We start from the raw sequence: 70,554 nt of genomic DNA on the forward strand, positions 1-70,554 counted from the left end.
AGGGTGGCGGGTTCAAACCCGGCCCCGGCCGAAATGCAACCAAAAAATAGCCGGGTGTTGTGGCGGGCGCCTGTAGTCCCAGCTACTTGGGAGGCTGAGGCAAGAGAATCGCTTAAGCCCAGGAGTTGGAGGTTGCTATGAGCTGTGTGAGGCCACAGCACTCTACTGAGGGCCATAAAGTGAGACTCTGTCTCTACAAAAAAAAAAAAAAAAAGAAATGCCCCAGCTGTCATCCACTGGACTTTCCTATTCTCAGCCCCCTCCCTGCCCTAGGAGCACACGGGACTCTTGCTTCCAGCCCCCACTGGTTGGGCCCAAGGCAGCCAACCTCTGACATGGCCAGCCTGGCAGAACAGCAAGCTGGGCCCGTCCCTCTGTTGAATGCAATAGTGACTGGGAGCTGACCTTGAGGGAGTGCCGTTAGTTGAATAGAGAAAGACAGAATAAAGCAGGCATGCAGGGAGCAGGCAGGTCACGTTGAAGAAGTCCTAAACTTGAAGAGCCCCACTCCTGCCTCCCCGGGTTTCTAGAGCCTGCCTCACTCCAGGGCCACTCTGCAGTGTTTTCTGGGGCCTGGTTGGTCAGCTTCCTGGGTTCCTTTGCACATCTGCCCTGACCAGAAACCCTCCATTACTTGTAAACAGGGACATGTCTGCTTGTGTGCAAAAGTGCCCAGCCACAGTGCCACCCTGGCTTCAGCTGCCACTGTTCTGTGTTTACACTGACTCCTGCCTAACCGAATATGCTGGTTAGTCTTCAGTGCCAGCTGGCCTGGATTTGGGAGTACTAGAAACCTCTGAAAGCACCGTTTTGGGGTGTGTCTGGGAAGGTGTTTCCAGAAGAAATGAGCGAGTGAGTCTGTGTGGACCAGGAGGGGAAGGTGCACCCTGAGTGGGGGTGGCTCTACGCAGGCTGCGGAGGTCCAGAGTCCAGACAGAAAGGCCATGTGGCTTCAGTGTGGCGTCTGTCTCAGGCAGCTGGGACATGCTCCTCTCCTTGCCTCGGACAGCTCCGGGCTCCCCGGCTTTGGACTTGAGGATTCTCAGGCCTTTTGCCTCAGACTGAAGAGTTCTACCGGTGGCTTCCCTAGTTCGGAGGCCTTTGGTCCTGACAAGAGCCACACTATCGAGATCCCAGGGTCTCCAGCTCACAGACAGCCTGTTAGAACTCACCTCCACCACCGCTGGAGCCAGTTCTAAATTCCCCTCTCTGTCTGTCTGTCCATTCATCCACCCAGCCTACTGGTTTCTGTCTCTGGAGAACTCTGACAAATACACCAAATAACCTTTTGCACAAACACGTCCTGGGCTTCATCTTCCTCCACTAACAGAAAAACTTGTTCCTCCTGCTGCTATTGCCACTGCCAGAATTAGTGACCTCCAAAGATCACTTCAGAGGCCATTTGAACCATAAAGTCTGCTAAACTAAACATAGTACCTTCCTAAAAAAACAAGCAAACAAACTTAGTAATCAACTATTAATAATAGCATTTGAACAAATTTTGAAAATACAAATAGAAGGAAGAAAAATTCTACCATCCAGTGAAATAAATTGTAATATTCTGGGTTATCTTTTCCTGTCTCTGAAGGAATACTTCTCTGGCCCCATAGCTTTTCTGATCACTCTTAAGTATTGTGGAATAATGCTCATTATGTTCAGGTGACAAAACTTACAGTCTAACCTGATGTCAAAACTCCAATATCTTACTTTCTTTAATGCTGTCTCCCCAGCCGCCTGCTCCCAGTCCACCTCCTGCTGGGAAGTCTGGGTGGGAGGACATGTGGTCTGTCCCTCATGGTCACTCCTTCACGACTGGTTGTCTCTTGTCCCTCTAGGGTTAGATGGAGGAGGAGGGGCAACCCGAGGGTGCAGGGAGAGACTTCTAGCCTGGTTGGGGGCCATCTGGAGTTGCAGCCCTCTGAGTGTGGCCAACCCAGCTCTTTCCCTCATGGGTGCTTTTGTGGGCTCCTTACTGATTACTCCCCACCCCCCCACCCCCACCCCCCACACACTCTGGCGATAGGCCCCTGGGCATGGGCTGTGCCTCCTGTGCCCCATGGCTTTCCAGCCAGCCGCCCAGCTGAGCTTGCAGCCTCCGCCTCTGTCAGAGTCCAGGCCGGCGCCTTCACCAGGGCCTCTGCTTCTTCTCTTCACAGCATCTCAGTCCATTCAGGCTGGGTAACTCATTCAACATGAAAATGCATTTACAAAAAAGAAAATGCTACTGGGGAGGCTGATGCAAGAGAATCGCCTAAGCCCAAGAGTTGGAGGTTGCTGTGAGCTGTGATGCCACTTTATCTACCGAAGGCAATAAAGTGACACTCTTTCTCAAAAATAAATAAATAAAATGTATTCCTTCAGGTCTGGAGACAAGGAAGTTCAACATCAAGGTGCCAGCAGATCTGGTGTCTTCAGAAGGCATCTGTGTCCTCCCTTGGCTAAAGAGGCTCCCCCAGTTCTTTTTATGAGGGTGTTAATCTCATCCATGAGGGTGAGGCCTCATGACCTAATCAAGTCCCAGATGCCCCACTTCCCAACACATTGCCCTGGGGATTAATTTTCTACCTATAAATTTGGGGGTTGGGGGGACACAAACCTAAAGACTGTAGCATTCTGCCCCGACCATGCCCCCCAATCCATGTTCCCATATGAAAATACTTTTACTCATCCCAATAGCTCCCAAAGTCTGACCTGATCCTAGCATCAACTTCAAAGTCGAAGTCTCATCCAAATATCGTCCAAATCAGACCTGTACAAAACTCAAGGCGAGGCTCGTTCTGCAGCAATCCCCTCCACCCATGAGTCTGGGAAGCCAAACAGTCATGCACTTCCACGATATGAAGGTGGAACAGGCGTGAGATGAGCATTCCTCTTCCAAAGGGGCGTGTTGGGAAAGAAAGGAGCGGCCCCCCCGAAGGGGAGACAACAGTAAACCTTATAGCTTGAAAATGATCTTGACCTCAGGCTCCACCTTCCAGACACCCTCAAGGGTACAGGTGGCCCTGACCTCACAGCTTCTCTGGAAGAAGGAAGTGCAATCCCCCTTCTTGGTTTGCAGTTACATGCCTGTGGCTCTCCCAGATTGCAGCTACATTCCAGTGGCTTGACAGTCTGGGAATGACCTGCCTTACTGCTCCATAGAAGTTGCTCTAGTGGGCCCTCTCTGCAGTGGCTCCACTCCATGGCAGTTCCCCTCTCTGGGCCACAAGGCTGTCTGGGTCCTTTGGATCCTTTGAAATCTGTGCCCCCCCAGCTTGTGTGCTGTGCACCATGGAGATGGCTCTGTGTGGATGCCTCCATGGCTCCCCACCTGTGCCTTCCAGAGGGCTGGCCTCAGCCCCACCCACTTGAGCCCCAGCTGGGATTACCAAGTAGGGCTGTGCCAGGATGTGGGGAACAGAGTCTTGGAACTGTTTTGCCCCTATGGCCCTGGCACTCTGGATCAGGTGATGGGCAGGGTAACCTCAAAGTTCTCCAAATTGCTCCCAGCGTTCCTCTCCCACTGTCTCCATGAAAAGCATATAGCTTCCATCTTCCCATGCTAGTCTCCTGGGCCTTTTCATTCTTTACAACATGGCCAGGCTGAAAAATGTCCAAATCTGTAAGGTCTGCTTCTCTTTCAATGATAAATTCCATCTTTAAATCACTTTTTTCATTTTACCAAAAACTGTCAAGAGAAGCTATCTTGTCCTTCAACATTTTGCTCTGAGATTTCTTCTGCCACATGTCCTGTGTCATCGCTCCTAAGTTCTCCCTTCCACAAAACACCAGGCATGAACACAGTCCAGCCAAGTTCTTTGCCATGTTATAAAAAGGAGGGCTTTTGGGGGTGGCACCTGTGGCTCACAGGAGTAGGGCGCTGGCCCCATGTGCCGGAGGTGGTGGGTTCGAACCTCAGCCCCGACCAAAAACTGCAAAAAAAAAAAAAAAAAAGGACTTTTCTTTTAAACATTTTATTTTATTGCAGTTTTGGCCAGGGCTGGGCTTGAACCCACCATCCCCGGTATATGGGGCCAGCACCCTACTCCTTGAACTTACAGGTGCCGCCCAAGCAGGGCTTTTCTTCCAGTTCTAGTAAGATGCTCCTTTCTGTCTGAGACCTCATCAGAATGCCTATTACTATCCATATTTCTACCAACTTCCTGATCACAACCACTCGGGTCATCTCTAAGATGACCGAAGCTTTCCCAACAAATCTTCTCTCCTCCTAAGCCCTCACCAGGATCCTCTGTAAGTCTCTGTTCATAGCGGTGCACCTCAGAACTCTCGCAGCCTTTATTCACTGCCCAGTTTAAAGACTGTTCTAGATTTTTAGGCATTTGTTATAGTAACAACCCACTTCTCATATCAATTTCTGTCTCAGTCTGTTGAAATACTACCCTCCTAAGGTGATGTATTAGGAGCTGGGACCATTGGGAGGTGATTAGATCATGAGGGTGGAGTCCCCACGAATGAAATCAGTGCCCTTAAGAAATGGTCCTTCTACCAGGTGAAGACACAGCTAGAAGCCTTCACCTATGAGTCAGAAATTGGGCTCTCACCAGACCCTGAATCTGCCAGCTCCTGACCTTGCACTCCCAGCCTCCAACCTGTGAGATAGAAACTGTTTATAAGCCACCAGTCTGTTGTTACAGCTGCCCAAACGGACCAAGGAAACATGGAAATTTTGTTACTGATTCTGAAGAGCTTCCCACTGTCTTATTATAGGAAGGAGTGCAAGTGCCATGGGGGATTTGGCTACTTCTGCTTAAACGTGGTTTTGATACATTCATAATTACTGTTTATGATTCTGGCTTGGTCTGGGTCCTACGTGCCCTGGGTTCTGCTGATCACTTTCTCTTTGAGTGTCTCCCCATCATGGCCTTGCTCTTGGTCACTGAAAGTCCTTATGTGTCTCACATGAACTCCCTGGAGACAAGGAATCTGGGTGGTCGGCTTGGGGCTGCAGTCAGGCAGGTGTATCTGGTGAGGCAGAGCCAGGGGCCTCCTTGGATCCTGAGTGGCTGGTGACTAGATGGACGGGCATCGCCACAGCCCTGGTCCAGTCAGCTGTGACAGGATCTTACCGCTGCTTGCTTGGTCTTCCACAGAAGAAGCTACAAGTTGGGCAAGGCTTTCTAACATAATTAACTCAGATTTCTTGGGAAAAGTTTTCAATTAGCAATAATCACACCTTGGCTAAACCTCCTTGGCTGCAATCCTGCGCCTGCACAGAGCTGACCTCAGGTTTCTTTCTGGGTGTGTAGAAATGCCTTTCTCTTAAATATAATTTTTTTTTCACTTAGGTTCCCAGTCTCACCTCTGCCCCTTTTCTCTTTTCTTTTGCTGAAGTTTTCTTTTGTCAAGCATGTTGGGTCTTTCATCTCCTTGGCAGGGATTATTGCCACTTTTGTTTAGCTGAGAGGAGCGCGTCACACCTCATCGAATTCTTACCACAACTTGATGAGGTAGGTGTTATTATCTGCATTTTTCAGTAAGTGAAATTTTGAGATTTTGAAAGCAGGGCAGTGACTTCCAACTCCAGCACTGCCCTGTTAACCCTCCCGCAACCCTTCCTCACCGCCGTTTCCATGCCAGTGTCAGGTCCTTCCTTGGGAGGAACCGGTGATAACTCGTGTGGCTGGGGAACTGTTTAGGTGGTACCTCGATTCTTTTATTTGCAGCTCCTGGGCATCTTCTAGAAGGTTCTACATAGCCCCATCATTTACTGGGCTGAAATTTTCACAAGCCTTTAGATGCCTTTATTTTTCATAGTCAGGGTTTGATTCTATAAGTGTGCAAAATTCAGATTCAGAATCTTTATGGAAGCCTTTACCGCCCTCTGACATGCCTGGCAAGCTGCTGGCTGCCAGCTGTCTTTGCTAAGCCTGAGCTATGGTTTGAATGTGTTCCCTCCAAAATTCATGTTGAGACTGAACCTCCTTTGTGATGGTGTTAGGAAGTGGGGCTTCTTAGGAAATGATTAAATGGCAAAGGCTCTGCCCTTGTGAATGGTTGAGTGCCTTATAAAAGGCTAGACAGGGAACTAGCCTGGGAACTAGACAGGGAACTTGGCCCTTCCTTCCCTCTGCCACGTGAGGACACAGCCTCCCCCTGCAGAGGGTGGCGCACTGAGGCTCCATCTGGGAAGCAGAGAACAGCCTTTGCTGGACACCAGTCCTGCTGGCAACTGGATCTTGGGCTTCTCAGCTTCTAGAACTGTGAGAAACAAATTTCTACTGTTTATTAATTACCTAGGCTGTGGTGTTATTATAGCAGAACAGACTGAGCTCCAGAAGTGCTGCATGACGCCGTAGCCTTGAGTAGGCTAATGTGTGTCCAGGCTCCTTTAGCAGGTGATCCTGAACCTGAGGCCATTACTATAAAAACATGGCATTAGAATGGAGCACAACGTGTGCTGGTCACTCAAAGCTCCCGGGTTCTGGGTCACTGGTGTCCCACAGGGTCGCTTAAAGGCCTGCAAGGGCTGTTGGTGCAAGGGCTACAATTCCTTCCTCTCTCTCCTGCCTAGCTGACCGCATGGAATGGTGGCACCTGGCTCAGCTCCAGCCTCACCTGACACATCTCCCCCAAATCCAACAGTCAGCTCTTCCCTAATGGAAATTAGAGAGCAGCATGTCCCAGAGAATTGGAGTCTCTTTTGAAGATTTCAGAACTTTTTTCATTCTAGAAAGAAGATGTTCAGATCATAACTTCAGGAAATAAAATGTGTAAAACCATCATTAATAAGATCAGGACCTCCCTGGGACTTAAAAGGGGGCTAAACATTTTCAGGAACTGAATTGTGGTTGTTTTTCTCGTGTGTTCTTCTCTTTTCCTACATCGTGAAGGTGGTCAAGCCCTCCAGGCATCCTTACCCCCAGAGCTTCTGCCAGCAGGTGACAAAGTAGCAGCTACCCAAAGCAGACAGGTGTCCCTGGGCGGGAGCAGGGGGAGCGAAGGCTTTGGGGGTTTAGGAGAGAACTGAAAAAGTAGCTGGTCTCCTAAATTGGGAAGGGGTTGGAGAGGTCTGCCAGTGAGCCCTGCAGGCAGTGGAGACCTGTGCCCTGATCTGTAGGCCCCAGGGAGGGGAGGTGGCGACACAGCAGAGGACAATCCTGGGGTGCCTGAAAGGACCAGAGTTCCCAACCTTGGCAAAGATTCTAATATCCACCACTGCCGCCACTGTGACCACACACACTCTAGGACTCTGGCGTGCCTCTCAATAATACCTGGCAGGCGAGAATTCTACCACTGAACCACCAATGCTAATACCTGGGACAGAATTTGTCATTAATCACCCAGAAGGGGAATTAGAGTCAGAATAAAGCTATTATATTTAAACACGATAAAGAACTTAGCAGCTTACCCATGACCCAGAAATGTCACTCCTATTGCCCAAGAGAAAAGAAAATATACATTCAGAAAAAAAGGCTTGTAAAAGAATGTGTGGAGGAGATTCGTCCTTAACAGCTTCAGACTGGAAAGAATGAAGCTTTCCCTCTGAGATGGGTGCCAGCAGCCTCATCACCCCCATCAGATGGATCCCACCCACCACTGACTTGCACCAGGGGGCTGTGTAGGATAAAAGATGAAAGGACAAAAAGATGAAAATACCATAACTCTGACAAGCACCATTACTCTTAGATTGGTTGGGATCGGACCAGAATAGGACAAGAACAAATGGGCCAAGTACCGTCATGATGAGAGTTAACGAGCTGAGTGCCGTGACAAACTGTTTTACTGACCCATTCGTTGCTAGATCTGCATCATGTTCCCTGATTGGTATCTAACTGCCCCTTATGTTACCTATTGGCTATCTGCTAAATTGCAAGGTTTGCTTCTGTAAAGGGGTCATAGTGACCCCATGATGGCTTTTTGCTTCTTTTGCCAACTTTCTTTTTGCTTCTAATTGCTAACTTTCAGCCCACCTGTTTGGCCCTTTGCCAACTTTCAGACTAGAAAAACCCCAACTTCAGGCCCCTCAATGCTCTCTCACTTCGTCTGCATCAGACTTTGCTGAGACAGCCCCGCGGTTAATAAAAGACTCCTTTTTGAAATTCTAATTTGAGTCGGTGGTCCTTATCTCGCCCCATAAAACCTCAACAGGAGAACAGATAAACTGTCACAAACTCACACAGGGGAACGTTACAGAGCAGTGTGGAGGACAGGCCACAGACGCAACATGGGAGCATGTCAGAAACGCTCGCGTGCTGAGCGGAAGCCAGGCATCAGGGCACCCGCTGTGCAGTTTCAATGACATGATACCTGAGAAAACACTGTGGTTTAGGAAAGGCCACCCTGGAACCTTTTTGGGTCCTGTAAATGTGGAACATTTTGATTGTGGGTGGTTACCTGAGTGGATAATTTTGTGTAAAATCATTGATAAACCCTTGAAACGGGTACATTTTATTTTATGCAAATCATAACATAATAAAGTTGACTTAAAAATGAAAGAACTCCTAATATATCTAGCAATGTGGATAAATTTGAGAAGTCCCCTCAAATAATATGCTGAGGCAAGAAAAGCCAGGAACAAAGAATACGTATTATGTGATTCCGTTTAGTGAAGCTCAAGAACCAGTGAAACTAATCTAAGGGCTGGAAAGGTGGACATCTTTTGCCCAGCAGGCGGGGTGAGGGCCCGTGTTCTGTGTTTGTGGGGGAGGTTATGCATGTGTTGTGTGTATTGAAACTTTATTGTACAGTTAAGATCTGCACATTTCACCATCTTTAAACTTTATGTGGCTTTATGAAAGATGCATGAAAAATAAGCAAGCTGAGCCACTGTGGCTCACACCTGTAATCCCAGCACTTTGGGAGGCTGAGGTGGGGTGAGGGATGGGGAGATAGCTTGAGCTCAGGAGTTTGAGACCAGCTTAAGCAACCCTCTCTATACTAAAAATAGAAAAATTAGCCAGGCCTGCTGGCAGGTGCCTGTACTCAGTAGGCTGAAGCAGGTGGATCACTTGAGTCCAGGAGTTTGAGGTTGCTGTGAGCTAGGCTGATGTCCCTGCACTCTAGCCTAGGGGACAGAGTAAGGCTCTGTCTCAAAAAAAAAAAAAAGACTTTTGCACACTAGGATTACTGAGTCATTTCTGTGCATTAATTCCCTTTGTAATGGTGGTGTAACAGGCACACCTAGGGCAAAGGGCAGGGTCATGGGTGACATGGACACAGACGCTGAGAAAGCACATCATGCTGGCAGCTGGAGACTGTCTGCAGGCAGCCTTAACCCAGTCTTGGAATGCATATAGTGAACAGAAAATCATCACCTCTGCCACATACAGAAACGGGAAGCCACTGAGAGTCACACACTGCTCTGGAACAGTGATTTCAGCCCTTGTACCTCTGCCATGAGAGGGTCTTAGGTATGCTGTGAAAAATTCTAAAGATCATTAATTAAATAATTTTCAAAAGAACTTCAAAGCACAGTAAGTAGATTCTTTTTTTGACTTTTTTTTTTTTTTGAGACAGTCTCACTTTGTTGCCCTCAGTAGAGTGCCATGGCGACCTTGAACTCTTGGGCTCAAGCAATCCTCTTGCCTCAGTTTTCATTTTTAGTAGAGACAGGGTCTCATTCTTGTTCAGGCTGGTCTTAAAATCCTGAGCTTAAGCAATCCAAGAACAAGCTTGGGAACAAGCACAGCGTCCCAATCTCCAGACTTGTCTGGATGCTCGGCTCAGGTTTCTGCCACCTGATGGTGGGTGGCACCTCACCCATTGCCCACCCAGGTGGCAGTGATGCTGGGCACTCAGCACCCCAACCAGGGTTGGGTGGGAGTAGGAATGCCTAAAGACATGGTGGGAACATCACAGAGAAAACCAGGGGCCAGGCACAGTGGCTCGCACCTGTAACCAGCACTCTGGGAGGCTGAGGTGGGTGGATTGCCTGAGCTCATGAGTTCGAGACCAGCCTGAGCCAGAGTGAGACCCCCGTCTCTAAAAAATAGCCAGGTGCTGGACGGCGCCTCTGGCTCAATGGGTAGGGCGCCGGCCCCAAATACTGAGGGGCCGTCAAACGCAGCCCTAGCCAAATTGCAACAAAAAAATAGCCAGGCATTGCGGTGGGCGCCTGTAGTCCCAGCTACTTGGGAGGCTGAGGCAAATGGATTGCTTAAGCCTAAGAGTTTGAGGTTGCTGTGAGCTGTGACATTATAGTACTCTACAGAGGGTGACAAAGTAAGACTTTGCCTCAAAAACAAAACAAATAAGTTTAAATAGTCACGCATGACAAATGGCTCCTGTATTAGATACAGTTCACTCATGAGCTCTGGTAATTGGTGAAGGAGGCTTTACACAGCCAGGGCTCATATGAAACAATGTTCTATCTGTCACAGAAGGGATGCTGAGAACACCTTGCTGAATGAAGTGGGGGGAATTGGTTTTTACATAACAGCAATAGCTGGGCTTGAGGCTGACAAAATGCTTCTTAGGAAGTCTCCCTACCTCAGCTGAAATATGGGTAGCCCCTTCTAAAGGGTGGGTCCCTGGGAGATGTTCATTCTGTGAGGTAAAGTGCTATTTCCCAAGTAAGGAAAAGAGACGATTCAAGTGAAGCTGGAAAAAAGCCTGTTGCCAAGGCAGAATCTCTCGGTATCTAGTGAAGAAACATCACTTCCTCAAGGTGTAGATGGGCATATTAAGGAGAAGGGGGCTGGATCTCACGGTTTGGCTCAAATTCCCTGCAAACTCTATTTCCCCCAGAGCTCAGGAAACTGTGAGCTTTTTGTCTATGGTGAGTTCTCCTGCACAGACACTGCCCAGTGCTGTGTTTTGCTGTGCTTCTGGTCTCAAAAGACTGAATAATCATCTTTGCCTCCTTTCCCTCCTCTGGGGATGCAATTAATCAAGTGCTGCTGAGCTTGTCTATCAATCACTAGCAACTATGTTCATTCCTTTCCCTCCAGCTTCCACTGCTCTAGTTCAGATTCACAGAAACTTTTGCCTGGGCCATTGCTGTGGGGCTCCTGCTCACAGTCCGACACTCCTCTAATCAGGATCATCCTGCAGAGTTGTGAAGTCTGTGCCCTGGCGAGCCAAGGTTAGCAGGGCTGACATCCTGGTGTGAGCCTCTGCCTATCTGGAGAAAGTACACGTGAGGTCTGTAAAGGTGCCGCATAATCCTGGTGGTAGAGCCCAGTACAGTTCAATACAGTAGCTACTAGCCATGAGTGGCTATTTACATTTTAATGAATTAAAATGATGTAAACTTTAATGTTCAATTCCTCAGTCATACTAGACACTGCAAGCGCTCAGTGGCCACGTGTGCTTTGCTGGCTACTATACTGGGCAGCAGAGGTCAAAATGTCCAGCATTACAGAAAATTCTGCACAGCACTGGATAGACCCTGCGTCTAAAACATTCCACACTATCTACTAGTGTGAGCAACTTTTAACGCCAATCTAAACATGTCCTTCTCTTGCTTAAACGCCTTCAACGACTTCCACTTCTATCAGCGGCAATCAGTTAACCGTAACGGGTGGTCAATTTTGCGGTTTCAACCAGCTCACAAAACAAAGCAGCAGAAAGGAATAAAAGGGCAAATACTCATGGCTCCTCAGTACAGCTGTGTGAAGTTTTTGTTTCAGCTCTATTTGTATCTGTCTCTATATTTAGATGTCTACTCTATAACTTGCTGTCTATATTATGTTCCACGGGGTTACAATGAAAAAGGGTTTCTAATGGTGCGTGAACAAGAAAACTGGAAAAGCTTAGGTTTATGGAATACTCTCCTTAACTAAGTATACAAGGCCTCTATGATCTGACCCCTTGCCAGCCCCTTTCTATCGCTCAACTCTGGTTTCTCCTAAGACAAGCCCTCTTCGTTTTCTTCGTTTCTTTGGACTGCAGGTTCTAACTTCTCACGTCAGGCTCACAGGCCAGCCTGCAGGAGCCCCCACCGCCCGAGGGCCGGCCCCGCCGACCTCCCAGCACCCAGGACGTCTGCAGGGTTGGGCTCCGTAATCGCCGACTTAGGTGTCCGTTCCCGCACCGTCTCTCAGTGCAAGCACTATCTTATTTATCTTTGTATCTGAAGGGAGAAGAGTAATGTTTGGAACACATTAGACACTCTTTCAATAAATACAGTGTTTGTGCAAGGAATAAACGCGGTTAGGAAAGAAAAATAAATCTCTCACTCACGCGGACCACGTAAATATAACGCACAGAGCAGCCATCAGAGGGCGCAGCGGCTGGTGCGCAGGCGCACTGGGAGGGCGGGCGCCGGCGCGGCGGGGCTGGTGCACAGGCGCGCTGGGAGGGCGGGAGCCACGGCGGAGGGGACAGTGCGCAGGCGCTCTGGGAGGGCGGGAGCCGCGGCGGAGGGGACAGTGCGCAGGCGCGCTGCAGGACTATCGCAGCGGCAGCCGCGGCGGAGGCGGCGGTCGCGGCTGTGGCCGGGGGAAGTGAATGGTTTTACCCAGAGGGCCGTGCGCCGCCTTTCTCCGCTGGCACCGGCGCTGCTCCCTGCTCCTCCCCGGCCATGGCGTTCACGTTCGCGGCCTTCTGCTACATGCTGGCGCTGCTGCTCACCGCCGCGCTCATCTTCTTCGCCATCTGGCACGTGAGTAGCCGGGGCCGGGGAGAAGAGGGCGAGGCGGCGGCGCAGCCTGTTCTCGCCCCGGGCCCGTGGTCGGGGCCGTCACGGCCCCCGGAGGTCTGCGCGTCGGGCCCCGGGGCCGCGGACCCGCCCTCGGGGCCCCGGAAGCGGGCGTGCGGCCGCCCGGCAGGCCCCGCGGTCTCGGCCCAGCCCGCGAGCTCCGCTCTTCCCGCCCAGCCGGGCGGGGAGGCCGCGGCCCGGGAGGCTGTCAGGGGCGGCCGAGCCGTTACGCGCGCTCGGCGTGCAGGAAGTTTCCCGAAATGTTATTATTTAACTCCGATTGCTTTTCTTGTAGGGTTTCCGCATGAGTACGGCCAGAATGAGATAATTGTAACCTACTTTGCGTGAATTTCCAACTCCACTTTCCAGCACTCGATGAGTGCTTTTTAAATGAAATCACCTTTTTTTTTTTTTTTTTTTTTGCTTCTTGTGTCCTGGTGAACTTTGATGCATATTGGATTGATTACTTAGTTGACAGCATCTCCGACCTAAATCATATTTTGACCGCAGGAGTTTATCAACTGACAGTCTTCCAAGTCACTCCTATAATCAGGCTAGCTTGCTTAGGAAGGGAGTTTTGATTGTTGAAATTCTCTGAAACCTTATAGGCTTCTCTAGGGCGATATTTCGCTGTTGTAGGATAGAAGCACATACTGGTTCTTTAAGGAACAAGTTGAAAGTTCCCTGTGATAGAGTTCTACAGGAGATTTTTAAGGATTTCTATTTTTCTGGCACAAAATTAGAAGCATCGAGAGCCCTCTGGAAATCAACATTCATTGAAAATTTATGTCGTTATTTTCTTCTTTCTTTCGAGCATCCCCTGCAGTATTGGTCTTAATTTGCATCGACATGTTGGCTCTGTAGTAAATTTTAAGTCCAGTTTCAGCACACCGGTAACAAGGATTTGTTACAATCTATGTGGAGGGAGGCCGAGTGATTAAATAGCAGCAATGTCTTGTGCAAAAAACCTCAAAGGAGGGATATCACAAATCCATTCCCTTTTGCTAAACATGGTGATTATATTTGTAATTATTTTAGAACCTGACTGCTGTGTAGTGGAGAATGCTTACGTAGGCTGTTAACTATGTCAGGAATAACTGCTGCCTCAAGGTGCTTGTCATTTGGAACCGATAACTTGAACAGCATCGCAGCTTCTTTGGTAGAACAGTAATAAGTAAGATTGGGGATGCAAACTAGCCCTGCCTTAGCTTCTTGTGAAGCTAAAATGTTTGGTTCCCTTTCATCTGCAGATGTGGGTTTAAAGTCACTTTCTGCGTGATGGGTATGCTTTTTCTGGGATAACGGGATTCCTTTCTTTCTTTCTTTTTTTTTTTTTTTGAGACACAGTCTCACTTTGTTGCCCTTGGTAGAGGGCTGTGGCATTACACTGCACAGCAACTTTTCTCATATTATTGGGCTCCAGTGATTCACTGCCCCTGGCCTCCCAAGTAGCTGGGACTACAGGCACCCGACCAGTGCCCTGCTTTTTTTTTTGAGACGGATTCTCTTGCTCAGGCTGTTCTCGAACTCTTGAGCTCAGGCAGTCCACCCGCCTTGGCCTCCCAGAGTCCAAGGATTCCAGGCGTGAGCCATGCGCCCGGCCTGATACCGGGGATTCTTAAAGAGGGATGGCCTTTTCCACATTTTTACATTTTGAACCAGGTTCTGCTTGGCTTAATGAAAATCTGACTTTTAAAAAGTGGGTAATTTATCTCAGGTTTGAAATAAGTATGTGTCTGGGTGAAGTAGATAATTTTAAGTCCTGTTAAAATTTTTTTGTACCACAGTAACGGGAGAGTGCTTATGCTCAGGGATTTCCCAGTTCAGAGACTACCGTATCCTTTTGGAAACAATTCTAAATAAATATATAATTTCAATTTTTCTCTTTCTCACATAACCTTAAATTTATTTTCTTAGGTAGTTTAAATATATTTTAGAAGACTTGAAATGTCAAGTATAAATTCCAAAAAGCCTCTTTACATTAATCATTGTATTAGAGGACTTTTTTATGCTGATGGTTACATCTGTCATTTTATCCTAATTTATGTGATTGTTCTATGGAGAATAGAGTTGAGGGCATAGATATGTGAAAGTTAAACCTGCAGAAGTCTTCCTTAATTAAAGGTGTGTATCAAATTTGAAGATATCCTGAATTGTGTACATTGGCATCTTTTGGAATTTATCTGTTTTACTGTTTTGACACGTGTATGGAAAGTTTTGTGAACATCTTTATTCAGCCACACAACTGTAAAAGTTTTGAAAACCGTTAGTTCCAGAGTCTCAGGAGAGTCTTGAGAACTCTATAGCATTCAAACAGAAACCCATTCAGCAGTCTCAACCACAAGATTCCTTGAAGTCACCTGAGGAAAATGTCCAGTTAAAGTTATTTTAAAGATATGTTTTATTCTGGGTTATTAAAAAGGTTCTTATTGGAGACAAGTAATTGATTTGTGGTTATGGTCCTTGTCTTGAGCTTTGGTACTGAAATGCATTGTGAAATGGGACGTGGCAGCTAGTTGAGGTCCCTGCCTAATGACTGACATCTGTTAGTAATCAGAAGTCAGTATCTTCTAGTGCACATTTATATTTTGAACATTTACATGTATTAGGGTCATTAGTGAAGGAAAATCCCTTTTTTTAATCCCCAGTGTTATTTTTTTCACTCTTAATATGTTCAGTATTTATTTTTCCTTAAATATGTTCAGTATTTATTAAACACTTAAGCATACACCAGGCAATATTTTATATTTTAGGCCCTGGAATGTAGCCCTTTTGGAGATTGTGTTTTAATGTTTAATTATTTTCCTTTTAGTCCTCTTTGGTTAGAGATTTTTTATTAGGGCAGGTTGGTGAATTTTATGAAATTCTGTAAGTTAAAATTTTACAAAACTAATAACTTGTAAGAGGGAAATAAAAGGCATATGAAGAGCTAAGAGCGTAAGTGCTGATCAGTGATAGTGTCAAGCAGTACTGTCTCACATAGGAAGATACTTTTGTAATCCACCAGGGGAAGGGTGTGTGTCCCTTGGGTGACCAGTGGCTAACTAAAATGGGCCCCCCATACACCTGGTGCCCTAGGCGTCTTTCTTTCACACCTAAGTTAATGCCACAAAGTGGTGCATTGTCCCTATTTTGACTCTTAGTACATTTTGGTTTTTAAGTTATGTGTTTTAGCAATCTTTGAGGTTAAAGCCAGAGCATAGACGGAAGCAGCCTTAGGAATGTATGTGTTAATGCACGAATGGGGACACAGTGAATGGGGACCTGGAGGTCACCGCTAGTGCCCCCCGAGCACCGTGCCAAGGGAGGGACTTGCACAGATACATAAAAATGCTCCTTCTCCCACAGGTGTGTGGTCACTGACAAACCTGCAGGTAGATGTTGCTCCACTGCGAGAAATGCCAAATTGGGGGCATCATAAAACCTGGTGCTGTGTGTGGATGCAGACAGGGATGTAATTATTTCTGCCTAAAGGAGTCAGAAAAACCTGCAGGAAGGAGTTAACATAGGAAGAAGGCTTTTTTAGGACAAAGAGGGGTTTGGATAAATAGTTGTGTAGGTGGGGAAAGATCATTTCAAGTAGAGAAAAGAACTTTTGAGGAAATTGAAAATTAAAGGTGCTTATCACAGTGTTATCAGATCATTTTAGTGATAATGACATAAATGTATTTTCAGTTCTTTAAATCTGATTCTGTCTCTTGTTTTTAGCATATATGGAATTTACTGTAAATTGGTACTTGTGATGTTGGTACACTTTTGCTTTTGTTTTATTAACTCTTTTCAACGATTATTTGATGATAGGCCAGGTTTATTGCTACTTTTTTATTAGAGTGTTTCTGACTGTTTTACTTTTGTTTTAGATTATAGCATTTGATGAGCTGAAGACTGATTACAAGAATCCCATAGACCAGTGTAATACCCTGAATCCCGTAAGTTGTAATATGGAGTTTAGATTTGAGAAAATGTATTTGTTTTTAAATTAATGTAATTTGAAAACGGCCCCCCATTCTCAGTAGCATGATATATCTGTACTTTGTGAAGTAGGCAGAATTAAAAAAATATTCTTTTTCCTGTCATGCTTGACTGTTCTGACTATTATTAATCTGCTGGTGATCTTGTCAGCTGTCATACTAACATTCTTCCAATCTGCTTTTTACATTGTCGGCCAAAGACAGTTGAAAAGGTCAAAAAGATTAAAAGAGTCAAAATTGCATTGAAGGTGTGTACTGCTTTTTAGTTTCACGTTTTACGCTGTGTCCATCTCACGGGGAGGGTCAGGACATTTGCTGTTTGTGATGTTTTATTCACTGTGCTCGTTCATATGCCTGTTGAGGTTTATGATTTCATGAAATTTCACATTTTATGCTAATGTTTGCTTGCTGGCCCAGTCAAGTAGGGAAAGCTGTTAAATGCTTTTGCGTTTTTTTTCTCATTGTTATAGCCATAGGCACTTCTGTATTAAATTATTTGGTGCGTGTTTGAAAATTGGTTAACATGAAATGACTTCACTACATGGTGTGATTCTTCTCTGGTTGTGGCTCACCGTGAGGTCTATGCTAGTGAACTCTGAACTCAGTGTGGCTTATCTTCTAGGCCAAGTTTTATCTGTGGTTACGTGTATTCTGGAACATACTAATTCATTCTTTCAACTGGTGTATTATTCAGCCCTGTTAAGGTTTTAGCCTTTTAGTTCTGTTCCCGGGGTCTGAGACCTTGCCTCAGTGCTGTCCTTTGGATTTGTGGAGTCAGAGTTTTGTGGGCACCGATCCATTGATAACAGATGTCTACAGTTGTTTCCAGTGTGTGTCCACTTTAAGTTCCTGAAGTTCTGAGCTGTCCTGGCTTTGAGGATAATGTGGCCGCCTGGTACTCAGGGGTTTTACTTCTATTTGTGACTCATTTTGGAAGATCCTCCTTTTGCCTGATTGGGCAGAAACTAACAGATTGTCAGAAAGCAGTGAGTGTGTCTTCAAGAAATAAAATAAATCACTTCATGAAGGTGAGGATTTGTGTAGATTTTAGTTGCCTGCAACTCTAATGCACAAGTGTGCCTGAATATTTTATTTGGAAAAGCATCTATAAAGTCAGTGTGCTGCTTGGCAACTTTCTCAGGTGAGTGTGAGTGACGGGGGACGGATTGTGGGGGGGCGTGTCTTAGAGAACCTTGTGGTCAGACTTGATGCAGGCTCCGTCACAAGCATCGACTCACTCGCTGTTGCTCTGCTTTTTCGGAATAAGATGTGAAAAGATGGATTTGCCTTCTTGTTGGAGCTTAATATAATAAGAGTGCATTGTGAAACATCTTAATTTAAGTAGTTGAAATTGTTACCAAGAAATGAAGAAACTGAGATTTTCTCTTCGACAGCTGCTTATCAATAGCATTCTCTGCTTTGTGGCTTTCTGTACTTTAAATAACCAAGTGAGTGGGCTGAGGACTTACTTGCCTGGGGGCGGGCTCTGTGCTAAGTGCTTTGCTTGTGTTTGTTTGCCGACTTCTCCTGGCAGTTCTAATTCCTATGTTATTCTCATGAATGGGGAGTAGACTGGCGCTTTGCCCAGGGTTATGTAGGTAAAGGAGAGCCAGAATTTGGACTCAGCCTGATTTTTGAAGCTCAAACTCTTATAAAAGTTTCCTAATTTACCATAAGTTTAAGAAGGATTAATTTCATTTTAACATACTGTGGATTCCTGGCTTTTCTTGATGGAAAGAAATTCTCACTGAGGAAAGACGTGCTTGGGACGTCCTGATGCTGCCATGGGCCTGTAGCAGAGGCAGGGTGCCAATCATGGCTGAACAGCAGTGCATCTGACAGTTTTCCCTATTTAAATTTGTTTTGACAGTTCTGCCAAAGTATGGGGGAGGATAGATACCATTATTCTTTAAATTGTGAGCTTTAACAATAGAATATTACATTTTGCATGTTTAAGTACCATCATTTCAGTCATATTTGCATGAGGTATTCTTTCTGGATTCTAGTCTTTGTGTGAACCTTGGTTCCTAAATGGAATAATTTTTGTCACTTAATGGGAAATTTCATCATTAAAGAATGATCAGAGAAGACTGATTTTTATCAGAGATATGTAGTAAATGCTTTGGACTTGTTTGGGGAGATGGAAGAGAGTGTCACACTTGTTTCATAGGAGACCTGGTGGAGTTGCAGGTGTCGTCTTTGATTAATGCTTTTGGTAAAGTGTGTTGTTTCAGAGCAGAGGGGATCATGCTCCTTAGACCTTGTCGCTGTAGGAAGAAACCTGGCATGAGGATTTGTTAGCTGTGAGTTGGCTTTAGGTGGCTAAAGTCAGCTTATTACATTTTAACGAAAAATCCTGTAATTTAAACTAGTATTATGAAAGCAACTCGAGGGGAACTCCTGATGAAATGTACATGTTTCTTGGTTTGTTCTGGTTATACATGTAGTTGTTGCGTTCCAGAGATGTCCTGTGGCCCTTTTCTTTTTTAGGGAACTTTGATCCTAAATAGATGTTGGCTTAAAGGTTTATGTTATTTACAAGTTTATATGCATATGCAGAATTTCTCTTTAGTTATTATTGTTTAACTTTAATAGATACCTGGTTAGTGGTGTAGATGAATTGGCTTTACAAGGTTTCATTTATAGTAGTGTTCACTGGCCAGGTGTGGTGCTCACGCCTGGAATCCCAGCTCTTAGGGGAGGCCAAGGAAGCCCTCAGCTTCGTCACTTGAGCTCAGAAGTTGCGGACCAGCCTGAGCAAGAGCAAGACGCCATCGCTACTAAAAATAGGAAAATTAGGGCATTGTGCAGGGCATCTTCTAATCTCACCTACTTGGGAGGGTGAAGCTAGAGGATTGCTTGAACCGAGGCATTTGAAATTGCTGTGAGCTATGACACCACGGCCCACTACCCAGGGTGACAGAGTGAGACTCTGTGTCAAAAAAAAAGAAAAAGTATTCATTAAAAAGTTGCCTCTACAGCTTTAAATTGGAAAGTGTAATTTGGTAGTATAATTATATTATTTCTACAGCCATGGTTCCCCTCAGGAATGATGTAATGATGTTGAGTATTCAAAGGATTTTAATTTGGTGTGAAGTAAACAGTTAGGAAACTGGCTGCTGGCTGTGACTTAAAGGAGATTCTTTGGTTGGAACTTGGCAATGGAAAGTTTTGATATTCTTATTTAACAAAATATTAGGCTGAAGTCTTTAAGACGAGAAAGGAAATTTGAAATACAACATTAACTCCTAGTCATTTTATAAGAAAGCATTGTGCTCGAATTACTTTTTCACTTAATACTATTGACGTCTGTTGCCAAAGGTTTGTTTCTGGTCTGCTGTGTCTGTGGTGTTTTCTTGGCAAGTAGTTGTAAAGAAGCAGGAGGCCCCCGTTTGAGAGTGAGAAGGAAGACCCTGAGAATTCTAACTCTCACCCCTCCTACGTTGCAGAAAGCAAATCTTTTGTGTTTGTGCATACTAGCGTTCTTCCTCCTTGACTGTGGTGAGGTTACTGGCTGATTGGCTTTTTCCATTGAAAGCTGACTTCTGTGGTATGTGGTGTGATTGGCTGTGTATTGTGTATGTAGCATTCCTAGTTTTCTGTTAAAGGCTTAAAATACTAACGTGTCAACTCTAAAGGGGAGTTTTTGTTTTTGTGGGGTTTTTAAATATGTTGCATGTGATCAGATACCTCATTTTCGTATTTTTATCATTGTTCAGTGGTGGAAAGAAAAGGTATTCCAGTTGACTAGCAAATAACTGAACAATCTGGGTGGTAACTTTGTATAATTTAACTTCTTGCTTTAAAAATTTGAATTTTAAATTTTAAGTCATTTACCTTACTACTTTAGTGCAAGCTGTATCTTTTGGTCAATATGCTTGTAATCCTGCTTTTAGTAAAAATCTAAATATGGCAATAACATCAGTCATGTCTTTCATTTCTGATTCTAAGAAAACAGTGATGTTTTATTATGGAAGCTTGGTTGCCACCTGCTTTCTGGTTAGCTGCTGACTTGATGCCAAGGCCTTCTGCTCACGGGCTTGTCTCCTTGCAGCTGGTGCTCCCCGAGTACCTCATCCACGCCTTCTTCTGCGTCATGTTCCTCTGTGCAGCAGAGTGGCTCACACTGGCTCTCAATGTGCCCCTCTTGGCATATCATATCTGGAGGTAACATTTAGATATACTTTTAATCTTTTTCCTAATCCAATTTTAATGACACCGTGGTTGATAGGATTATTTTATGTGTATGCGCTAGTCATCTAAACGAAAACTGAAAATTAGTTGGGATTTATTTAAAAATCGAGTAGATGAACAAAAACCTGTTTAATACCTTACTTGGTTACTTTTTTAAGGACTTTTTTAAAAAATGAGGTATAACTTACCTACAGTAATGTGCACAAGTCTGAAGTACACAGCTCAGTGAATTTTTACGTGTGTATACACCTGGGAAATCACTGCCCAGATGCAGGTGCACAGCAGCACCAGTCTCCAGAAGGCTCCCTGGTGTCCCATCCTAGTCAGCTGCACCTCCTGAGGCCCCTAACCCCTGCCAGCTTAGGGTGGTTATTCCTGTGTTGGAGCCTCCCAGAAATCAGAGTGTACAGTGTGTGTGAGACTCCGTTCTCTGTGCTGCCTTTATGGCTTAACCTAACTTTGGTTATGTATAAAAGATAATCATATTCTGTAACCTGTTTTGTTTTAAATAGATGTCAAATCTTATTGCCTTCAATGTTAGGAAATGTGTACTGAAGAAGTATTGAGTAAAGTGGTATCACATCTGTAAAGGATTCTGTGAGTGATTCAGGAGGAAGGTAGTCAGGTGATGGGACGGAGGAGCAGAGGGCGGAGCAGGTGGGGTAGTTGAGCACCTTTGGAACACACAGGCAAAACATTCCTGTGTCTTTTCTGTAAATTTAACATTATGTCAGGATAAAAACTTAAAAGGAAAACCCTTAAAAAAAATACTTATTTTCTTTTTACAGTTTTGCCTGTTTTTCTTGGCTTTCTGAAAGTGTGGAGACCAAAATAACTTTGTTTAGCATCCTTCTTGTCCTGTCCAGCTCATTAGATGTCTGGTTTTAAAATTAAGGTGATGAAATGAAAGAATTCTACCTATAAGTAAACGTATACTTCCCTACATGGATCGCCTCTCATTGTAACACATAACTTGAGGAAAAACTGTTCTCTGTCCTGAAGATTTGCTGCCCTTTCCCGGTGGCTGACGGCCTGTGTCTTCTTGCAGGTATATGAGTAGACCAGTGATGAGCGGACCCGGGCTCTATGACCCCACCACCATCATGAATGCGGACATTCTAGCATATTGTCAGAAAGAAGGATGGTGCAAATTAGCTTTTTATCTTCTAGCATTTTTTTACTACCTATACGGGTAAGTTAAACATTTAACTGAAAATATGATTTGATTTTGTTGCCTTAGAAGTTTGCAGGCATTATGGATTATAATCCATTTGAAGAGTAGCTCTTCGCCTCAGGTGACGATAGCTGTAGTGGCAGAGTGGCACACGTCAGCGTGACACACGGCGCTTGTCAAGGCAGCACCCTGGCCTGCAGTCAGGCAGAGAGTCTGGGCAGGGGAGCTGCTTCCTGTTTTCAGACACATCGGGTCTGTAAAGGACAGTGGTTACTCTGCACAGCAAAGTGGCAGCATTGAGAAGATAGGTTTATGTGAGTTTATAAAGCCTCTGCTTGTCTTCACTGACTTTCCAGAGATTGTATGTAATTTTTTCCTTGTCATACACCATGTGCTTTGCTTGTTATTTTCTGGTTTGCTTGATCTGAATGGGGTGAATACAAGAAACAGTTCTACCTATGGGGTGGGGACAGTTACTGACTGATTTTTCTTCTTTTATACTGTGATGGACTCATATCATTATTCCTCTTGGTCGGGGTTTCTCAATGCTGAGGCTGTCGGCAGTTCTGGGCTGGATGGTTCCTTTTGGTGGGAGGCCGTCCTACACGTTGTAGGCTGTTGAGCAGCGTTGTCCCTGGCCTTTAGCCATGAGATGCCAGCAGCACCCTCCTACCTGTGTCCTGACAGCCACAAATGTTTCCAGAGATTGCCAGATGCTCCTGTGGGGCGGAGCTGCCCTGCTGAGAGCCGCTGTCCAAGTGCTGCAGGTGCCATAGACAGCTGCACACGCAGGCTCCCAAAGGCCACTGTCAGGTGTGGGATTATAGCTTTTCTTTAAGCTGCATAAACGTTCTTTTCTCATCTGTTTCTGATAGGTCAACTAGAGAGGGCTTTCCACCTGATTTTCTTTCTTCTTTTCTTTTCTTTTTTTTTTTTTTTTTTTTTTTTTTGAGACAGTCTCACTTTGTCGCCCTTGGTAGAGTGCTGTGGTGTCACAGCTAATAACAACAACAGACTCTTGGGCTCAAGTGATTCTCTTGCCCCAGCCTCCCAAGTAGCTGGGACTACAGGCGCCCGCCACAAAGCCTGGCTGTTTTTAGGGACGAGGTCTCCCTGTGAGCTCAGGCAATCCGCCCACCTCAGTCTCCCAGAGTGCTAGGATTATAGGCATGCGCCACTGCCCAGCCTCCACCTGATTTTCAAAAATAGAAAAATAATAGCTGTATAAGATGATTTTTTTTGAGATAAGAGTCTTACTCTGTCCCCCTGGGTAGAGTGTTGTGGCATCAGAGCTCACAGCAACCTCAAACTCCTGGGCTCAAGTGATCTTTCTGTCTCAGCTTCCCAAATAGTAGAGACTACTTGTGCCCACCATGATGCCCAGCTATTTTTTTTATTTTTCCTATTTATAATAGAGACAGGTCTCGCTCTTGCTCAGGCTGGTTGCTAACTCTTGAGCTCAAGTGATCCTTCTGCCTCGGCCTCCCAGAGTGCTAGGATTATAGGCCAGAGCCATCATGCCAGGCCTAAGGTGAAATTGTTGAAATAATTAAGCTAACATTCCCTGTGCTGTTTGTCACTTGCAAACTTCTCCTTCCATTGTATACGTTGCCATTGTAGGAAAGTGTCAGACTGAGATTTAGGCCGGGGCTCCTCACGCTCTGAGGCTGTGCCTGGCGGTACATGTCCCTCAGTGAATCTGCCCGCGTTGCTCACAGGCGAAGCCGGGGTAGCGAGTCCTGAAGAGTGAACTTCTATGTGCCATTTCAATGGCCTATTGATTTTAATTTTTAAAGTTTTTATAACAAATGTCTGGACTAGTGCTGGCATATAGTAGCACATAAGACATTTGTTGAAAGAAAGAAATGAAATGAATGAGTAAATGATGAAGTTGGAGAAGTGCATTGTGAAAAATTGTTCAGGATATGATGGCACTAGGACACTTGCTGTGTTGTAAATTGTCAGCTGTGCCCGATGCTTTAAATCACGTCCCTGTGCCATCACACTGTAGGTAGAATGGCCCATGGCAGTTCTTAGGCCTGAATCAGATGGTTATTGCCTTTTATTTTGCTGGTCTGTCCCCTTTCCTTTTTAAACCCTGCTGTTATTGCTTAGAGCCTTTCTCTAATGGGAAAGATCCTCAATTGATCAGTTCCTTCTATCAAATGGGAGTAAATACAGCATTTGCCCTCTAGGATGGCTTGTAGGATGAGGCGAGTTAATGTATGTAAGAGCCCTCGCAGGACTTGGCATCAGACGAGCCCTCTGGAGACGCTCATGCCTGTTACAGATGTGGCTCTAGGGCAGGGTTGCTCTCTGAGCTCCACCCTCCATTAAGCTTTCAGTTGTGCTATTCTATTTGCTAAAACTGGAAAGGAAATAGGGGACATCTACAGCACATGCACCAGCCAAGTCCTGTGTTGGGCTAAGGTCTGTAAGTGCAAATTAAAATCATTGTGAACTTGTCTGTATTTTCTGTGATATAAGTTTTGCTCTGTAAAGCAGACTTAACTTTTCCGCATTCTTGGGTTAGCTTTTATAATTAGGAATGTCTGAATTAACATTTTTTTTTCTTTTTTCAGCATGATCTATGTTTTGGTGAGCTCTTAGAACAACACACGGAAGAATCGGTCCAGTTAAGTGCATGCAAAAAGCCACCAGTTGAAGGGTTCTATCCAGCAAGATCCTGTTTCCAAGAGTAGCCTATGGAATCTGATCAGTTACTTTAAAAAAAATGACTCCTTATTTTTTAAATGTTTCCACATTTTTTGCTTGTGGAAAGACTGTTTTCATATGTTATACTCGGATAAAGAATTTAAGTGGAATTACGTATAAATTAATATGAAGTGATTACCTCCAGAATTGGCAGGTTTGAACTTGCACTCCTTAAGGAACAGCCCCAACCCTCTGGATGACTGCGCTGATCACTGACCTAGTCCATTGGAAGCTCTGGTTCATAGGAACTTGCAGGGCTCGTTTTGGTTTTATTGAAACACATCTAGTTACAAATCAGCTGTATGTATCAGGTGCTATGATGAGCTGGAATATGTATCTGAGGTGGGAAACGTCTCGGGTTTCCCCAGCTATCATGGAGATGATCATATATGGGCACGTTTACAAGAATAAGAGTGGGATTTTTTTCCCTTTGACTTGAACATTATCCCTGTATATTGCATGAATGAGAGATTTCCTGTATTTCCACCAGAGTAACAAATATACTTGCTTTAATTCTTAAGCATAAATGAACATGATATAAAAATATGCTGAATTACTTGTGAAGAATGCATTTAAAGCTATTTTGAATGTATTTTTATTTGTAAGACATTGCTTATTAAGAACTTTGTTATTATGCTTACTGTTCTAATCTGGTGGTAAAGGTATTCTTAAGAATTTGCAAGTACTTTAGATTTTAAAAACAGAAAATTGTATAACCATCCCGCTGTTCCTTTAGTGCAATACAATAAAACTCTGAAATTAAGATTCACTTTCAGTCCATTGTTTTAGAGATTACAAGTAGCTATTTCTTAAACTGGCTTAATCCATAATAAAGACATAGTACTGTCATTTTTTAAAAAAGAGTATTAAGTTGTGGTTTTTCTTAAAAAATACCATGCCTGAATCTAAAGAGGACTATTTCTTTTTTTCCATCTTTTTTTTTTTGACTGGGGCTGGGTTTGAACCCGCCATCTCTGGTATATGGGACCAGCACCGTACTCCTTTGAGCTGCAGGCGCTGTCATCAAGAGGACTATTTTTAAATGGCCATGCACATTACCCTCTGTTGTCATTTGACAAGATATATAAACACTGATGGCACAGTGCCATCATTTATCTTCCCAGTTTGAAAAAAAATTGTGGCACTTAAATTGTTTTATTTTTCAAATGGCAATTTTAAGGTAAAACGGCTTGTAAATTTTTCTGAGTTTTCACTGCTTGCGAGGCAGGTAAATTACGGCTTACATGTTTTTGTAAGCATTTGTGTGATTTGGGATGGGGAAGTGAGGACAGTTGAAAATAATGTAAGTGGTTCAGAAGTTTCTTGGATAAGGATCAAAGAAAGAAAATCAGTATATAAAATTTCACATAATCGGGGCGGCACCTGTGGCTCAAAGGAGTAGGACGCCGGCCCCATATGCCTGAAGTGGCAGGTTCAAACTCAGCCCCAGCCAAAAACCGCATAAAATAAGAAAATAAAAACAATAAAAATTTCACCTAATCATCAAGGGAGTTTGTGGATGTGTTTGTGGACGTGTTAAGCTAAGAATGAACATCTTGAATTAGATGCTGTTCTGTTCTCTGCTAGTGAAAAAGTGCTTTATCTCAGTGCTTCCCTGCCTTTGGCAGGGAGAGGGGCTTCCACCTTGTTGGTGCTGGGTAACTGGGTGGGTGTGTTGAAGAAGAGGAGGTTGTAGCAGGAGAGTGACAGAGTCAGATGATTGCACAACCAGGAAGCTTCACACACCTGTGCTTTGCATCTGGGGTTCGCTTGGCGGCAGGGGAAGTTCTGGCTGTGAGCGCTGGCACCGGGGCCTAGTCCGCCTGACTGGTGGTGCCCACTCACTTTCTCTCTGGTCACGGTACTTCTGATCACGAGGCACCCGGCCAGGTCTTCTACAGTCCACATCGGTGTCCTGGCCTGTCACTTTAATATTCCTCTCAACGTATATTGACAAGTCCTTGCTCTTAGCAAACATTACTTTCCTTTGTAAGTTTTAACAAATATCCTTTCAATAATCAAATCCAGAATATTCTCTAGGATTAATGCAAAGTGTACTGGTTGGAATTTGTGGAAGCTGCTTTCTTATGTCTCCAAAATTAGATACGTAGTCCTCAGCTGATCGCTCAGAGATGATGGCCAGTGAGGTTCCCCTCTCTGGCAGGTGGGCAGGTCCTGGCATGCAAGTCATCAGAAGGGCCAGTGCCTGGTTGCTTTCATGGTGTCTTCCCATGCTTATCTCAGTGTTTTATGAAATTAAATCACATGCCAAGAGAAAGCAGAAACAAAATCCTTCCATTTCACAGTGTTCCACTGGCTGTTTTCCTTGCTTTGAATTTATTTGTGACATTAATCTGCCTGTGGGTCAACTGAGGCCCAGGCAGCCAGGGCATATAGACCCCATGTATGGTGCCCGTGCCACGTGGGGCCAGCTGTTTATTCTGTTCCAGTTGTTTTTGATAGGTGCATCGTTTATCTTTACAGCTCTCAGAAACCATTTTCCCCAGTTAGGCCTATTTTATCACATCTAGTGTAGTACTGTGGCTGTGACAAGAGCTCGGTTGCTGTGGATGCTACTGCTTCTCCTGAATTGAAAATCTTTTTAAATAAAGCCTGGGTAGCAGTTATTCTTAGTGCTGTTTATGGCACTATGCCTGTTTCCTAATAAAGAGGTATAGGGGTAGAAAATATTTGAGGAGCCACAGATCTAAATGTTATTAATGATGTTTGATGGTTTTCACAATGCTTAACTGGTATCCCTACTTCCTATTCCAGGGGAGAGGAGAGTTTGGCCCCAGACTATATTCAAACTGCTAATTTGTTTGAAGTTTGAATTTTTTTTCCCATGGGAAAGAGAAGTGCTAGGAAATAACCAGACAAGCCCACTTTGCGGTGTGGGTTTGAAGAGGTGTGAAGTGTTTGTCAGTTTTGAAGTCTTAGCAGTGACACTACAAGCTGTCAGACCTACTAGTCAAGTTCAAATACCCAGATCCTGCCTTTCACATGGCAGCAGAGTATGTGGCAGGGTGTAGCCCGTGTCCCTCTTAAAGCCTGTTCAGTGCTCTGGGCTCGAGGACTCCTGCTGAGACCTCTCAGCTCTGCTCTGCTCCCTAAGTACCATACTTTGAAGGTATGTCCTATTTTTGCATAGAAGGGAAATGGAGCTGTATATGCTTGGAAACTGGTAAAATGTTTTCTTTTGTACGATGCCTCTTCTTCCCTCCAGTTACATGTCTGGAATGTCATTGCCACGGTGCCAACGACGACTTGGGTGGCGCTTCCACCGCAGGGCGGGTTCTCACTCCGGATGTGGCTGTTGACAGCAGTGTGATGCATCAAGCCTGTTCAAACAGGGATCTGTATTAAGAAGCAAATACCTAGTTTACTCATTTACATTATTTAACATCCACAAATGCGTACCTCTCAGTGATCAGTTTCACAGTATAATTGCAAATCAAATTTTGATGGCAAAAGTATTCTAAAACAATACTCCTTGTAGAGAAAGAAAAATGCACCTTGCCTAGCATTGTTCATAAAAGTACTTACATTCGTGCTTTTTGCAAACTCTATCATGTTAGTCTTAGATAATAAGTTTAGTAAGCTCTTTTGCTGAAACCAGTCATAGGTCTGCAGTCAGCTCAGCTGCTAATGGTATAGCCTAGCAGACAGCTCTGAGCTAGCCCTCCAGAGTGACGCGGGGAGAGCAAGTGTGACTACCAGTTTCACTGTGTCTGACATTCAGAGTGACAGCTGAATGGGAGTAACTGCTGCTCATCCTGCTGCTGCTGGCAAACGGTACTAACCGCTTGGTGACTGATCTGTGAGGGTGGGGCCACAGTTCTGTCCCACGTCACTTCTTATCGCACCTTGTGGAGGTGGAGAGAAGACTGAATTGCACCTCGTGTGACTTAACCGTACAGTGCTTTCTCTGAATGTTTACATTTCCTTGGTTGCCATGTTCATGGAGAAGAAAAATTTCTTAGATTGAGGACTAAAATTTCGTTTAGGACAACTAAGAGAAACAAAATGCTGTTAGCTGTCTGTGCTCCTGGCTTATCAAAGTCTATGTCAACCTTGATGGTACTGTAACAGTCCCAAGAAAATGCCTTTAGTAGCCCCTTTTTTGAGCTTGCTTATTTTGCTTTTGTATATTTAATAAAGACCGTAACACATGCTTCCTGTGTAGTTTATGGGTAATGGTTGAGTCTGTGTGTCAGTTTCAAATGCTGCAGACTCTGGCTTGTCTCTCTCTGCACCACCCCCAGATGCCTTGTGAGGTAGAGAAACGGCTTTTCCTGAAGTGTTGGGATTACATGTTACTTAACTGGAGTATTATTTCAGTAGTGACCTCTCAGGTTTCTCTTTTGTGAAATAATTGATATTTTCCCTTATACTCAGTATTAAAGTAGTTTGGTTAAGTATTTTAAATGTAGAAGACTTAATTAGCCCTGTGCAACTCAAGATATGCATGCACTTTGAAAATTTAGTAGACCATTAAGGGATTTGATTAATCCATGCCAATATTTCTCTACATTTTCCTAATATTCATGAATAAGCTATATATTTGTAGTGGGTGGAAGTTAATAAAGATACTCCTTGAATTATGTTGGGTTATAAACCCACCATAAATTGAAAGTGCATTTTAATACTTAATCACCAAATATCATAGCTTAGCCTAGCAGCCTAACTTAAATGTACTAAGAAGACTTAGAGTTTGGCAAAATTATCTAATATGAAGCCTATTTCATAATAAAGTGTTGAATATCTCATGAAATTTATTGATACTACCCTAAGAGTGTAGACCAATGAAGGGGTACTTGAAGTATAATTTCTATTGAATGCCCATCATGTTCACACCATCAGAAAGTCAAAAAATGCTAAGTTGGCCGGGCACTGTGGCTACCCCTGTAATCCCAGCACTCTAGGAGCTCAGCCTGAGCAAGAGTGAGACCCTGTCTCTACTTAAAATAGAAAAACTAGCTGGGTGTTGTGGTGGACACCTGTATTCCCAGCTACTGGGGAGGCTGAGGCAGGAGGGTCTCTTGAGCCTACGAGTTTGAGATTGCTGTGAGCTGTGAAGCTTGGGTACTTAAATTAGTTTCTACTGATTCTGTCAAATGCCACCTAGTTGTGGTTAAAAATAGTAAAATGAAGCATTATTTGTTTACTGCATCTTTGCTTCTTTCAACATTATCTCCAGGTAAAAAATACTAAAGCAGCCAGTACTTTTCTAAAAGGAAAATTGTATACCAATTTTTCTGTGCCTCTGCTATAAAAGATGAAAGGGATACAATGAATTTTGTCAATAAAGCTTTAGAAATATCTGCACATACACATTTACATTCAAGTTGGTAACACCAGTAATTTCATTTTAATACAATTATGCGAGAGAACTCTTAAATTTCAGACATGGTCATATATATGCCGTTTGAGCTTCTTTATCTTGAAACAGATCTTGATAATGAATCTCTTGATACCAGATGTGCAGCTAATTTGTCCCGAAACTCGTGAAGATAATTGTATTGCTGAAAAAAGTAAAGATGCATTGAAATACATTGTAGACAACTAGTTAGCAAAATGGGTTGCTAGGGAATCAGAAAAATGGTTGCTAAGAACAATTCTATATCCTTTTGGGTGAGGAAGCATTTATGCCCTGGGTAAGTTGGATTTTTTTCAATAAAGCTTCATATAATGTGAAAAGTTATTACTCTAAAATCTCTAAAAGCAGAAATGCAGATGAGTATTTTATAAGGCTATAATCCTTTATCTCTTTATACTTGTAGGGCCAAATAACATTAAAAACAGTTAATACTGGCACATTTGCTGGTGTTTCCTGACCAAGGGGGTCAGGAGGAGAGGGCACTTCCTGGACCAGTTAATAATTTCATAATCACTTCATAATTTATAGAAGCCCCAGTTTTCTGCTTTTTGTGGTGACATCCATTTGGAACAAATTTCATAGTATTTATTTCACTTAACAGGTGAAATAAAAGTCTGAAATAAAGTCTGAAATAGTTTTAACAGCTTCCCAGAGGATATTTTTACTGTGCTGACCATCTGGTGCTGTGTGCCCCCTGAGAACCTGAACCACACGGCCTCATGCCAGGGCGGGCAGCACAGTCTGCAGCCTGCTGCTCATACCTGAGGGTCACACTCTCGGGCAGGGGTCCTCAAACTGCAGCCTGTGGGCCACATGAGGCGGTGTGACTGTCATTTGTTCCTGTTTTGTTTTTTTACTTCAAAATAAGATATGTGCAGTGTGCATAGGAATTTGTTCATAGTTTTTTTTTTTTTTTTTTAAACTATAGTCTGGCCCTCCAACAGTCTGAGGGACAGTGAATTGGCCCCCCATTTAAAAAGTTTGAGGACACCTGCTCTCGGGGCTCAGTCCCCCGCGGTATTAAGGGCGTGAACATGCGCATGTCCACACACACACCGGGCCTCACATCTACCTGAGGGTCACGCTCTCGGGGCGTGAACACACACGTCCACACACACACACTCAGTCTCACATCTACCTGAGGGTCACACTCTCGGTGTGAACACGCGCATGTCCACACACACACCCGGCCTCACATCTACCTGAGGGTCACACTCTCAGGGCGTGAACACACACATGTCCACACACACACACTTAGCCTCACATCTTGTCTGGTCTCACAGAGCAGAGGGCTCCTTTGGGATTTGTTTTCAGCATCTGCACAGGGAAGTGAATCCTGAGTGGATTATCTGGTGAGTGACCTTGTTTAAACCCGAGGATTCAAGTTGCTTGGTGGACCTATCAGTAACTAGAATGATTTGTTGCAGTGGCCCTGGCTTGGGTCTGTACCCTGGGGAAGCTCTACTTGGGCCCAGGGAGCTGCCTAAAGGCCGGGACTCTCAGTGCCTGCTCCTCACAGGGCACCGACTCACGGGGCAGCTCAGGAAAGGCACATTAGCTTCTCCATCTACAAAGGGAGACCTGCTGAGCATTTTCAGTAAGATGATCGCCACACAACACCACAGCTGGGGACGCACGTGTGGGGACGCACTTCAGGTGTGAACAGCAGGGGACACTCAGTACTGCCTTACAGTCTTTGTAGCTATCTTTTTTTTTTCTTTTTGTAGAGACAGAGTCACTTTACCGCCCTTGGTAGAGTGCCATGACGTCACACGGCTCATAGCAACCTCCAGCTTTTGGGCTTAGGCGATTCTCTTGCCTCAGCCTCCCGAGCAGCTGGAACTACAGGCACCCGCCACAACGCCCAGCTATTTTTTGGTTGCAATTTGGCCGAGGCCAGGTTTGAACCCGCCACCCTCGGTGTATGGGGCCGGCGCCCTACTCACTTTGTAGCTATCTTTATCCAGTGTTCTGGGGAGGTAACCGTATCTGCCTTATGTCTTCTTGGTTAAGAATTTACCTAGGAAACTCCCAAGCTTATTGTAACCCTCGCACTGGTCCCCAACAGAATGGGGCAGAAACTAACCAGTAGTTCAGCAGTTCTCAACCTGGGGGTTGAACGACCCTTTCACAGGGGTTGCCTAAGACCATCCTGCATATCAGATAGTTACGATTCTTAACAGTAGCAAAATTACAGTTATGAAGTAGCAACAAAAATAATTTTTTGGTTGGGGGCCACCACAACACGAGGAACTGTGTTAAAGGGTCGTGGCGCTGGGAAGGTCGAGAACCACCGCAGTAGTAGATCCTGAAAACCGGGAAGTTCACACTGTCGTCATTTTGTTTGAAATACCGTGAGCTTCTGCAGATACCTAAAACCCTGCAAGCGTAAGTGGCATTTCAGTAATGGAGCTTCGGCCCGGCTCACCTTGATGGTCTGTATGGCCCCGGAGCCCCTCACATCCCGCAGGCTGTCGATGGCTTGCTGTGGGGACACCGTGTCAGACAGGTACAGCAGGAGACAAGCTGCAACTGATGGGACGTGACAGAGAAACAACATATTAAATAATAGGGTAGGACTTTTTATATTTAAATAGACTTCTGTTGAGGCAGGAGACTCAGTTTAATGTAATTGTTCCAAATGAATTAAAGGACTGAGACTTAATGTACTTTAGACAGCTCAATTATGATCTGAAATGACTATGGTTGGATTAAATTAACACTGGCCATTATTTTTACAGTTGTATTGAGATAATATTTACATGCTGTACAGTTCATCCATTTTATGTATCCAATTCAGTGATCTTTAGCATATTCGAAATATTTGTGTGACCACCACCAATTTCAGAACATTTTTATCACCTCTAAAATAAACTCTGCACCCTCTGTGATTGTCCCTGTTACTCCGCCAAGCCCTGCCCTGGCAGCCACTGCTCTTCCTGCCTCTGCTGATTTGCCCAGTGTGGACACTGGGCAGGTGGAACCAGCCCCTCAGTGTCCCCTCTGACCTCTCTTAGCCTCCTGTCTGGGTTCATCCAGGCTGCAGCGTATATCCGTATGTCCTTTTGTGACCAACCCACATCATGTTCATCCTCCATCAGCTGAGGGACATTTGTGTACAAGCCGTGGGAATCTGTGTTTTCATTTGGGAGGTGTAGGCCTTGGAGTGGAATTGCCGGGTCACGCAGCAACTGTGTTTGAGGACCCACTGCCAGACTGTTCTCCAAAGCAGCTGCACCGTCTCACATCCCCACCAGCAGTGTGTGAGGGCTTCGGTGTCTGCACATCCTTGCCAATATTTATTTTTTTGGGGGGTAATAGCCATCCTAATGGGTGTCAAGAGGTGTCTGTTGTGGTTCTGATTTGCATTTCTTGATGACTGAGGGGTTGAGCATCTTTTCAAATGCTTATTGGCCATTTGTATATTTTGTTTGGAGAAATTGGCTTTTTTATTCCTTGAGCTGGTAAGAGTTCTTGATATGTTCTGGATACACGTCCTCTTACCAAACACATGGCTTGTACACATTTTTCCCATTCTCTGGGTTATCTTTTCATTTTGATGGTGCCGTCTGGGGTAGTTTTCCATTTTGATGCTGCCCAGTACTAAAAGGAGTGACTGTTGCTGCAGTGCGGCATTTTGTGAGCTGTTCTTGTTTTTCCCAGCACATTTACAAATATTTTAAAATTAACATCCAGTAATTAACTTTGGTTTTCATACTATCTCACCCAGGGATATTTAGAAGTTACTGCCAGTATCTGGGGAGATATGTGGGGAGAACATTAGAAAACATTTAAAAAAAACAAAGAATTCAGGGACTCGTAAATGATGTTTTACAAAATTCTCCAGAACATGCTGAAAATGCCTCCCACTCCCGGGCAAGCTTTTTAGGAAACACCAAGTTTAGGGCCTTAAATAATCCTTTGAATCTCAGCAAAGTTAAACTATGTTTTGTTTCATTTTAATACAAAGTGAGCATCTGCCCCAGAAACAGGAGTTTCACTGCTTTGAGGTTAAAAACATTTAATAAAGAAAATATATTTCTTACCAAGACAGGATCTGCCGAGTCCTCCGTAACAGCTGAAAGGAAAACACAGTTGAGAGGCTTGTTCACCCTCACCCCCCACAGTGACTAAGGACTTGCTCTCTCTGCCTTTTACTCATAATTCTCATTAGCACAGCTAATGCCTTGCACAGAACGATTAATAAATATTTTTGAATTAACCCAGAGGAAAGTGTAATTTCTTTGTTGGGAGGTATTGTGAACACCTCCAAGGGTCGAGGTAGGCAAGGTTTTTTAGTGATCTTTCTAGACCCCAGGATCCACCTGTGGGAAATGGAGCATCTAACTAAATAGAGAGAAATCAGGCTATTTTTACCAGACGCCACTTTATTTTCCTCTAAATAAAACCTGAATGGTTACAGGGCAAATGCTATTTATATGCTAACTCTGTAGTACCCTGGGCTCTGGAGCCCTCTGCCTGAATCTGGGTCCTGGGTCTGTCCTTCCTGGACATGTAAAGCTAAGCCAGGTATTTAAACTCCCCTGGACACACCACAGTGAGGATGAGCGGAGGCTCACTTCTAAGCGACTGAGTGCTGGTGAAGGGCCTGGGACAGAGTTGGGCACAGTACTGAGCACATGAATGCTAGCTGCTATTATCTAGCATGGTGGAGATTAGCAATTTTCCTGAAAAGTGAATTAACCCTCAGCAGCAAACCATTCATTGAAATCAAATTTCAAGATTCTAAAAAGTGTATTCCATGCTTCCTAAGTTGTGCAGAGCATCTACTGGACCTGATGAGCGCGAGGTCTTGTCACCAACACTGATCAATGTGTTGTAGACAAAGCTGGCACTGACCTCTGGCGTCACTCGTGAACTTGCCGTCCACAGAGCGTCCCCGCCCCAGCCCTGGTCTAGATGGGGACTCACCCTAGAAGGTGGGGGTGGCCTGCAGGGCCCCTGTGGGATCGGCCCTGCTCCACACCTCTTGCTACTTCCATTCCTTCTGTTTAGTGAATTTGCACTCATCTTTTAAAACCCAGCTCAAATCTTCATTTCCTAAAATGCCCAGTCTCCATGTCAGCCTCACTGCACTCACATGGTGGGTCACACTGCACCTCCCTTATTGGTGTGCTGTGTGGTACACGGCAGGGGTTAAGGTTAAATTACATTCCCGGAAGCCATGCTGCAGCCCTTACCCCAGCACTTGGGAATGTCACCTTACTTGGAAGTAGGGTCTTTTCAATATAATCAAGTGAAGACGAATTAGGGTGGCCCTGTGCCTATGACACTAGTGTCCTCACAAGAGGAAAACACTCTATGATGACACAGACGTGGGAGAATCGTGTGATGAGAGGCAGAGCCGGGATAGATGCAGGTGTAAGCACAGACGCCAGGCACGGCTGGCCACACCAGAGGCCAGAGGCGTGGAAGGCCTGGCAGACAGCCTCTTAGGCCATGTGGCTGGCCACCCCTGGGTTTGGACTTGCAGCTGCCTGACCTGGAGGGAGAAGACATTTCTGTTGTTTTAAGCTTCCTGGTCTGTTTCATGCCCAAGGAAACCATGTAACACACTGAGCAAGTGTTCACTGAGGTCTTACAGCGCTGCAGGCAGCTCCTCCCCTGCCCACTTTTGAGGAGTGAGCTCTACCGCTGTGCAGCAGTGTGCCTCAAAGGTGGCAAGATGGGAACAGAACTGTCCAGTCACTGCAGGACACCTTGGAAAGCTCTAGGACAATGAATTCCACTCATCAGAGGCTTTATTTTACAGGAACCCAAATGCGTGCCAGGCGCCCTGTCTGTGTGGCCTTTGCTCATGTCTTGGGCGTCTGGGTCGCCACCCATGCTGGAGTGGGATTTCTTAAGGGCACTTCACTGAACTCAGCTAGTTTGATCTCTGGGAACTTTTTAGTACAGAATGCTTTAAAAAATTTCTTTGAGTGGGTGGCGCCTGTGGCTCAAAGGAGTAGGGTGCCAGCCCCATATGCCGGAGGTGTAGGTTCAAACCCAGCCCTGGCCAAAAGCTGCAAAAAAAAAAAAAAAATTCTTTGAGAAAAAAATCTCAGAAAGGGGCCCCAAACTAGAAGATATTTTTCTTTCTTTTTTTTTTTTTTTGTAGTTTGTGGCCAGGGCTAGGTTTGAACCCGCCACCTCTGGCACATGGGACCGGCGCCCTACTCCTTGAGCCACAGGCACCACCCCCTAGAAGATATTTTTCTTACATCCATCTATATTTTACTTCTAAACATTTGGCATAGATAACTGTATTCTGAAATTTTGCTTTTATAAATAGTACTAGATGACAGATTATGCTTTTCACTAGAGTTTGGAAACTACAGAATGTTTCTAGTTCTTCACCGCATGTTCTGCAAGCTGTCGTTCTGTCAGCTCAGCTGGTGAGTGTCCCCGCAGACCCTTGTGCTAGCAGGTTTGCGTCAGAGCTGGCACTGTTGGCATGAAGCCCGGGGCTCGCCCTGTCACTTGCACTCTGAGACTGCATGGCTGTTTGGTGTCGTTTGTACACTGCTAGCTCAAAGCAATGACTGTAAGGCCATTTAATACTTTACCTTGTTCAGAGAGGATGAAGCAGCTCATTAGGATGTAAGATGTGCGGGAGGCAGTGAAGGCCTAGAGCTGCTCTCCTGAGACCTGCCACTTGTCACCACAGCCCGGCTCTCACCTTCACTGTGTCACCAGCTCCTGTCCACTGCTGCTCTCACCTTTGTGCTCTGAACTGCCTTTCCTTCCTGCCTTATTCCCCCCTTCCTTAACCCACTTTATTTTGTTTTAAACTTTCATACCAATAGCTTGTGTTTTTACAGTCCTTGATAAATAATGTGAGTCCCTCTTTCATTCTGGTAGCCAATTCATATCATGAAGTATAATTTTCAGGTCTTATTTTAAAACCTCTCATTGCTTATGAGTGACCTTTTTGCTGCTAATTTTGAGAACCTGCTATTGAAAGCCACTGAGCGGCTGAGCCATCTGATAGGTGGACTGTGTGCAAAGAGTGGCGGCCTTTTTTCTTTTTTTGGTGATAGTGATGGGGAAGATGCTAAATTTGCAACTAAATTTCTAAGAAAAAAGGAAAGAAAAAAGCCTTTGTAACCTTGTTCTAAAAATTTCCCAATCTACTCATTTATCGTCCTTACTCTTGAAAAGTAATCAGGGCAAATATTTGGGGCTTCCTCTGTGCCTGGCATTGTACTCGTACTTCTCACACATTATCTTTTAATCCTTGTGATAAATTATGGGAGGACTGCAACGATTTGGGAATCCCTTTGACGGGACGCCCTCACTGGTATGGGGAGAGGAGGACGTACTGTAGCAGGGTCTTGCGGCCGTTTTTAAGGCAGACTGCCAGCTCCTCCAGCACCTCGCAGCAGCTGGCTATGTCAGGAGTCCCTCCGTCTGGGATCGGGTGGTGATGGGTGGTGATTCCATGCTGCTGGTACAAGTCCAAGAGGTTTGGGACTCTGTATTTTGACAGTTCTCCTCTGGTGCAGAAAACAAATATGTCTTGTATGCCACAGCTCTTTAGTTCTTCTGCCAAAAGACCAATATACACACAGACATGCAAACAGAAAACATTATAAATCTAAATTTGGTCATGAGGGAGAATGGTGAGTTAAGTTTCTTAAGCCAAATTAATAACGAGGGATAATTTATAAATTTGATGTGCCTATTGACAACATCTGAAACGAAAGGTGATTAGAATTAAACTTAACTTTATAAGTCAAAAGGATTTTCTTTTTTTTTGCAGTTTTTTGGCTGGGGCTGGGTTTGAACCTGCCACCTGACACTTCTGACATATGGGGCCTGGCACCCTACTCCTTTGAACCACAGGCCCTGCCCAGTCAAAAGGATTTTTATGGAATGAATTTCAAGATGAGTCAATTGATGTTCTTGCAAAAAAAAAAAAAAAAAAATTATTTTTGGAGGCAGAGTTTTACTCTGTCGCCCAAGTTAGAGTGCCAGAAGTTGTCATACCTCACAGCAACCTCAGACTCCTGAGCTCAAGGAATCCTCCCATCTCGGCCTCCTGGACTGCTAGAATTATAGGCATGAGGCATTGTGCCTACCACAAAAAGGTTTGTTTTGCAATAAATACTGCTTTAAAATAAATTTAAACTTAATACACACATCTTTTTTCTTTGTCTCATAAAACCAACCATGTTTGCTACTCCGTTATTTTGCTGTTTGATTTGCCTGAAGTATTTACACAGAGCTCCAGCACGGCCCCGATGGCAGCGCTCTCCCTCCCGTCTGCACTGCTCCACACACTGTGTCTTTAATTTTATGGACCAGGTCTCTGGAAGATAAAGCACTAACTATCTTACGTTTACGTGACTTCGCTATTTTCACCATAATGATATGAACCAATAAGTATTACTATAGCCATTCTATACAGGGAACATCTTTACGGCAATAGTTGTTATACAGCATTTGGTTCCAATAATAATTCTGGGTGATCTAAGCCCCACCCCCCTGCCCTCCATCCACCTCTGTCCTCCAAATCTAAAGACAGTTATTAAGTGCAGGGTGCCCTTCCTGGTGGAGCTAGTGCAGCTGAGACGTGTCGAGCAGGAGACACTACGCAGGCAGTCTCAGTAGTTACTTGCACGCTTAAAACCTGTTGAAATGATCATATTTAGAATATGTTAGGTTAAGTAAAATATATTGTTAAAATTAATCCCATTCATCTTTCCTTTTTTAATGTGGCAGATAGAAAATGGTTACACGTGGCTTCTGCTTGTGGGTCTCATTGTATTTCTATTGGATGGTGGTGCTCCAGATCAAACTATTATATTTTTGCACTCATAAAAGAATTTAACCTGTAGTTAACATACCTAAGCATTTTTTAGAGAGTAGATAATTTTCTCTGTGCCTCTTGTGCACACTTGATGGTTTCTAAGCTTTCCTAGAAAGGACCGCAGAGGCGTTACGAGGACTGCGGCAGGGAGGTTCTGGGCCCTCACTGTTAGACACTTTGGTCTGTTGTATACATCAGATTCTATCTAATATTTCAGTGCAGAAAAGGGTTGGAGAAAAATTGGAAACCCCTTTAATACTAAATGAAAATGGCATTCCAAAATGTACAAGACTGATCTTGAACCAATGATTTAAATTGCATATAATTTGCTTATCATTTAAATGTTCTCTAAATGAGAATTTGCTATCACTGTGGGTGTGTTTAAAACAGAAACGCCTTATAATTACTTCAAGGGTCAACTACCTATTAGCTTCTTCAAGTTTTTTTTGATAGGTGAGGAATACATTTTAAAAAGTACATCAACAAGGCCGAGGAGGGTGGGTTGCCTCAGCTCGTGAGTTTAAGACCAGCCTGAGCCAGAGTGAGATCTCGTTTCTAAAAAAATAGCCTGGAATCTATTGTGGTGGGCGCCTGTAGTCCCAGCTACTTGGGAGGCTGAGACAAGAGAATTGCTTAAGCCCAATAGTTGGAGGTTGCTGTGAGCTGTGATCCACGGCACTCTACCAAGGGCACAAGAGCGAGACTCTGTCTCAAAAAAATTAAAAAAAAAATAAAAAATAAAAAGTACATTAACAAACTGATAATCTAGAATAACCAGGAAAAGATTTAAGATTTCAAACATCTGTACTGGTCAGAATCAAGCAATATAGGCATTTTTGTGTATTAGAAGGATATTGGGCTTGGCGCCGGTAGCACAGTGGTTACAGTGCCAGCCATATACACTGAGACTGGTGGGTTCGAACCCAGCCTGGGCCAGCTAAACAACAATGAAAACTGGAACAAATAACAGCCAGGCATTGTGGTGGACACCTGTGGTCCCTGCTACTTGGGAGACTGAGGCAAGGGAATCGCTTAAGTCCAAGAGCTGGAGGTTGCTGTGAGCTGTGATGTCATAGCACTCTACTGAGAGCAGCTCAGTGAGATTCTGTCTCAAAAAAAAAAAGGATAGGACAAGTAGGCTTAGGATATTCCAGGATAAGCAGAATAAAATATTTTGAAAATCCACATTTGTTAATGTCATACACTATTATATAAATTCCAAATGGGGCTAATTATCCTGACAATTAGACTTGAGGCTACAGTGGTGTGACTATCCTTGGGCATGTTATGATCCGTTCTCACCAGCCTTTCCCACCTAGATGCCGGCTTTCTCAATTTGCTACCCAGGATGGAAATATTACTGCTACTTCGAGGTTCCCAGCTCAAGCTTAACTTCTACAACAGTCAGCCCTGCAAGGAACAGCATGTTTAAAGACCTGGGCAACGCATGTGTCAATTCTGTTTACACGCTTTCTCCCTGAGTTCTGCAGTTAACCTCGGTGCAGTCTGTATGTGTAGTACAACAACAATCAGTGTAAAGTGATGCCCTCTTTAGGTAAGCAATGAATCCCTGGTGCCCTGCACAAATACCTCTTCACATTTTAGAATGAATCTGCAGTTGGAAAGGTCACAAAGTATTGAACATTTATTGGTATATTGAAAAGAGATTGGTATTTTGATGAAGAGAATTTCAGTATTATTTTTTAAAAAAATGTAGCAGTATGGTTGTCTTATATCATACCTACCCGTATCTTTTTGGATATTTCTTCTAGTATCTTTAAATTTACAACCTGTAAGTAGTAATAAGGCGAGCAAAAGGTCAGTTTTGATCACACGTAACAAGCATATTTCAACACTTAGATAGTTCCTTTAGAAAGTCATTCCGTACCATTTATAATGTTTCAATCCCATTTGAATGGGAAGTTCAATTTCTTATATTTTTAGAAATATAATTACAGGGATTCATCCTAATCAAGGATTCTTTATTCATGTCTTTTCTGTAACAAGTACCTGGCTTGCTTGTGATAAGTAGTCCCCAGCCTCTTGTAACCCAGGGTTTAAGTTTTATTTATTTTTATTTTTTCTGAGACAGAGTTTCACTTTGTCACCCTCAGTAAAGTGCTGTGACGTCACAGCTCACAGCAACCTCAAACTCTTGGGCTCAAGGGATTATCTTGCCTTAGCCTCCTGAGTAGCTGGGACTACGTTAAGTTTTATTAAGGTGGGTAAATCAGGGATGTGAAGCGGTGGCCACAGATGGCTTCTGACAGCGGATTCCCTGTGCTCTGACTGTGCAGTACAGAGAACAATGGCTGTGAGCGGAGGAAGCCGGCTGCAGCATCGCCTACCTGGGAGAGCACATAGGCCCAGAAACTGAGAACAGTTCACCCGGGACAGAGGGAGCCTGAAAGGGAAAAAAATTACCATGTTTAGTTCCATTTTTTATTAAGTTATAAATGGAAATTCAATCTAACCAACATGGGTGCTTGCCACTGAATCAGGGTGTTAAATTAGAGTTTTATAGTTGTCACAAAACAAAAATTCATAGTTAAGATATCAATGTGTTAGTCACAAAAAGGCCTAAAATGACTGAGCAATTTAAAACAGAGACTTATTTGCTTTGCTACGCTTTACATCCTTATAATGGCAAGTTAATTTAAGTTTACCTTAAAGATCATGATGCTTAGATCACCAACATGTAGTGTCTGGTGTACTGAAGTTATTCTGCAGCATGTTACCTGAGCTATCATGTATTAGTAACTTTAGGAAAATAAGCTAGAAAATGACCATCTGAGAACTTTATTCTCAGCATTTATTTACATTTTTTACATTTTATTACATTATTTACATTTTAAGATTTTTTGGTAGGACTTTCTTAATAGATATAATTTCATATGTTACCCATTCTTTGTGGTAATGGATTTTGGTTAAAGTGAAATAATTTTAAGAAACCATATTCTCAGTTTTCTGTACTTCAGAACAGAGGCTCACCTTGTCTGCAAGTCAAAAGATGAATTTAAAGGAAAACAGGAGGCATTGTATAAATACCACCTGATTCTAAAAATTAGATGAGTTTTTGAGTTTAAAAGAGGGTTTGAAGGGGAAAAGAAAGGTGATGCCACGTGATGGGGGCAGAGCAACTGCAGGGACAGCACTTTGTGCTCTTTCTTCCTTCTGATGGTGGGGATGGTGCTTTCTCCAGCAGAAAGATCACTGCATTTGCAGAAAAGGGAGAAAGAATTTGCTTGCTGCTGTACAGAATCTGGCATGACCACAAAGTCATTTGCCAAGATTGGGAAATTGATTTTATATAGAAATTTGTCTGTTATTTTATCTATGTGGCTTTTTTCTTAAACAGAGTCTGCTAACAGATGCATTACTGACAGGAATCTCCAAGTATTACCTAGGATTTGACTTAATGATAAGTGATTAAATACCTTACATGTTGTAGACTATTCTTTTGTCATGCAAGAATAAGTAGATTTTCATACTAAATGGGAGCTCATTTCAATCCTACATCTTCTCCTTACTAACTTGCTTCTAAGGTTTTCTCAGTGTATAAAAGACCAAAGAGAAAAAAAAGGCCTTATTCTGTATCATTGATAGTAAATGAATCATGGCGTTAGAGGGTCCCTTAAGCTTAGAATTATATAATCAATAAAAGGGAGTCACTATTTTCAATATGTGAACTACATTCTACTAAGATTGTTATCAAGTCTCTTAGCTCATCACTGATCAGAAAGGCTAACATACCATGATATCTGAATTGGAATCTGTTCATCTTCAATCGGCTCTTCATCTGATGAGTCAAACTCACTTGCTTGTATTGAAATAGGCTTCAAAAGAAATAAGCTATGTTAAATAGCTGTAAAGAATATTTATATGTAGCTTTAGATAGCCTATCTTTGCTTAAATACACACTGCTCTCATATTGCAATTTATTCATTCATCAATCCAGAATATGAGATCAGTAATATCAATTCCTAACAGTTGCCATTTATATCCTGTTAATAATTACAGCACTGTATTGTGGAGGGTTGGACTGGGAACCAAGAGAACTGCCTTCGGGTCTTGGTTCTGCCATTTATTGAATCATCTCCAATAAGCCACTTCAGTTTACTCTGCGTCTCAGGTCTCTTCAACTGTAAAGTGAAGAGATTTATTCATTCACAAAAATTCCGTAGATACCTTCATTTGTCTTATGTTTTGCATCCATAAGACAAGCAGCCTGCCTCTGCAGGGGACAAGTACTAAGACAGAAGCTGAGACTCCACGCTGCAGAGCAGAGTGGAGTGATGCTCAGGGAGCTGGGGAAGGCTTCATAGCTGGTATCTGAAGGAAAAGCAGCTGGTTTCTCTGCAGACAGGTTGGAAGTTAAAAAAATTAAGGCAAAAGGGAAGAGGGCCTGTGTATTCAGGAACTGTGTTATTAAAACAGAGATGGAGCTAGAGAAGTTTTAGCTTCATCTTAACTTCGCTCCATTTCTCAAAAACCCCAAGACAGTCTGGTAATTGGGTGGGGGGGATATAGGTGAACTAACCTTTCTTGCAACTTTTTGAATCACTGGACTGGAGAGATTGAAATGGGCTTTTAAGAAGTTGGAGCTCAGGCTCAGCGCCTGTAGCTCAGTGGCTAGGGGACCAGCCACATACACCAGAGCTGGCATGTTCAAATCCAGCCCAGGCCTGCTAAACAACAATGACAACTACAACTTAAAAATAGTTGGGTGTTGTGGTGGACACCTGTAGTCCCAGCTACTTGGGAGGCTGAGGCAAGAGAATCGCTTAAGCCCAAGAGTTTGAGGTTGCTGTGAGCTGTGACGCTACAGCACTCTACTGAGGTGACAGCTTGAGACTCTCTCAAAAAACAAACAAACAAAAAACCCACAAAAAACAAAAAAGAAGTTGGAGCTCAAACACATAGGCAACATTTCTACATGGAAGACTTCCATACTCTGATGTAATTTTAAAGGACCAATTAAAAAACACACCTTCCCAGTCCCTAGTTGGTACCACCTGAGACATAAGGTACTGGAGGGGGAAATGAAGATCAAAATGTTAGTTCTGAGTGTTAAATACAGGATGTGGCTTAGAGCTGTGGCCAGATGGGCTCTTGCCAATTCTTCACCCCAGATTTGACAGATTTATCACCTTGCCACAGGCAATGACAGACAATTCAGATCTCCCGTGTGACAGACAGCAGACCTGGAAGACCTGCAGGCAGCCAGGTAGATCTCAAGAGGGAAAGGAGGAAAAAGTGGAGCTACTTGTGGTCAGTTTCTTCTAAGATTCAGGCTCAGAAAACTCACTCTTGCCCTTCTGGGGGCAGGTTCAGAAAGCAGCCAGGAGCTGAAAGTCCCTCCCCTAATGGCCTTCTTGCTCTGAATAATGATCTTGTTACTGGAAGGTCACAGGACAGAACCAATTTAGGAGGTGGAGTTGGGTGGCTTTGGATCTATGCGAAGTATAATAATCATGTGAACCCGGAAGGACCTTCAATCGATTGCAACCTGGTGGTAATGGGCCAGGTGGGACTTCAGTTCCATGAAAAAAACTGTCTGTTTTTTTTTCTCTTTGAAGCTGCTTTGATGATTCAGAACTCTAAATCTGTGTGGCCCATTCACTCTGTCTCTGTCCGCCAGGTGTATAATAAAGGCGGTCCTAGGGGATGGGGACGGCGGTGATGCTACTACGCCAGGGCGTGGCATTCATATTCCTGGCTCCCCCGCCTCAGGGCTGGGTATCACCTAAACGTTGAAACTTAAGCTCTTTGAGCCTCCGTTTTCTCCGTCAGGGCTCTCCCTGGCAGGGCTGTTGACCCCACAGGCTCGCTGCGAACGTCGGTCCCCCTCGTCCGGCCCTGGCCCTGCTCCGCCGGGTCTCGCTGCGACGCAGCAGCAGCCCCTCCTGTCCCAGTCGGGAAGCGCCACCTCCCCGCCCGGTAACGGTTCCTGCGCGAGTCGTGCCGCGCTACCAGGCCCCGGCCGCCCTTGCCCAAGACCTGACCTCTGGGGCTGGTCCCGTCCCTGCGGCGTCGCCCCTCCAGGCCTCCGCCCGCCGGACTCACCGGCTTCATCGCTGCCGCCCGGCGCCGTGACCAGTGCCGCCACGCTCCGCAGCCCGGCGACCCAGACGCGCCCCGCGCCAGCCCACCCCTCCCCTTCGCTCATTGGTGCATCCTCCGGGGTGTGGGGCGCGGCGTCTTCTAGGAGCCAATCGGATCCTCTCCCTGTTCCTCACTCCGCCTCCAGGTGCCCGGGCTCGCTTTCTAGCCGCTCATTGGTTCCTAGGAGGCCTTTGAAAGACGCGCCGGAGGAGGGCCCCGTGGGACGCTCATTGGCTGGGCGGTCGCCCTCCTCCCGCCGCTGGGAGCGGGGCGGGGGCGGGGGCGGGGGCGGGGCGGGGCGCGGGCGGGGCGGGGCGGGGCGCGGGCGGGGCGGGGCGGGGCGGGGCGCGGCGCGGCGGAGGCGCTCTCCGGGCCTGACACCTGTGCTTGCTAATGGCAGGATGTCAGTGGGTAACAGAGTGGGGAGTTGTTTTTGCTGCCTTCAAGTTTTTTATTTCTTAAGGGTGTGGGGGAAGCACTGTATTGGACCATCATATGAAAAACATTACATGGACTTTGTAATAATATCTAGTCATGCAAATGCCGTGGAAAAGACTAACAATCCACGTGTAAATATATTTTATTTTATATGCTGGACCTTTTATTTTCTTTACCATTCTAGGGTCTTGACAATTTAGGGTGTGGATAAATCTTCCTGTACATCAAATATGAAAGATAATGTGCGGAAGGGAGATAAGACGCCAGGTTAGTGTACGGCGCCAGTGTTTCTACATACTTCCCTATAATTTCGATTTTCTCCCTTATTCTCCAGTTCCCTTGTAGCTACGGGAAAGGAAGCCACCTGGAGCAATGTCACCTTCTGGTGATATTGAAGTTTGTTTCCTGACTGGAGCTGTGAAAGCCATGGGCGTAGAGCTATTAGAAGAATTCCTTAGTGAAAAAGATAGCACAGTTTGGCTTAGAGTTTTTACTAGTCGGGGTTCTCCAGAAAAGCAGGATGAATAGGCTGTGTATATGTCTAAGTAGAAAGAGTTATGTTAGGGAATTGGCACTGGTGATTGTGCAAATCTGCCAAGTTCAAAATCTGATGGGGGGAGGACATGGACTAGAGACTCAAGGAAGAGCTTGATCTTGAGTCCAAAGACAGTCTGTTGTGGAATCTGGAAGAGCCCGTGTTGCAGGTAAAGTCTAAAGGTTGTCTGCCTTTTTTTCGATTCATGCCTTCAGCTGATTGCATGAGGCCACACATATTACTGAGGGCAGTCTGCTTTAGTCATAGTCCACTGATTTAAATATACATCTTATCTGAAAACGTTTTCACGGGAACATCTAGAGTGTTCATTCAAGTAACAGGGCTCCATGGCCCAGCCAAGCTGATGTGCACATTTATCTCAGAGACGCTCTGGGATTTTCAACAGGCAGGAAATCCTTTCCTGTTTGTGCTGTCCAGTATTGTGATCATCCTACTGATTATCTCCAAAGTCAAAGGCTAAATTAGAAAAAAATTATTTTCTGAACTCAAGAACCACTTAGGAAATACCCATCCTCTTATAGAATAGTGTAAGTCTGCTTTCTCAGGTGAAGACCTCAGGAGGGCTAAGGCATAGGTCACGACGCAGCACTTACTTATGGCTACTGTTTTGGGGTGCTGGTTTGCGCAGATCAGTGGCTACGGTGCCCTTTATATCTAGGTCTGGAGTCCTGCCTTTGGTCAAAGCATTATGTATTTGAGGGGCAGCTACTTTCTGTTGTCTGCTAGGATTGTACTCATTAAGCACAGTGGCTGCGCACAGTTTAAAAGACATTTGCATATATTTGAAAGTAAACCAGGGGCCCTAGGTGAAATTGTGAAATAGAGAAGGCTGGCTATGGGTGTTTTGGGCTTCATACCTCCTCTTTTATCTCACCCTCTGAAAGGTGAAAGTCAGGTGTGTTGGAGAAAAAGTGAGAGCTGGAAGCATCTGCCAAACTTGCTTTGTCCCAGGCCACTGTGGGAGGCGCAGATCAGAAGGCAGGTGGGCTGTGGAGCGTGCGTGCAGTGCGTGGCCGTAACAAAGTACCATGGTGTGGACACTGCCTCTTGTTTTTGAGTTCCTGCTTTTACACCCCCACACCTGGAATTGTCATCATTCTTCACATCTGAGAACAGCTGGGCATACTTTCTACAGACTGCTGGGACTGGGATGGGGGCAAGGGATGAGAGGGAGGAAAACTGGTGAGTGGGAAAAGTACAAGGAACATGGGCTGCGGGGGTAGCAAATGCAATATGCTCATCTTTTTTTTTTTCTTGTTGGGCATTCATTGAGGGTACAAGAAACCAGGTTACACTGATTCCATTTGTTAGGTAAAGTCCCTCTTACAATGCCCAAAAGGTGACTGAACACCACCACCACCTTGAACACCAAGGCCCCACCCCCTCCCTCCTTCCCTCTCTCTGCTCTTCCTTTCCCCACCCCTCCCTCCTTCTTTCTCTCTCTGCACTCCCCTTTCCCCACCATGTCCTTAATTGTCATTAATTGTCCTCATATCAAAATTTAGTACATAGGATTCATGCTTCTCCATTCTTTTGATGCTTTACTAAGAATAATGTGTTCCACTTCTATCTAGGTTAATACAAAGGATGTAAAGTCTCCATTTTTTAATGACTGAATAGTATTCCATGGTATACATATACCACAGCTTGTGAATCCATTCCTGGGAATATGTTCTATTCTATAATTAATAATCTATTAATTATGTGTGTGTAGAGAACTAAATTATAAAAGACTAGCCCACTTGTATTATTTATAGATACTAAAAGTACAGCAAAGGGGAAAAAAACCTTCATATGGTTTTGATTTCTTTTAAAATTAATTACATCAACATCAGATTGCTTATACCCTTTTGTTTTTAAAATTTTAAAAAATTTTTAAAATTTTATATCATTTGTAACTTGTGAATAATACTTGCATATATTTATCAGGTACAGTGTGGTATTTTGATACAGGTGTACATTGCAGGATGGTGAAATCAGGGTGGTTAGCGTAACTATAACCTCATATGTTTATCACTGTTTTATTTCAGGGGGGTAGTGGAGGCATTCTTGACGGAGGGATTTGTGGGTTTAAGGGTGAGCATGGAGAAGTTATTTTGGGTCTATAGGAGGGACTGAGGGTTGATAATGGGAGAAGGATCCTTCACAAGAGGTTGGTCTCAGGGATGAGACTTTAAAGGTTTTAGAGCTGAGTTCCAGAATTTGGGGGCTGAGAGGTGGGTTTAAAAGAACCAAGGCTAAACTTTGAAACCATGGGAGCAGGGATTGGGGCTGACTCGTAGGATCTGAGGGTTAATGGGGTGGGGGGGCTGGAGCAGGTTGAGATGCATTGGGAGACTTTGGGAAGGAAATTTAGCAGGATTTAACTCATTCTCTGGGGCTTGATTTGGAAACTCATGGATCAATTTTGGGATATGAAGGTTCAGACCTGGAGTGAGGGCCTGAAGTTGTTAAACATCGTGTATAGCTTTATAGTTATCAAGGCATTAAAATTTTATCCTTTCCTGTACCTTACTCCTTCCTTTGGACAAGGAATGCATTGCCACATTTCAGTGAGTCAGGGTTCATCGAGTGAATCCCACTTCTGACACCTGATTTGCAGGGAGGTCCCTGAGACCTCCAGATGTGATACTTCATTGGGACCATCAGCAAGTTATTCTTATTTTTTTTTTTTTTGAGACAGAGTCTTACTATGTCTCCCTTGGAAGAACACCATGACATCACAGCTCACAGCAACCTCAAGACTTTTCGGTTCAAGCAATTCTCTTGCCTCAGCCTCCCAAGTAGCTGGGACTGCAGGTGCTTGCCACAACACCCAGCTATTTTTTATTTTTTGTTGTTGTTGTAGGTGTCATTGTTGTTTACAGGCCTGGGCCGGGTTCGAACCTGTCAGCCCCAGTGTATGTGGCTGGCACCATAACCACTGAGCTATGGGTGCCAAGCCAGTAAGTTATTCTTATGGCAATGATCTATTAGAATGGAGGGATACCAAGCAAAGATGGCAGAGAGATCCCACAGAGTAAAGTCTGGAGAAAACTAGGTTTACACGTTCAGGTATCCTCTCCCAGGGGTGTCAGTCACAAAGGATGTGCTTAATTACCCTAGCAATGAGTTGTGACAACAAGTATAAAACATTGAAAGAAGCTCATTAGATGCTCAGTGACCAGGTTTTTTATCTGGAGAAGATCCTATAGGCACCCTCTGCCTAATACGTACCTAAATTTTAGACACCCAGAAGGAAAGCAGGTGTTCAGAGTAAACATTGTTTGCAAGAAAGTTCAGGTACAGTGAGTCCTTCTTATCAGAGACTAGGATGAATTCTCCCCAGGTTCAAGTTCCCATATTCCAGTGAAGGCTGTGTCATAAAGCAAGTCTTTCTAAGGACAGAGAGTCAGACGGCCTGCTCTACCAACTCTTTTCTGCACAGTAGGGTATAGCCAAAGGTTCGAAAAGTTTTTGGCCTGATTAGGTTTGTTCTCTTTCCCCTCTTTGGTTATGATAAAAAAAACATTCCTGGTGTAGCCCACTTACCTCAGAATGAGCCATTCCTGGAATAAGGCTGGGTCTCCAGCAGAAGAAGTCAGCCACTCACCTTAGCCAGCTTCCCTGTGTGAGGAGCTCGGCTGAGAGAAGCAGGCTGTGCACTTGAGCCCGGTCTTGATGAGATCTCTCTCTGCCCCTGTTGTTCTTTACCTGATATTGCCGAAGAGTTTTCCAAAGAGGTTCCACAAATTCAAATTCCTGCTGGCACAGTATTAGACGCCTAACACATCCTGTGTGTGGTGCCTGTATTCTGGTCTGAGCCGTTTGGTGGCTGGGTCATTTAATTTCAAATTGTTGAAAGACACATGCATTGACTATTACAGACAATCAGTAAATGACATTCTTTAAGAGGTAGCAAAAGTCTGTGATTTTGAGAACTTAGAAAACGTTTTTACATTACATGTTAATTATGACATGTAAATATTTCTCTGCAATATAAGTGCATACACAGTGCATTGTGTATATTCTGGGGCCACACAGCAGCTTACTTTAGACCATACAACAGCTGCTGATGTGAGCTGAGTGTCTCCAAATTAAGAAGACTCTCAAATTTATACATAACCTCAAAGCACCACCAGCTGTGGAGGAAGAAAGAACCACGCAGGTTTTCCAGCCTCACCAGTTGGGAGATATAGTCGCAACAGGCGCTGTTTATAAGATGATGTCTCTCTGGCTCTTGCTCTACCCACTGTGAACCCCAGCCCCTCTGTCCTCTCTGAGAATTCAGTGAGTCCTCAGGAGGGGCTCCGTGTCCCAGACAGTCCTAGCTGCCTTTGCTGCTGGCTGGGCTCCAATCTCGGGTGGCCGCGGACTGAGTCCTGCTGGACTGTGGCACCAACCGCACCTCTTCTGTCCTGCTGAAATTGCTGGCATGGGTCTTTGCTAGGCCTTGCAGCTTCAAGGTCCCGCGGGGATTTAAATGTAACGGCTCTTTTTAGTTTCATCTGCTTTTTAAATCCACGGAAGCTGGGCCACAGGACGTCTGGCTTGGCCAACACTGGGAGGCGCCGAGAATCTTCCACGCGGTCTGGCCCGGTCTTGGGGCCCCTGAGCTCAGTCTATGCGCTTGACTTTCTCTCCTGGCCTGGAGCAGCGCCTGGCCTCTCCCGAGAACACGCAGGCTAGGCGCTCGCCCTCGGCCGCGGGGCTGGAGGAAGGGGGCTCGGTTTGTGCCCCGTGTAGCCGCTGTCAGTACTAGCAGCTCTCCCCCCACGCTGCACAGGGCCCTGGTGTGGGGGTGGGTCTCTCTTTGGGCGGCCTTGGGAAGGTGTTCCAGAGGTAAAACATTCCAGAACCGACCAGGCACAGAGCGGGAGAACGGTCCGGAAGGCCCGGGGGCAGGGCGGGCGGCCGCCGGCAGCCCCGCTGTCCCGCAGCCGCGGCGCGGCCACTGGCGCCCCCTGGCGGCGGGGCGGCCTGGCGCGGTCGCGCGTGGTTTCTCCCTTCACCGGGGATGGAGGGGCAGGAGCCGGACGGTAGGGTCCTCCCAGCGCCTCCTGTTTTGTTTCCCGGCCTGGCTGGGCTCCTGGGACTGTTCGCCCTTTCAATCCTTTCTTAGTTCCATTGCCTCCAACGTCTGCCCTGGACCTGGACTCTGGTTCCTCGGCCCGGCCGCGGGTCTGGGTTCTGCGCTCCCTCGCGGCTCCCCGGCCGGCCCGCCCCTCGGGATTTGGAAGCCACGTGGGAACCTCGTGACGCCCCGCATGTGGGGTTCCCACCCGGGAGGCGGGGTGCTCTACCGAAAGGCTCTGCAGTCGGAGCACCTGCGCTCAGGTCCTGTGTGGGCCCTTGGCCGCGTGGCCTGGGACGCATCACGGAAGCTCCTGGTCCGAGTCGCAGCCTCCCCTCTGCAGCGCACGGACGGACGCTGCCGCTGGGAAATGAATGAACGGCCTTGGGAACTCCTACTCTACTCGGGATGAATTGCTTATCTGGGGCCGCGTCCATCGCTGGGAAAATGGGATTTCTGGACGTGAGCCAAGGCAGTCAGCCCAGGACAGTCCACTTGCTTTCCCACCTGCATCCTAGGGGAAGCTCTGCGGCTCCAGAACTCAGCTGGTCACCTCTGCAGCCGCTCCAGTCCCAGAGGTCTGGAATCAGCTGCTCACAAGGAAGGGTAAGGACTGTCTTCCCCCATCTCGTCTCACTGGTTCTGCGGAGAGGCGAGAGAAATTTGCCAGGAATGAAGTGTCTGATACTCTTAAATCTCTCTCTATTTTTTTTCAGTTTCTGGCCGGGGCTGGGTCTGAACCCACCACCTCCGTCATATGGGGCCCGTGCCCTACTCCTTTGAGCCACAGGCACCGCCCTTAAATCTCTATCTTTCAGGAATACTTGGTTCATTTTAAATACAGGGCATCCTAGAAGTTACCATACATAGGAAAAACGGGAAATTCTAGCAGAGTGTACCTTCATTTACAAAATATTCGTTACAAAGTTTTATAAAGATGTGGCCACCACGTAGAGTAGGGGTGTCCACGCTCCCTGCCCAGTGCTGATTTTTGCTGATCTGTGGTGTCCGATATCATGAAAAGTATGCCTGGGCCATTTTTTCCACTAATCAGTTTTCCGTAGTGTTTGTATATTTACTATGTGGCCCAAGACAACTCTTATTTTTCCGGTGTGCCACAGAGAAAAAAAACGGTTGGATGTCCCTGATGTAGGGACTCTTTTATAAATATTTTGTAAAATTTTGTAATATTTCGTACAATTTCCCCTATATGTGGTGACTTCATGGGTGACTTTTGAGAGACCTGTGTTCTCTGAAGTAGGGAGAGAGCATTAATTACATCCCATCAAACATGTAATTAATTACATCATGCTGAAGTGAATTCAGAATGAACTGGGAGCCTGCATGTTTGTAAGCGTCCATATTAATGAACTAAAATATAAACCAGGCAATAGTTGAGTTCTTCCCGGAATAGGAGAGGAGGAGAGAAAACCAAGATCTCAGTAAACATCCCTTCCTGTGCATAAGGCCCTGGTCTGGGACTCAGATCTGACTAAGTGAGTCAGGCTTACACTTGTTACTGTATGGTACAAGTGTTTTTCAGCATTCGGAAGTGGCTGGTGTCCCCGTGGATTTGGCCAGTTCCTGACAATTATGCACTTGGCTGCTAGTGCAAACCCAAGCGCCAGATTTCTGGAATGATGATCCATGTCTGAGCAGCATTCAGCCTGGAAAGGATGTCATCCAAACACTATGCTCTTTCCCAAGGTGGCCACATCCTGGTTATAGTTCTGTCTTTCAAATCGATTCACCCTGAGAGCTGACCAGGAGGGATGTGGCCCCATCCATTTGCCCCTTGCAGCTTCTGCTATAAACACTTGGGGACTTTGCCTTGATTTTACAGTGTCTGTCTGCTGCCTGGTCCAGAAGTCATTTCATGCCTAATGCCTTAATCAGAAAATCACATTCTGAACATAATCAGATGGGTTATTAGAAACGCTAATTTTTCAGAGACGTTAGTTAAGCCTGGGAGCCCAGTGACACCCTGGCTAAGTTGTTGCTTTCTTTCTGTGATGCGTCCTTCCAGGTTTATTTGCAGGGTTAGTAACCAACCTGCCCTCGCTCTGCGTCAGCTGTTTACTGGGAAGACAGTCTGTGTCCTGGCAGTGGGTGCTGGGAAAGCAGATGGCTGTTTAGGGACATTAGCAAGGACTGTCTTGGTGTATGGTTGGCCTCCATCTTCATGGGTCTGCATCTGTGGATTCAACCAGGAAAGTATTGAAAATACAGTGTTCTCGGGACACAAAACCCACCTATAAGGAGAGGTCCACAGGGCAGACCTGAGGACCTGAGCATGCTCAGGTTTTGGTGTTCACAGGGGGTCCCAGAACCCCTCCCAGCAGATAGCAGAGCCTTCTGTGTGTGGCTCTCAGGACTAGACCTGCTAGGTAAGGCAGGTTCGGTTTTGTTAACTATTTGTGGAATGCATAAATGCACAAATGAATGTGTATGTGGGAGTCCACCCTCTTCTGAATCCTACAGGAAACGTTATCTTGTCCGTTTCCTATTCCCTTTTTTTCCCTCACTTTTTATTCAATTTAGACAGAATGCGGTCAAAAGCACTTCTCTAGGAAAAAAGGCAAATGGAAAGTAAAGAAGGCCGCCTTGACGGGGCCCAGGCTTGTCAGTCTTGTTACTTCTGCTGCTGCTCTTCTGCCGCTGGCCGCAGTGACCCAGCTCTTTGTTCTCACCTGAACAAGGTGTCTCTGCAGTAAGCAAGTCTGTGATATCACTCCTGCTTTTTCTCCACTATTAGCTCCTCAGAGTCCTTCCAGAAGCTCGAGTCTCTCAATATTAAAACAAACAAACATAAAAACAGAGCAGAACAATTACCCCCAAACAAAAACTAGTTCTGTCTCACGTTTATGTCCATAGCCCAGTTTTTCAGTAGAAAGGTGTGCAAAGACTGCTTCTCACTCCGTTTTTATCCTTTGTAAAATTAAACAGGAAGAAAATAATATTTCTTCAGAAGGAAAATACAAAATTGGAAAATCAGAGCTGTGTCTCCCCTTTGAGAATGAAGTCAGTTAGTTTTTTGTTCCTTGCTAGCTTGATTTCTTAGGATAAGAACACAAAGCCACATCAGACTGTATTTTGTCATCACAGAACTTGCCGTTGGTGAAATCATTTGACAGCCAAGGAACAGTCTTAAAGGGTTGCGACATTAGGAAGGTTGAGAACCACTGCTCTAGAAGCAGTCTGTCCTGCTTCTGTCTGTCCTCAGGGCCTTCCCCTGGCTCTTCAGACTCCCCACGTCCTCTATTGGCTGTCCCACTGCTCCTGTAGTTCCAGCTGCCAATCAGCTGGTGAATCTCTAACCTCCACCTCTGCCCTCACCTTCTTCTGGGTGCCAAACCTACGTCTATAACGGCCTCCCACCTTGATGGTCTGCTGGCAGTGGAAGGCCACACGGCACAAGACTAGAATTCTTGTCTCTTTCTTTTTTTTTTTTTTGTAGAGACAGAGTCTCACTTTATGGCCCTCGGTAGAGTGCTGTTGCCTCACACAGCTCACAGCAACCTCCAACTCCTGGGCTTAAGCGATTCTCTTGCCTCAGGCTCCCGAGTAGCTGGGACTACAGGCGCCCGCCACAACACCCGGCTATTTTTTGGTTGCAGTTTGGCCGGGGCCGGGTTTGAACCCACCACCCTCGGTATATGGGGCCCACGCCTTACCGACTGAGCCACAGGTGCCGCCCTCTTGTCTCTTTCTTAAACTTGTTTTTCCTCCAAATTGCAGCCTGAGAGTCATCCTTTCATGGTCCATGTTTGAATGGTGACTATTACCTTCCCTCTTTTTCATGTCCTCTGTTTTGGCGCCTTCTTTGGCCTCTGCCCCAGTTCAGTCCTTACCGTTTCTCACCGTGCATTTCCCCCCTGCTCACTTGCTTCTCCAGTGCATTCTGCGTGTGAATATTTTAATGATGTCGGGGGGCTCATTTTGAGGCGCAAATCTGATCATTTTATTTTCCTCTTCAATACCCTTTACTGGCTCCCTGCTTCTCAGAGGGCAGAGTTTAAACCTTCAACATAGCATTAACGAATGTTTGTTGATTTTCCCCCCTTCTCCCTCAGACTGCTCTCAAACACCTGAGCTCAAGCAATCTTCCTATCTCGCCTCCCAAAGTGTTGGGATTTGGGGATTACAGGCGTGAGCCCAGGAGCCTGGCCTGCCTAGTCTTTTAAAATCCTCCCTTGGGGGGGATGTTTTAGGTCCCCACAGCAGATTTTCACTTTCATCTCCCCACTTCCCTGCTCGAGGCCACCCTCCCCAGTGTCCTGTGATTTCTCCAACCTTTGCGCCACTGCTGGCTGGTGGCTTCCAGTACCCCGGCCCCTCCCTCCTATCTCCTCCAGTCCCCCCCCGCCTCCTGCCAGCTCCTTACCTGTTACTTTATGTTGAGATAACAAATTTCTGCATTTTCGAAGCACTTTTCACTGATTTTATACCAAGTGTTTTGGTGAACACCCAATGCTCATTCAAATGCATGTTCTCCCCTTCCAATTACATAATGAGGTAGAATGTTCATTAGCAGGGAGGGGTGACACACCTGTACAAGGTCAGACAGTGACCTTTGAGAACTCGTCCTAGAAGAAGTGCCACACAGCCTCATGGCTGAATATCACTACAGTCCCCTTCCAAGTGCTCCCTGGGGAGCTGCGCACTGATGCCAGCATCTCGTCCACCCTTCAGAGCAATTTTGGAACTCTTTTTCTGGAACAGCTTTCAGAGCTGTCATTCTATGAGGTATATTGATTAAGTTTGCAAACTCATCCTAGAAAAATTGCTTTAAAGGGAATAGTAGGCTCTGGTGTCGGCACACAGCTTCCCCAGGGGAGCACTTTGAAGGTGACCAGAGTGATACTCAGCAATGAGGTGTGGACCACTTTTCTAGGACGAACTCACGAACTTCATTGACAGACCGTGTGTGTGTTTTATGTATCATGTGTAAGTCATATGCTTACATACACATCATATGCTTCTTTTGGTCTGTGCAGGGAGAATATTGCCTCAAAGGGCAGACAGATAAATCTGTGTCTAGGAAAGCTGCCATTATCTTCCTTTTTATATCTTCCTCCAGTTTTGGGGAAAGTGTTGGAGGAGCCAGCTTGCAGTGGGTGGGTTAGGTTTCAGTCACACGGTTAGTAAAAGCAAAATGCCGCGGTCCCGGCTTTGGTTCACAGCAAGCTGTAATCTAGACTGATAACATTAGAGGGTGCACTTGTCTCAGTAATGGTGCTGCGGCAGCCACTGGACCCTAGGTGGGGGGAGCATCCTTTTATTACCAGGAATTTAACGGGGAAGGAGATAAGATACCTTTTGCAATAGATCATAAATCCACATTTTCTACTCTGTTTTCTTAAGAATAAATTCATTTTCTTATTTGTAACTCCGGTTACAGTTTTGCTAGAAGTCCAGAAGCTCCCAGCCAGTGTTATAGTCTTAGGCCTGTGATGGTCCTGCTTGGTAACTATGTGCTGGGTACCTCACTGCGTGGAATCCTTCAGTGGGTGTCAGTTTTATTCAGAATGAACTTCCCAGTTCTTACTGTGCCTGCCAAGACCTTGTAGGATAAAGCCTCTTCCTACCCTTCAACTCTCTCTCCTTACTCTCCCTCCCTCTCTCCCCATCTCTCCCTCCTACTCCCTCCCTCTCCCTGCCCCCCAGCTGTCCAGGTGAGTCTGGCAGCCCAGCGACCTGGCCCAGCTGGCCACACTCTGCTGTCTGCACCGCCTTCTGCCTGCACAGTGAGCTCACCCCAGGCTGCCCTGACCCTCCTCTCCGTCCCTTCTCTCAGTCCTCTGCAAAAACTCCTTAGGGGGAGCTTTTTTGTCTCCCCTGTCCCAAACAGGTCCCTCCACAGCCATCTTTTCTTTAAAAAAATTTAAATTGTGATGTAATTCACATAACAAGATTTTATATAACAAAAACTCACCATTTAAACATGCACAATTCAATGATTTTTAGCATGTACACCCATCACCACTATCAAAGTTCAGAACGTGTCCCTGTCCCCAGAAGAAGCTCCATAGCCTCAGAAGTCACTCCCCACCCTCATTCCTCCCAGCCCCACTAATCTACTTTCTGTTCCATGGTTTGCCTGCTCTGGACATTGCATTTCCACCTCTTTTTAACTGCTTCCTTCTGGGCCGGACTGTATTGGTTCACTTTCTTGTTTACCATTGATTCTCCTGGTCTGTGAATAACGTGTTGCTTCCTCACAGTTGGGTCTGCCCAGAGGGAGGTGCACTGGGCCCTTCCTGCAGGAGAGTTGGTGTGGTAGTGCGACCATCCCTGGGTGGTCAAGGGGGACGGCCTTGTGGGCATGTGGCCTCTGGAGCTCTTCCAGTTCAGGACGGCCGCGTGTCTCTGAAGCAGCTCCCATTTGTTGTATTCCCAGTAGTAGCTCTTTGGGGTTCTCTCCCCCTCCACCCCCAAGTATTTTCTGTTCTTCAGCTGTAACCTGCAGAGTTGTGACTGATTTAGTCATGTTGTACAGAGTACCACACGGGACTGTCTCAGGGCTGGACCACGCCATGACCATAAAGGACAGTGGCCTTTGGGGAGCCTGGGCCTCGGGCCAGGCATGGGGCTGTGTGCTCACCGGGATTTTCCACTTGGTTTTGCTGCAGCCCAGTGAGATGGTTACTGTCATTACAACCCACTTTAAAGACGAGAGGACTGAGGTGTAGGGAGCTGGCACGTTTCCCTGAGCTCATTGGTGGCAGAGAAGGACCTGGAGTCCCCACAAGTGGACCTTGGGCTCACACTCTTCACTGCTCTGCTCGGCTTCCCAGACTCCACTCAGGTGTCGGCACAGAGACAGTGTCACGTGATGCATGGATTGTCGTCTGCTCCTGGGCAGACTGTTCACGGTGACATCATAACCCAAGGAGGATTTTCTCAATTTCTCAGCACAGCACTGAGTTTGGCTTCTCTTCTGCCCTCTGGCTAGGGATATGACCACTGAGGTATTCCAGGAAGGCCAATGGTTGTGTCACCATCTGTGCATGGATGGAGGCGGGGACCCTGTCAGCAGCAGCAGCTCAGGCTTCCCGAGCAGGTGGCCCTAGCGAGAGGGTGGTTTCCTGCAGGAGATTGGACCCCTAGGAGGTTTCTAGGCCAGGGGTCTCTAGAGAAATATAAGTGGTATGATGTGACATGATGTGACGTGAAGTGACGTAAGGTGATGTGACGTGACGTGATGTGACGTGACGTGATGTGACGTGATGTGACATGACACAATGTGATGTGATATGATGTGACATGATGTGATGTGACGTGACGTGATGTGATATGATGTGACGTGATATGATGTAGTGTGATGTGACGTGACACCATGACCTGACGTGACACGATGACCTGACGTGATGTGACACGATGTGACGTGACGTGACGTGACGTGATATGATGTGACGTGATGTGATATGATGTGACGTGACCTGGTGTGATGTGACGTGATGTGACGTGGTGTGATGTGACGTGATGTGACGTGGTGTGATGTGACATGACACGATGTGACGTGACGTGACGTGATATGATGTGACGTGATGTGATATGATGTGACGTGACCTGGTGTGATGTGACGTGATGTGACGTGGTGTGATGTGACGTGATGTGACGTGGTGTGATGTGACATGACACGATGTGACGTGACGTGACGTGATATGATGTGACATGACATGACGTGGTCTGATGTGATGTGATGTGACGTGTGTGACGTGGTGTGACGTGACATGATGTGACGTCACGTGGTGTGACGTGACGTGACGTGAGGTGACGTGACACGATGTGACGTGGTGTGATGTGACATGAGGTGATACATATGTATGTGTGCTTATGTAGAGAGAGAGATGGATGTTTAAGGCTCTGGCTTATGTGATTATGTAGGTTGGTAACTCCAGAATCTGCGGGGTGGGCTGAGGAGCTGAAGGCCCGGGGGAAGGCCCCACAGAGTTCTCACCTGCCTTTTGTTCTTGTCAGGCCCACCCTTATTCCTGGGGCACACTGCGTCACTCAAACCCACCCATTTAAATGCTAATCTCATCCAAAATGTTCTCACAGAAACATCCAGAATAATACCTGCCCATGATCTGGGCTCTGGGACCCAGCCACGCTGTATAAAATTAACCATCCAGGTGGGGCATGCAGGGTTCAGGTCCAGCTTGCCCGGGACTGGGGCTGGGAGCAGGGAGGCAGGATTGTGGGAGCGACCCCCAACTATGCATGAGCTCTCATCCCTAGTCAGGTGGGTAAGGTGGGCTGGTTGGCTCTCCCATGGTGGTGCTGGTGGGGCGGGGGTATCTCAGCACCTCCAGGGGAGCCCAGAGAACAGTGCTTCCCAGAGACCCATCTTTGCCCCTTGGTGGGTTAGTGAGCAGATGGCTCTTGTATGTTTTAGCTGAGTGGGCCTCAGGGACTTACTGGTCCTTCACCCAAACAGGGCTGTTCTGTGCTGGTTTGAGCTACTTCTGAATTGCATTTTTTTTGTTTTTAGATCCTCACTCTATTGCTGGGGCTAGAGTGCAGTGGCATCATAGCTCACAGAAACCACAAACTCCTAGGCTTAAGTGATCCTCTTGCCTCAGTCTCGCAAGTAGCTGGGACTACAGGTGCCCACTATGCCTGGCTAGTTTTTCTATGTGTAGTAGAGATGGGATCCTGCTCTTGCTCAGGCTGGTCTTGAACTCCTGACCTCAGGGTATCCACTTCCTTGGCCCCCCGCAGGGCTGGGATTACAGGCCTGAGCCACTGCACCTCCCCTGATTTGCATTTGCTCATTCACCAAACGTGCGTTGAATGTTTGTTGAGTGCCAAGCTCTTTCCAAGTCTGCAGATAGAGCAGCTGACAGACAGACAATAATCTCTGTTCTCAAGAAATTTACATTCTGGAGAGTGGGGAGAGATAGACATTTGAAGAAAATAAATAAATAAATTTGTAGGCCAGGTGGTGGCAGGTGGCGTAGGTAGCAGTTACAGCTCCGTCAGGTGGCGTGCTGGTGGTTTGCCCTGTGGCTGAGGGTGGGGGGGACAGGGAAGGCCTCCTTTTGACAACAGGGCCTTTTGAGTACAGATGAGTCCTGCACACAAGGGGAAGAAGAGGGAATAGCAGGTGTGAAGGCCCCGGAAGGGGTGTGCCTGCTGTGATGGAGAAAGGGGAACAGGGGTGGTGGCTGCAGTTAGAGAAGCAGGGCTGGGCAAAGAGTGCGCCCTGAGGGCTGCTGTGGGGACCCCCTCTAATCCAAGGAAGCCATGGTGTGGGGCTGGCTGCTCCCCTGGGAACATTGTGTGGCGAGGGAGAAGCAGGAACAGGGAAAGTGGGACTCAGGACCTGCTTTGGGGGGTGGCAGGTTCTGGGTCTGCTTTGGGAGTTGGGTGCAGGATTTGCAGCGTGGAACAAGGGCTCTGTGAGGCCTGGGCTGTGGGGGTGTCCACAGTGTCCTCCTGGGGAGGGTTGACATGGGCACTGCCATCCAGCCCTCTCCTGCACATTTTCACATCAAGAAGATGGGTCTTCAGACTTTCAGGATTCCTGTCCTCACACCAGGCTGGATGTCTGCCTCGGGGGCTGTTTCAGGATGTGAATCTACTTTGATCTTAATGGAGAGAAACCCCTCCAGGGCCCGGGGCAGCTTCAATGGCCCTGGCCAGGGTGGATTTACCTGACCACAGGTCTTCCCATCCCCAAGTCTGCCAGACACCCATGACCCAGTGGCTATGCAGAGGAAGTGACTTCATACACTCACTCTCAAGCCGCACAGCATGGGCAACATGTGGTGGCCGCTCTGGTTTACACCAAGTCCAGCAACGCGTGGCCTGCAGATACTCAGCGTAAATCGTGGGGAAGCCTGACCTTGACAACCTCATTTCTCATTCCTTCCTTGTTACAGGTAATAGAGCCGAAAATGTGGTTTTAATTATAGCACTAATGAAAACTGAAAATCCAGACAGACGCTTGACGAAGTCCGCTGCGCTTTATGTTACATTTGTGCTAACTACAAAGTGCCCAGCTGGGTGTAACACGACCCGGTCCTTGAGCATCCGCCCGGCTGAAGCTATATAATTGATGTGGACTTTGGCAGGAGGTCAGCTTAAAGGGATTTTTTTAAAGATTTTTTTTTTTTAAACATCTTTAACGGTATTTTGGGGAAAGGAATACATTTATTACCTGGGCTGGGAGAACATTTCTCTGAGCCGCCGACACTCTCCACCCCCATTTCAAACTTCTAGACCATTCCGTACATTGCCTTCAGGAGAAACTCCAGGCGAGGTGAGCTTAGAGACTGGCTTTAACTTGGAGCTAGGAATTCTGCTGTTGGCTAGTGGCCCTGGCTGGGCAAAGCTTTCCCTTACCACCCAGGCCCATGGGAGGGATGTGCTCAGGTCTCTGACGGGACAGAGCTGCGGGGGGAGGCTTCGCTCATGCCGGCCTCACCTGCTGGTCTCACCTCCCGGCCCTGGGAGCTCCTGAGATACAGAGCTGCCAGATAAAATATAAGATGCCCAGCTGAGTTTCAATTTCAGATAAATAGCAAAGATTTTTAATTTTTTTTTTTTTTTGAGACAGAGTCTCACTTTTTCACCCTCACTAGAGTGCTGTGATGTTGTAGCTCACAGCACGCTCAAACTCTGGGGTTCCACTGATCCTCTTGTCTCAGTTTTTCATTTTTAATAGAGATGGGGTCTCACTCTTGCTGAGGTTGACAGTCTGCCTGCCTTGGCCTTTCAGAGTGCTAGGATTATAGGTATGAGCCACCATGTCCGGCCATATTTTTAATTTTTAAATTATTTTGTTTATCTGAAATTCAATTTTAACTGCGTGTCCTGTAATTTCATTTGTGGAATCTGGCAGCCCAACTTACAGAGTGTCTGTGATGGGACTACGTCTCCAAAGGGACTTCCAAAGAATTCTTACCTGTGACTTCCAGAGCAAATGTGAAGTTAGCTCTGTTCTGGCTTGGCACAGACCCTCATCCATGTCCACCCGAGCACATCACCATTCTCTCACCCCACTTGTAGACAACAGTGAACACTTCAGACTCCCCACCCTCATGGTTCCAGAAGACTGGAATTTATGGCGTGGCCCACCACGAAAATGAAGAGGTATTCTGCAGAGACCCACTGATGGTAATGGTATCTTCACTGGCTTAAAAACCTCTTTCTTGGGGCGGCGCCTGTGGCTCAGTTGGTAGGGCGCCGGCCCCATATACCGAGGGTGGCGGGTTCAAACCCGGCCCCGGCTGAACTGCAAACCAAAAAATAGCTGGGCGTTGTGGCGGGTGCCTATAGTCCCAGCTACTTGGGAGGCTGAGGCAAGAGAATCGCTTAAGCCCAGGAGTTGGAGGTTGCTGTGAGCTGTGTGAGGCCACGGCACTCTACCGAGGGTGATAAAGTGAGACTCTGTCTCTACAAAAAAAAAAAAAAAAACCTCTTTCTTGTTTAATTCATAATATTTTTGTTTAAATTTTAATAAGTAATCTATTCATATGGAGATTTTGACAGAATATAAAAGGTGCACAGTGAGAAGTCTCCTCCCTTTTCTTGTCCAGCCACCCACTTCCCTTCCCTAAATGCAAGACAGACAGTTAGTGTCTTATTTTTCCTTCCAGAGACTTCGTAGATACACAAACACAGAAGCGTGTACTCTCCCTCCCCCGTTCTGCATGGCTGCTGGGCATCACACTGTCTCACCAAACGCAGCTTCCTCTCCCACCTGTTCTGCCTGGGGGTCTCATCATATTATAGCTTAAAACTTCCTCATTCTTTTCTTAGGTGCACGACATCACATTGTGTGGACGTATCATCATTTATTTAATCAGCTTCTTTCCCTGGACATATAGGTGCGTCTGGCTGTTTGCTCTTACAGCAGTGCAGTAAGTACCTTAGTTTGCATTTATTCAGGGGTCCTCACACTATGGCCCGCAGGCCACACAAGGCGGTGTGATTGTATTTGTTCCTGTTTTGTTTTTTTACTTCAAAATAAGATATGTGCATAGGAATTTGTTCATAACTTTTTTTTTTTTTTAACTGTAGTCTGCCCCGCCAACGGTCTGAGGGACAGTGAACTGGCCCTCGTTTAAAAAATTTGAGGACCCCTGTCTGGGTAGGGAGTTTGGGGCCAGAGATTGCATGTGTGCAGTTACCGTTTGCCAGATTGGTCTCTGTATCAGTTTATTGCTGTTGTCACAAATTACCACAAATGCAGGGGCTTTGGACAGTGCCAAATTATCTCACCATTCTGGGGGTCTGAAGCTTCAGAGCAGGTGTGGGCGGGGCTGTATTCTCTGGGGGAGAGTGAGGTCCTTGCCTTTCCCAGCTGCGAGAGCCGCCTGTTCTCCTGCCCTGACTCCCTCCTGTCTTGCAGGTCAGCAGCTGGTGCCCTCAGACCTCTTCCTCAGACCACTGCTCCCACCGTCTTCTCTGCCTCTGCCTCTGCGGCCTCCCTTTTATAAAGGATTACATTGGGCTTACCTGGATAACCCAGGAAAAGCTCTCCATTTCAAGATCTTTAATCTCATCTATGAAGTCCCTTTTTCCACATGAGGCAACATATTCACAGGTCTTGGGGCATCTTTGCAGGATCATCGTTCAGACTCCGTGTGCTCCATAGAGCTTCTCGGCTCCCCGCAGGGCCTCCTGCAGAACACGCAGTCAGACCTTTTGAAGCTTTACCAACTGGTAGGTTAAATAAATGAAATCTACAGGCAAATTTACATCACATTTCTCCTACCCTGTTTCCCCGAAAATAAGACAGTGTCTTATTTTAAGGTGTGCTCCCAAAGATGCACTAGGTCTTATTTTCAGGGGATGTCTTATACAGGGTATTATGCCAGTTGGGAGGACCTCTTGTGTATCTAAGTGCTGTGAGCTGTTTTTTATTTTCCAACTGTCTGTTCAAAGTCACTGCTTATGTTTCTATCAGGTTGTCAGTTGGGAAATGATGAAATATTGGTGAGAACAGATGGTGCTTCTGAGAAAAAAGTTGTACATATTTGTTTTGGGGTTTGTCATTCTGATTTTATTTTGCTTACAGAAGCTTTTTCACCATGCAAAAGGTTTTATTTTGATGGAGTTGAATTTGTCAAATTTATTTATGGCTTCTAGGTTTTGCATCATAGTTACAAAGGCCTTCTCCACTTCAAGGTAATAAGATAAACACAATTTCTTTTAAAATTTAAGTAAATAAAAGACCATGCAGGAAACATACAGTCTCTGTTGAAAAGGTAGAAAATACAGATTAGCAAAAAGTAACAAAAGTGGTCTGAAGCAAACACACAGGTGCATGGTGTGTTCCACGTGAGAGCAGCGTGGCGTGTTCCACGTGAGAGCGGCGTGGCGTGTTCCACGTGAGAGCTGTGTGGTGTGTTCCACGTGAGAGTTCCTGCAGGTCACGGTCTGTGTGAGCTGTGTGGTGTGTTCCATGTGAGAGCTGTGTGGTGTGTTCCATGTGAGAGCTGTGTGGTGTGTTCCACGTGAGAGCTGCGTGATGTGTTCCATGTGAGAGCTGTGTGGTGAGTTCCACGTGAGAGCTGTGTGGCGTGTTCCATGTGAGAACTGTGTGGTATGTTCCACGTGAGAGCTGTGTGGTGAGTTCCGTGTGAGAGTTCCTGCAGGTCATGGTGTGTGTGAGCTGTGTGGTATGTTCCACGTGAGAGCTGTGTGGCGTGTTCCATGTGAGAGCTGTGTGGCGTGTTCCACATGAGAGTTCCTGCAGGCCGTGGTCTGTGTGAGCTGTGTGGCATGTTCCACATGAGAGTTCCTGCAGGCTGTGGTCTGTGTGAGCTGTGTGGCGTGTTCCACATGAGATTTCCTGCAGGCTGTGGTCTGTGTGAGCTGTGTGGTGTGTTCCACATGAAAGTTCCTGCAGGCCGTGGTCTGTGTGAGCTGTGTGGCGTGTTCCACATGAGAGTTCCTGCAGGCTGTGGTCTGTGTGAGCTGTGTGGTATGTTCCATGTGAGAGCTGCGTGGTGTGTTCCATGTGAGAGTTCCTGCAGGCTGTGGTCTGTGTGAGCTGTGTGGTATGTTCCACGTGAGAGCTGTGTGGTGTGTTCCACGTGAGAGCTGTGTGGCGTGTTCCACACGAGAGTTCCTGCAGGCCGTGGTCTGTGTGAGCTGTGTGGCATGTTCCATGTGAGAGCTGTGTGGTGTGTTCCATGTGAGAGTTCCTGCAGGCCGTGGTCTGTGTGAGCTGTGTGGCATGTTCCATGTGAGAGCTGTGTGGCGTGTTCCATGTGAGAATGGCTTGCAGGTCTTGGTCCACGTGCAGGTGGGGTCTGGGCAGTGCACCATGGAAGGTGGTTCATGTGGGTTTTCAAGAGCAGTTGAGCCTTTTGTGAGCGTCTCTTCCCAATACCATGTTACATCTGCTGACCTGCTTTTTTGTCTCCTTAAGGGGTATTGTAGCTATCTTTCTACCTCAACAAGCATTTATCCAAATCATTATTTTAATGGTTGTGTAGCCTGCCACAGAGAGATTTAGTGCATGTTGACTAATCCACTATTACAAGACATTTGTGAAACTTGAGTGCCTTGGCTTCTCCCTGTGGCCAATAGATTAGGCTGCCCAACTCTTGCTCAAGGATGTTGGGATTCCCAGTGAGAAAACTTTGGAGAAGTGCCTTGATACCCTCACATGTACACACGTGGGATCTGTACAATGTTGGCATCACTATTCTAACTATTCCCGGCTGGGCAGGCCTTTGGGAAGATGCCCTGGCTGCTTTTGGTAAAACTAGCTCTGGTCTCTTAGAAACATAATTCTGGAGATCTTTATGGAACAACAGCAGCTCAGGAAGAAATCGCACAAGCGCTAATGATGTGGATCCAAAGGTCGCAGCCCTGCAGTGAGATGGAAGGTGACCATTACGCCAGAGTATCCTCAACACTGTGCATTGGGAGAACCGAAGAGAGATACAAGAAAACTACTGGAATCTTTGTCAGTTCATAGCAGCCCTGAAATAGCAATTTGAAGGCCTTGCTTGATTATGTTGTACCTGGAGCTTTGGCCGCTGAGTGTGCTTTCGCCGATGAAGTACAAGATTATGGCATGAAAGTGATTTTGCAGAGTAATCCTGTGTTGTTATTTGAATGATGTAACTGAGCAGGATTCCCATCTAGTAAAGCGAGGTAGGTACTCTGAATTTTTTCAAGCGCTAGAGAGAGCATTACTAACACGTGGAATTTTAATTAACGTCCATACCAAAGCTTTAAAAATAATCTTTTGGTGTTTCCTTGAGCCTAGGGGCAAACATATACTACCTGGTTAAAATACTGTCTGTTCTCTGTTTTTTTATTCTTAAAACATGCTGTTACCACTGGAAGGCAGTGTTGCTTAGTCCCTGTGTTCTTCCAAGCTTTAGCCTGAACTTGCAAGGAATCCAGATGAGCCAAGAAGTGCTTTGGACCAGGCCTCTTTTCCAGGTCTGGCTGAGATCTGGGCTGCGGTGGGAGCCCTCCGGTCGGGTGTTTCCTTTAAGCAGGTGTACTGGCAGGAGTCGCGTGAGTCAGCCTCAGGTACGAAGGCGCTGAGCCTCGGTTCCCTCTGGTCTTCACTTTGCTCAGCTATAAAATGGTCCAAACCGACCAATGCATTATAAAGGTATCCTTTCAGAAATTTCACTTCGACCCTTAATTTTCATTAGACCAAATTATTTCATGATTATCCTAGATTTTTTTTGTCCTATTACTTATCACATATCCTAGAATTCTAGGCAAATAAATCATGGATTCTCAAAGAAAGTCAGTTCAACAATGAAATATTCTTTCTTCATTTTTTTTTTTTTTTCTTTTTATCAACACAAATCCAGGTAGTGCTGTGACTTAGCAGCAACCTCAAGATTTAGTTTAGGGAGTGTTCTCTGCTGACTTTTCCATGGTAGATGTGCCCTCGGTAGACAACTGTTAGTCATAGCCCTTTATCTTAGTACAGTACCTTAAAAATTTTAAGTCTTTGTGTTTATTTTCTGACTGGATGCTCGTAACAGTTTGGTGACTTTGCTTAGGGAGGAACCAGGATTTCCGTCTTGATGCTTGGGCAACACATCTGGGTGGAGCGATGTCCCCAAGGCTCGTGGTCTGGCCGGCTCTTCCCCAGACACTGCGGCGGAAGAAAGGCCCCTTCTTCATCTGGCAGGCTGTGGGGGAGGCTGGATTCGCAGGCTTTTTTGTTCATGGGATTTTTTTTGTTCTATCTTTGCTTCTTCAGTTCAGAGACAAATACGCCTCTTTTTAGTCTTGTCAAATAAACGGTCATCGCAGCCTCACTTTTCACAGACTTCCGGCGAGAGGGACGCCACACATTCAAAGGCTTTCTGCTTCTTAGGGGGCTTTATTCTGAAGAGTGTTTTTATTTGAAAGACCGTGGATCACTTTTCAAACGCGGAATTGTCTTATCTGAAATACATTCCTACCTGTGCTGAAAGACACAGGTATAATCAGTGCCTTGATCATACAGACAATCTTTATCAAAAGTGCCTTAGATCCCAAAGAGCCTAAGGGTACGAGAGAGAAGGACTTTGCTGGTGTCAGAATGTGGCCAGGAGCTGGGCTCCCTCGTAGACTGGGCATGGGGGGAGGTTTCAGCAAACTGCCTTGGAAGCCCCTCAGCCCTTCCTTGTTTTCAGCATTAGATAATTTGCATATTTCTACACGCAGGTCACTTCAGTTCAACTGATGCCTTTATGTCCCGGAACACGTTAGTTTTAGTGTTGTTTTGAAAGCTGAAAGCTGGAGCGTACCAGTTAGTCAATCAGTGAATGCGGATTCTTTGTCTGTTATACCGGTTGTCAATGTGGGTTGAAAATTAAGTTCACCTTCCTCACGGCCCTCCAGCAAACTCAGAGAGGACTTAGCAGAGGTATCCGGACACAGTCTGTAAGTGTCGTAAGGTCCCTTATCCTTGAGAAAGTTGGCAGTGCAAGGCGTGTTTTTGAGGGGACCAGACACCCCACAGCTGAAACTCTTAGTTAATGTGTGCATGCTAGTGAGGTCTCTGTTGTTTACTATCACATACACGTGTATATAACTTCAATATTTAAACTTTTTAATTGAAGTTTGTACTGAGATATTTGTAGATTTACAAGCAGCTCTAAGAATCCATGTTCTTTTTGCCTGGTTGCCCCCAGGATCAGCATCTTGCAAAAGTATAATATGATGTCCTAACCAGGGTATTGATGTTGGCACAATCTGATGACTCTGTTCAGCTTTCCCCCGTGTCACTTGTACTCATCTGTGTGAGTGTGTGTGCACACCTGTGTGCAGGTATTCAGTTCTCTACGGTCTTACCACGTGTGTTGATTCATGTATCCACCACGCTCCTCAAGGCTCTGACCAGCTCCAGCCCCACCAGGCTCCCACGGTCACTCTTGGGTGCCTGCCCATCTCCCTCTGCGTCCATCCTCCCCGCCCTCACTCCTCACAACCACTAATCTGCCTCCCTTCCTAAAATTGATTGTCATTTCAAAAATGTTATATAAGTGAAATCATACAGTCTGTAGCTAGCTTTTTTTTTTTTTTTTTTTTGAGACAGAGCCTCAAGCTGTTACCCTGGGTAGAGTGCCGTGACATCATAGCTCACAGCAACCTCCAACTACTGGGCTCAAGCGATCTCCTGCCTCCACCTCCCAAGTAGCTGGGACTACAGGCACCTGCCACAACGCCCGGCTATTATTTTGGTTGCAGCTGTCATTGTTGTTTGGCGGGCCCGGGCTGGATTCGAACCCACCAGCTCAGGTGTATGTGGCTGGCGCCTTAGCCGCTTGAGCCACCGGCACCGAGCCAGGTTTTTTTTTTTTTTTTCCTCAGCAAAATTTCCTGGCTGTTCATCCAGGTTGTTATGTATGTCAATAGCTTGTTCCTTTTTCTCTCTGAGTCCTACATTCATATTCCACGGATTGCTCTATCACAGTCTCTTTAATCATTTGCCCATTGAAGGATGTCTTTGCTGTTTCTAGTTTCGGCCTATTATGAATGTAGCTGCTATGAGCATTGGTATCCAGGGTTGGGGAAAATATGAAATATTCACATCTCGGGAAGAAACGCCCATATATAGAACTGTTTAGAGAATTTTTATGCTGCCTTCTAAAAGATGAATTCTTGTAAAAGATGGCTCCTTTCCGCTTGTGTAGAGACTCCATACTTGTAAACATTGTGGATATTATTTACATCTTTTTCTAGGTAAACAAAGTCTTTGTGCATGAAAATAATTTGAATTTCGTATGGTTCATTATGTGGCTATTTCATGAGAAAATGAGGAATTATGTATTAAACAAAGGGAAGCATAGGCAGTTACCACCTCCAACTTTGCTCCCCACCTCTCACCCCTCAGCTATGTGAAGTCTCTCTCTTCCCTGAGAGCTGGGCTCTGGTCTTGTTCATCTCGTAATGTGGGGTAGAAACCCAACGAATGTTTCTCCCATTAACTGCTTTTCTTTTTTTACATAGGATGGTTTATAAGACATCTAACATATTTCATTTTCATTGAACTCATTTGATCAAAAATTGAAAAAATGTACCTTAATATCTTCTAGTTACATCATTATGGTCTTAGATAGAGAAGGGATTCCTGAATCAGGCCACGCCTTGGAGCAGGCTAGAGAGTAGTTTAATGTCTGTTGGAATGAAGGGAATTTATTAATGACAAAAATCATATAACCTAGAACTTCACCCGAGAGAAACTAGATTAAAAGTTCAGTTCTTCTCTGTGTGATGTCAAAAAATGACAGAATCCAACATTAAGTCCAAACTTGGATTTTGTAGTGTGATTAGTGCACACATGACATTTTGAAACACTCTGTATTTGGACAGTCAGAAGACATTTAATATCATTTTAACCCAGGTTTATGGGAGGCAGGATTTTAGCAATACTCTTTGGAGGCTGTAGCCATCACAGCAGAAATTTTTATCATCAGTGGCTTGAGTCTGATATGTTATTTCAAACTTCATCCCGGGTGTTGCCTTCCTAGTATTATTACCATAATAAGGCCCAGCAGTCCTAGAGTTCAAGATTGGGATTTATTTATAGAAATAAATTCAATTTAAAAATATATGATAAGGAAAAAAATTAACATAGACCAATGATGTGTGAAAATAATTATATAAAAATTTTTAAATTATAAATTTAAACTTCTCTTATAAATCTTTTGTAGGAATTTCTTTCTTTCTTTCTTTTTTTTCTTTGTTGCTCCCTTGTAGAATACCATGTCTTCAGAGCTCACAGCAACCTCAAACTCTTGGGCTGAAGCGATTCTCTTCCCTCAGCCTCCCAAGTAGTTGGGACGACAGGTGCCTGTCACAACGCCTGGCTATTTTTTAGAGATGGGGTCTTACTCTTGCCCAAGCTAGTCTCGAACTCGTGAGCTCAAGTAATCTACCTGCCTCAGCCTCCCAGAGTGCTGGGATCATAGGCATGAGCCACCATGCCTGGCTTTTATAGGAATTTCTAAAGATGACAATATTTGGTAATTATCTTATCATCTCTCCTCTACTGGAGGTATAGACTCCTGAAGCTGCCAAATGACATGTCAAAAGATCAGAAAAATTAGGCTTTTTGAATAATACAAAAGCTTAAGTTATT

At 45.5% G+C, this 70,554-nt stretch overlaps 2 protein-coding genes and 1 non-coding gene across 7 annotated transcripts; 1 reads left to right on the forward strand and 2 right to left on the reverse strand.

Moving 5' to 3' along the window:
* Positions 1-5,081: 5,081 nt before the first annotated feature.
* Positions 5,082-5,218, reverse strand: LOC128589292 (U4 spliceosomal RNA). Its single transcript, XR_008380889.1, has one exon. It is a non-coding gene; the product is annotated as a U4 spliceosomal RNA (small nuclear RNA).
* Positions 5,219-12,318: 7,100 nt separating this feature from the next.
* Positions 12,319-25,403, forward strand: CNIH1 (cornichon family AMPA receptor auxiliary protein 1). Its single transcript, XM_053593484.1, has 5 exons — positions 12,319-12,544; positions 16,441-16,509; positions 20,606-20,718; positions 21,794-21,937; positions 24,502-25,403. The coding sequence occupies exons 1-5, from the start codon at positions 12,464-12,466 to the stop codon at positions 24,527-24,529; spliced, it is 435 nt and encodes a 144-aa protein (XP_053449459.1). The 5' UTR covers positions 12,319-12,463; the 3' UTR covers positions 24,530-25,403.
* A 146-nt stretch (positions 25,404-25,549) lies between these two features.
* Positions 25,550-45,003, reverse strand: CDKN3 (cyclin dependent kinase inhibitor 3). Of its 5 annotated transcripts, none has more exons than XM_053593482.1 (8): positions 44,896-45,003; positions 42,583-42,665; positions 41,178-41,233; positions 40,575-40,619; positions 37,340-37,562; positions 34,061-34,092; positions 32,443-32,546; positions 25,550-27,991 (listed from the first exon to the last, which is right to left on the reverse strand). In XM_053593482.1, exons 1-8 carry the CDS (start codon positions 44,902-44,904, stop codon positions 27,980-27,982), a joined length of 564 nt encoding a protein of 187 aa, XP_053449457.1. In that variant the 5' UTR covers positions 44,905-45,003; the 3' UTR covers positions 25,550-27,979. The 5 variants fall into 5 exon arrangements, with proteins under 5 accessions (XP_053449457.1, XP_053449455.1, XP_053449454.1 ...); XM_053593480.1 differs by lacking the exon at positions 25,550-27,991 and adding an exon at positions 29,932-30,159; XM_053593479.1 differs by lacking the exons at positions 25,550-27,991; positions 32,443-32,546; positions 34,061-34,092 and adding an exon at positions 34,102-35,517.
* Positions 45,004-70,554: the final 25,551 nt, after the last annotated feature.

Source organism: Nycticebus coucang, chromosome 6, assembly GCF_027406575.1.
Source record: "Nycticebus coucang isolate mNycCou1 chromosome 6, mNycCou1.pri, whole genome shotgun sequence".
Lineage (NCBI taxonomy): Eukaryota > Metazoa > Chordata > Mammalia > Primates > Lorisidae > Nycticebus > Nycticebus coucang.

Excerpts from the sequence above, each read along its gene's own strand:
- CNIH1 (XM_053593484.1), top strand. The coding sequence starts at position 12,464 with ATGGCGTTCACGTTCGCGGCCTTCTGCTACATGCTGGCGCTGCTGCTC. Across the intron at positions 20,719-21,793 it reads TTGGCATATCATATCTGGAG|GTATATGAGTAGACCAGTGA; the intron begins GTAACATTTAGA and ends GTCTTCTTGCAG. Across the intron at positions 21,938-24,501 it reads TTTTTTTACTACCTATACGG|CATGATCTATGTTTTGGTGA; the intron begins GTAAGTTAAACA and ends TTCTTTTTTCAG.
- CDKN3 (XM_053593479.1), bottom strand. Across the intron at positions 41,234-42,582 it reads ATTCCAATTCAGATATCATG|GCTCCCTCTGTCCCGGGTGA; the intron begins GTATGTTAGCCT and ends TTTCCCTTTCAG. Across the intron at positions 40,620-41,177 it reads GGGCCTATGTGCTCTCCCAG|GTTGTAAATTTAAAGATACT; the intron begins GTAGGCGATGCT and ends TACTACTTACAG.